Source organism: Prunus mume, linkage group LG8 (assembly GCF_029339155.1).
Source record: "Prunus mume cultivar Tortuosa linkage group LG8, ASM2933915v1, whole genome shotgun sequence".
Taxonomy (NCBI): domain Eukaryota; kingdom Viridiplantae; phylum Streptophyta; class Magnoliopsida; order Rosales; family Rosaceae; genus Prunus; species Prunus mume.
This window is the reverse complement of record NC_142705.1, coordinates 22,380,019-22,450,954: the sequence shown is the minus strand read 5'-3', so window position 1 is coordinate 22,450,954 and position 70,936 is coordinate 22,380,019. Positions and strand designations below refer to the sequence as shown.

Here is a 70,936-nt window from a genome sequence, read left to right as displayed (position 1 = left end):
TAGACTTTGGGACTAGTGATATAGGACATAGCTTAGGATTGTAATGAATATTTGTAATTTATTACATTTGTCTTTTATTAATGATGATATATACTATTCTTCGAACAACAATTTCTCAATTGAAATATTATTTATATTTTTTGACAAAATATTTGTACGTTTAATGCTTATAAATGTAGTCGGAAAAACTTTTTTTCGACAAGCTTCCATGTCAAAAAAGCACAATTCCAACGAATTATATTGATCACAAATAGTAATCTAGGGTCGGAAATACTATTTACGACAAATAGTCATTGGTCGAAAAAATAGTATGGCAAGAACAAAAGATCTCGATAAAAAATTATTTCCGATAGGTTCGCAAGTATTTGCGACCACATTTATTGTTGGAAATGAATTTGTATGGTCGCTTTGAAAATCTATTTCTGATAAAAAAAATTAGCAATATCGACGAAATATGGGTGTCGAAAATACATTATTTCGACGGAATGGTCGGAAAAAGTATTTCCAACCGGCGCTTTAGCGACGACTTCCGACGAACCTTGCCGTCAAAAGCGATTTCCGACGGCAAAAGGCTTTTTGTACCACAAAATACCCTCACTAAAGGCATTCTGCTTTGTAGTGTGTATTCCATCGCTCCAAGTCAGCTTCCGAAAAAGTATGTTGTGCACACTTGTGTGGAAACTGCTACCGTGAAGGAAATTGTCTTAACTGTGGAATTGAAAACCAATCTCTTGGGTTTTATAGTTACTTTAATGCCTAGTGGAGGATCTATTTGAGCTTTATATACTGAGTTGACATGACCAACTACATTGTAGTTTTGCACAAACTACATTGTAGTTTTGGAAACGGCATTGCAGTTTTCATTTAATTACAATTTGATTTTTGCTCTTTCCTTGACCTTCAACCTCACCAATTTGAAGAGTAGAGGCTACCTACATGAGGAATTGAGTGGGCAAGAGAAGAGTAGAACTACCCAAGAGCAAGGAAACTCAAAATTGGACTTTCGGAAACTACATTGCAGTTTTCATGTAATTACAATTGGATTTTTGCTAGTCCTTGGCCTTCAACCTCACAATTTGAAGCGTAGAGGCTACCCATATGAGGAATGGGGTGGGCAAGAAAAGAGTAGAACTACCCAAGAGCAAGGGAACTCAAAATTGGACTTTTGGAAACTGGAAATTGGAAATTGCATTGCAGTTTTTATTTAATTACAATTTGGTTTTTGTTCTTTCCTTGGCCTTTAACCTCACTAATTTGAAGAGTAGAGGCTACCCAGAGGAGGAATGGGGTGGGCAAGAAAAGAGTGGAACTACCCAAAAGCAAGGGAACTCAAAATTGGACTTTTGGAAACTGGAAATTGCATTGCAGTTTTCATTTAATTATAATTTGATTTTTGTTCTTTCCTTGGCCTTCAACCTCACCAATTTGAAGAGCAGAGGCTACCCATATGAGGAATTGGGTGGGCAAGAGAAGAGTAGAACTACCCAAGAGCAAGGGAACTCAAAATTGGTCTTTTGGAAACTAGAAACTGCATTGTAGTTTTCATTTAATTACAATTTGATTTTTGTTCTTTCCTTGGCCTTCAACCTCACCAATCTGAAGAGTAGAGGCTACCCAGATGAGGAATTGGGTGGGCAAGAGAAGAGTAGAACTACCCAAGAGCAAGGGAACTCAAAATTGGACTTTTGGAAACTGGAAACTGCATTGCAATTTTCATTTAATTATTATTTTTGTAGCTTTTATTTATTTATTTTTTATTAACATAATTGATATCTACATTGTATTTTTGTTGCAGTTTCTATTTTTATTTGCAGTTTCTGTGATGACACATATCCTTGGAGATTAGGTTCGCAATTGGGAGCTTGGTAGTCGGAGCTTCAGCAGTGTCCGCCGCTTGAAAGAGTGTCTTCCTTTGGCAGGGGAGAAGGCATATCTGCCTTGGTGTTAGTCGTTTTGATGTTGGATATGCTCGGTTGATTATAGTGTAAACAGTAGTCCCCCAAGTTCGCGGTTAAAAAGTAACTTCTGGGTTAGGAACTTGTGAGATTTTTGAGTAATCATGATCGAGCATTCCAGATTCAGTGGGAGCCGTAGGGCATTCCCTAGTCCCCCAAGTTGGCAAGCTAGAAGTTGCGTCAACCCTTGGTAGAGACGGTGAAAGTTGTGTGAGCTTCTAGAATTGTTGGTAGCTGGGTACCTGGGTGTCTTAGCAAAGGCTCAATGAATTGGAGCTGGGCTTCATTAGCGCCATTCCATCTGGTAAGGTTGTCTTCGGCAAAGGTAATAGACGGGTCCTTAGTCCCTAAGATGTAGCACCACACTTGATTTTCAAGGCATCTAATGGCTTTAGTAAGGCCCTTCCTTTTGCATGGCCTTTGCCATTTGGCAGGAACCCCCTTTTTATTTTTATTTTTATTTTTTACGCCTTGGGCCTTTGGTAATTTCGGCATGGTCCTTGCCGTTCGGTAAGTGACCAAGATAGCCTGGGCTTTCGACAACGAGTGCTTGTTGGGCCTTTTGGAGCTGGGATTGGGCTTGGCCATTGGGGATGGGCTCTTGGGATGTTGTTAGATCTAAGGTTTTGGGAGAGGTGTGCATGTCCCTTTTACATAAGACCTCATGCTGTTCGGCAGGGTCTTCTTCTTATCGCTCTAGTGTTCGTTTAGCAAGGTCTCACAATAAATTTTGCAAGGGGCTGGGCAATCGGCAAGGTCACCATCTTGAAGATTCGGGTCAGAGCTTAAGTGGGATTGCATCTCTAGGCATTAGATTGAGCCTTGCTGAATGGCAAGGCTGATCAGAAGCTATTTTCATGAGATCCAGTCGGTCGCAAGAGTTCGAGAGGTGTTGGTCACGGCTTCTGTAAGATGATCCCCTGGTGTATTGTATTTTTGTGTGGGTATTTTCGTGTATCCTCCACTTGAGCATATCCCTTGCCGTTCAACAAGGGTAGTTTTGGAACATTATTGGTCTTCGGCAGCTTAGTAGGGGAGTGGTCTAGGGAATTAGGCCTTCGGCAAGGGTAGAAAGAAGGTTTTTCGAGTTCCGTCTCCTTAAGGTTTCGGCACACATTCCTTCGCAAGGTCTTTTTAAGGGTGCTGTTCGGCAACACATGTGAAGAGAAGATTTTTCGAAGCCTCCCTTTGTCTGTTCAACCCTTGCCAAGGCAAGGGTGGATTGAATAATTTTTTATCTTCGAGAGACTTTGTAGTTTCGGCAAGGATGTACCTTTGTGGAGTAGGTACAAGGAATTTGAGAGGGAAGGTGAAGGGGTGCTAGGGTTTTCTCGTGAACCGAGGCGTTGGTACCTTTGAGGCTTTATAAATAGGAGCTTGGGGTGAAGAAGGTATCACACTTGAGACTTTGAGAAAAATTTCTAGAAGGTGAGAAGGAGAGGAGGAAATTCCGGCGAGATACACTAGTGGTGGTGTTGTGGCCAAGGTGATTTCCGGCCTCCTTCGTAATGGTGCGAACAAGATTAGACCTCATTTCCTTTGAACTTTTGAATTGAAATATCCTTTTTGGTATGAACATGTTGAAGACTAGGATGAGCACCTTGAATATGAGTATGAACTTGATGAACACCTTGAACATTGATATGAACTTGTTGAATGTATGCTTATAGATCAAAGAGCATGTAGGTGTGCCATCCTTTTTGTGTTCTTGTGTTTCAATCCTCTTTACATGTGCATTAGTTCCTTTTCCTTGTTTCTGCATATTGTAGATGTCTGAAAGTTCTAGTAGAGAAAGTCATGACCCCTTTGCCTTTGGTGAGAAAGATACTGAAAGTGAGGAGCCAAGTCAATATATGTGTTCCAAATGTGAGAGTTCCGAGACAGAGGGTGTGGTAGAAGGTGTTATAGAGAGTAGGATGGTAAGGTTCGAAGGTAAAGGGTGGAGCCATCAGTGGATTCGGGTTAGCTGCATAGACGGAGATGCTGAGGAATTATAAAGAGTTAGAGGCTATAGCTTATCGAGTTCTAGCGTTGCCTCATTCACCAGGTGGGCTCGAGCAATCAGCATCATCATTAGGGTGTGGGCGTAGCGTGTCTTTAGCTTCGATGGAGTGGAAATAAGGGTTGGTGTCCCTTTGGCGGCGAATACACTTACAGAGGTAAACCCGCCGAGCTGATAGAGTTTAGTGTCCCACCCTCGGTGGGCTTGAAGTTACCATTGTCGCCGATGTGGTTAGATATCCTTCGGAGGATGTGTGTTGATTTTTACGGATATGTACCAGCATGGCTTCAGATTACCGTTTCATTCTTGGCGCAGATCATGCTAGCTAAGTCGGGTATGCGCCAATACAACCCAACTTTGGATTCTTCGCATGGGGTTTACATTGCTTGGTGGTTGGCTAGTTTGGGGAGCCAACATTTCAGCATTCATGTACTTGTACTCGATTTCGAAGCAACATGGAATTTTGGTTAGTATAAGCCAATTCTGAAAGGCAAAAGAGAGGGTTATTTCATTAGTCGAATACCTTCTACTCAGAAATCCGAGGAACAGGTGGTGTTTGGCCTATGGTGATTGGGAGTGTCTGCCCGGGAAGATCGTCATCAAACATATTCCTGCTCACTTACAGTTTATAGGTCCTTAGTCCCCTCCTTCAAGACTTGATTGTTGTTACATTGTGTTTTAACTGCTTTTGTTCTTGGTTCTCCTTTGATTGCTTCTGCAACTATAAATGGCTAAGTAGTATCTAACCTTTGATGCAGGTTCGGTGAAGTGGGGGCCCATTTCCAAGGATGTATGTCAATATGACAACAACAAATTTGGTTAGATACTATTTCACTGAACCTGCACCAAATGTTAGATACTACTTAGCCATTTATAGTTGCAAAAGCAATCAAAGGAGAACCAAGAATGAAAGCAGTTAAAACACAACGTAACAACAATCAAGTCTTGAAGGAGGGGACTAAGGACCTATAAACTGTAAGTGGGTAGGAATATGTTTGGTGATGGTTTTCCTGGGTGGACACTCCCAATCACCATAAGCCAAACACAAGTTGTTACTCCAAGATTTCTGAGTAGAAGGCATCCGAGTAATGAAATAACCCCTCTCTTTTGCCTTTCGGCAATTGGCTTGTACCCACCAAAATTTCCCTGTTGCTTCGAAATCAAGTACATGAACTGCTCAAACATTGGCTCCCCGAAACCAGCCAACCACCAAGCAATGTAAACCCCATGCAGAAGAATCCAAAAGTTGGGGTTATATTGCCTTGATGCATACCTCAGCTTGGCCAACATGATCTACACTCAAGGATGAAACGGTAATTTAAAACCATGCTGGTACATATCCGTGAAAATCAACACACATCCCTCCAGAGGATATCTAACCATATCAGCAAGCAGTGGGTAACCTCAAGCCCACCGAGAGTGGGACACTAAACTCGCTCGGTTAGGCCACCTTTACCTCTGTAAGTGTATTCCACTTCGCCAAAGGGACACCAACCAGTATTTCCACTCCATCCGAAGCTGAAGCCACGGCTACGCCTACAAACCCGACGGTGATGCCGATTGCTTGAGCCCACCTCTGGTGTATGAGGCAAGGCCAGAACTCGATAAGCTATAGCCTCTAACTCTTTATAATTCCTCTGCATCTCCCTATATGCAGCTGACCCAGAATCCACTGATGGCTCCCTTCCTCACCTTCAAACCTTACCATCCTACTCTCTATAACACCTTCTACCACACCCTCTGTCTTGAAACTCTCACCATCGAAACACACATACTGGCTTGGCTCCTCACTTTCAATATCTTCCCCACCAAAGGCAAAGGGGGTCATGATTTTCTTTGCCAGAATTTTCAAACTACAATATGTAGAAACAAGGAAAAGGAACTAATGCACATGTAAAGAGGATTGAAACACAAGAACACAAAAAGGATGGCACACCTACATGCTCTTTGATCTATAAGCATACATTCAACAAGTTCATATCAATGTTCAAGGTGTTCATCACGTTCATACTCATATTCAAGGTGTTCATCCTAGTCTTCAACATGTTCATACCAATAAGGACATTTCAATTCAAAAGTTCAAAGGAAATGAGGTCTAACCTTGTTCGCACCACCATGAAGGAGACACTAGAAATCACCTTGGCCACAGCACCACCACTAGTGTATCTCGCTGAAATTTCCTCATCTCCTTCTCACTTTCTAGAAATTTTTCTCAAAGTCACAAGTGTGATACCTTCTTCACCCCAAGCTTCTATTTATAAAGCCTCAAGGGTACAATGCTGATTCACGAGAAAATCCTAGCACCCCTTCACCTTCACTCTCAAATTCCTTGTGTGCTCCACAATTTGAAATTCAAATGAAAAACAAATGAAGAAAGGAAGTAAAGGCCTTGCCGAACGGCAAGGCCCGTGGAGAAGAAAAATGAGGGGACTTGCAAAAAGTCTCACTGAGTGTTACTCAATCCAAGTTTCAACGACACGACAAAGGGGCCCAGCTCCAAGCCCTTAATCATATCTTGCCAAAATTCTTGACCAAAACCCGAGGCCCGACCCCTTTCAGAACAAGGTCAAGCCCAGCAGCCTCACCAATCCGACCTTTTTAATGCCCACCAGCCAAACGGCAAGAAGCACGCAGAAGAAATTGAGGAATTCAAGAATCCGACCTTTCCAATGCTCACCTGCGGAACCTTTCGAAGCCCAGCTCCAAACCGGTCCAAAATCGTAAACCCAGTTTGGCTTCTTGCCAAACGAGACAAAGGCCCAGCTCCACCTACCAAGATTGAGAAGACCTCTTTTGTTGCTGAACGGAAAGAGTTGGTTCCCAAATTTCATAAAACAACAAACAACTTTGCCGAGTCAAAATACTTGCAGAACTACAAAGCCCCTCAAAAACAAAAATTTACTCAATCAACCCTTGCTGAATGGCAAGGGTTGAACAAACAAAGGGAGGCTTTGAAAAATCTTATCTCCACATGTGCTGCCGAACGACACCCTTCAAAAAGACCTTGCCGAAGGAATGTATGCCGAAACCCCAAAGAGACGTAACTCGAAAAACGTTCTACCTTGCCAAGGCCTAATTCCTGCACCATTCCCTGCGAGCCGCCAAGACCAAGAATGTTTCGAAACTCCACTTGCCGAACGGCAAGGGACATGTTGAAGTGAGGGATACACGAAAATACAATACACTAGGGGATCACCTTGAGACAAACTGAATCTCACGAAAATACCTTTTAATCAGCCTTGCCGTTCGGCAAGGCTCGATCTAATGCCTAAAGACGCAATCCCACTTAAGCTCTGACCCGGATCTTGAAGACGGTGACCTTGCCCAGCCTCTTGCAAAATTTATCGTGTGACCTTGCTAAAGGAACACTCTAGCAATAGGAAGAAGACCCTGCCGAACGGCCGGAGGTCTTATGTAAAAGGGACATGCACACATCTCCCAAAACCCAAGATCTAACAACATCCCAAGAGCCCAACCCCAATGGCCAAGCCCAATCCCAGCTCCACAAGTCCCACACGGCACTCCTTACCGAAAACCCAGGCTATCTTGGTCACTTGCCGAATGACAAGGATCATGCCGAAATTACCAAAGGCCCAAGGCATAAAAAAATAAAAATAAAAGTGGGGGTCTTGCCGAACGGCAAGGGCCATGCAAAAGGAAGGGCCTTACTTAAGCCATTAAATGCCTTGAAAACCAAGTGTGGTGTTGCATCTTAGGGACCAAGGACCTATCTATTACCCTTGCCGAAGACAACCTTACCAGATAGAATGGCGCTGACGAAGCCCAGCTCCAATTCATTGAGCCCTTGCCGAGACACCCAGGTACCCAGCCATCAACAATTCTAGGAGCTCACACAACTTTCACCATCCCTTCCAAGGGTTGACTCAACTTCTAACTTGCCAACTTGAGGGACTAGGGAATGCCCTGTGGCTCCCACTGAATCTGGAATGCTGGGTCATGATTACACAAAAATCTCACAAGTTCCCAACCCATAAGTTACTTCTTGACCGCGAGCTTGGAGGACTACTGTTTATACCATAATCAACTGAGCAGATCCAGTATCAAAATGACTAGCACCAAGACAGACATGCCTTCTCTCCTGCTGAAGGAAGACACTCTTCCAAAGCGGTAGACACCTACCGAAGCTCCCGACTACCAAGCTCCCAACTACCGAACCTAATCTCCAAGGACATGTGTCACCACTACAGCAACTTACACGAAGTCCCACATCGAAATTTTATGCAAACCTTCCACTTTCACTTCCCTATAAATATGGAACGGTACCCGAGTAAAAGGGGTAACTATTTTCTCACCTTTAGTATTACTCTGCCAAAATTACCACTCATAGCTGACTTAAGCATCGGAGAGCCTTTGGCAGGCACCATACTGGTGTCCGAAGCTTGACGACGCTTCTTCCATTTTGTCTTCTGCAAGTTCTCCCCATTCCAAAGGTCCTCACCTTCTCCCCTGCTGAAGACACTCCACTTCTCTCTAAGTTGACCCTCCCAAAAAGAGCATTAACATGTTGAAAAAATTTCAAGCTGAATTTTGTGAATGATCGAGTTCGACCCGTAAGGAAATGGCATTATCTAGTACGTAGAAAATTCTCAATAAAGAGTTGGAGAAATAGAGAGATGCCTTGGCAAAAATGATGGACAACCATATAAGCGAGGAAAATCTTAGCAATGAGGTAAATTATTTGTAATTTTCGTTTTATTAATTTTAATGTCCTATTAATTTTTAATTAAATGTTTCTCACAATTTCTATATTTTGTTAATATTTCTTGTATTTCCAATATTTATTTAAATGTTTCTTGCAATTTCTATATTTTGTTTATATTTCTTGCATTTCCAATAAATTGTTAAAATTTCTTGCATTTCCATTATTTTGTTTATATTTGTTGCATTGCCAATATTTTTTTTAAGTTTCTTCCATTTCCAATATATATATTTTTTATATAGATTATGTAAACACAAATGTGGAATGGTGCTATTGGGTAAGGCAAAAAAACTTTCAACCATACCCAATGTTGAGAGGTGGTGAAGAATTGTAAGAAATTTCGAATTATTCCAACGAGTCCAACAGTGGTGTTGAACAAGACGTCACTCCATGACTCACCGGCATCGGATTCCCCTATTAGTCAAGACTCACACATCCAAAGGGAGTCGAAGCCTACTGGGAGGAAGGCGGTGAAGGCGAAGTGAGGGAGTAATTCTACCAATAATACATCAAAATTTTTAGAGGAAATTGCAAGGTAAAGCGCCCTGAGGATTGAAATAGACATGAAAACCCAAGAAGATGAGAAGGCATTTCAAGTAGAATATGCAAAAGAAATGGAGTATGTACGCAAACAAAACATTGAGAAGAATGATCGGGAAACCATGGCCAGGGATACAAGTCATATGTCCCCTGAAACAAAACAATTTTGGAAGCTAGAACGAAGGGATGTTATGAGACGAAGACTTTTTCGTGACAATGGACCTAGCAACATGGATTGGTTAAATGATCAAAACCATTAAGTTAGTTTGGTTGTCTTTCATTTCATTGTATTTTAATGTTTTGTTTTAAAAATTAGTTGTAATTCATGTATTTTATTTTATACAAATTTATAAATAAACCCAATCCTAGACATGTATTTATAAAAAAACCCAAACATTATTGAAACATAGAAACACACCCAAAATCAACCCCAAAGTCAACAATTGTATATTTTTTGGGTGTGTATATAAATGGGTTTTGAGTGTGTGTAATGATGGGTTTTGGGTGTGTTTATAAAGTGTTTTGGGTGTTGGATTTTTTTATAATTTCAGCTCCCATTTTGGGTGTTTTAGTGAAACTCCCTTTATTTTATTAGTTGTATTGATTTTGAAATTTATCTGAAATTTGAAACCGAAAATCTTATCCGAAAATTTATCCGATTATGAGATATGAATAGTATTGGCATGTAGGAACCCAAAAATCTTATCTGAAAATATTATCCAAATTAATTGTTTAGGTAAAAAGAATTTGTGAAAAAACAAAAAAGGAATAAAAATTTTCCCTTTGCCATAGCAACTGGTGGAAAAACACATTGCTTTTAGCAACGGCAGCCACTATTCACATGAATAGTAGCTGCCCTAGCCCCCCTCTTGCCACGACAAAGGACAAACTGCTGGAAGTGCTCTAATATCCCCTTTTTGAAACTTAATCACAAATGCCCCATATAAAACCTCCCTAATGTCTGTGTATTGCCCTTATGTCACTCTTTTTTGTGGTTCTGAGCTCAAAGCTCTCACTCTCGCTTACTCACTCACTCACCTCTCATCTCTTTTGTTTTCTCTCACTTTCTCACTTGTCACCTCCTCATAACCCACATTGGCGACGGCGACCTGACTCTCTCTCTTTCGACTACTGTTCTCCACCTCCATCTCTCACTCTTTGTCACTTGTTTCAACCGCCGTTCTTCCCCTCCGGGTCAACAAATTTCTCAATTTTCTTTAGCATTCCTGAAATCCATATACCTAGAAATGACGTCTCAGGTACCCAACTTAGCTTTTCGCCTTTACTTTCATACCCATATGTTATTTGTGTTTTCTTCCGTTTGTTTCAATTTCATATAGTGGTCTAGAAAGTTGCTCAAAATCCAAATTCTTGGTACATGGTTTTATTTATCATGCTTATTTGCTTGTTCTGAATATATGGTTCTATTTGTTTGGTTAGGTTGAGTTGATGAATGCATGAAAAAAATGGTCTGCAGGTGTTCGATGAATCACCTTAATGAGCGCACTTTGGTTTTCTTTGAGATACAAACCAATTGGGACAATTCTCATGATATATACTTAAAGGTGAACTTCTAGGAGGACCCAATGAACCCATCTAAATGGAAGGAAGAACATGTGAGTTTTATTATAATTTGTTTACGAAGATGTCTTTACAGTGCATAATGGTTTTGTTAGATCACCGTTGACATTAGTTTGATTACCTTTTAACAATGCTTAAGAAATGTCCCTGTTTTTACATGAAGACTTGCATAAGTGCCATATTATGTCAGTTTATAGTGAATGGATACTTGGTTGTGTCATTTGATATTTGGAATTCTATTAGATTTATTTTCTTATTTTTCAACTTCTATGTCATGTCTTGAGTTTCTTTCGTTTCAACGTCGCCATTTAACTTGTGCTGTGAACAAGTTAATGCTACACTGTTTTGTGTCATTGTGAAATTGAGAATATTATTTTGCAGGAATTCTAAGGGCTATGATATGGCAAAAAAGTATGTGAGCAAACAAAAGAAACATAGAAAGGGTCTGATGTTGCTGCTTCACATGGCCAGGTTTTGCTGCTGCTTCCTCTTCCTCAATTACCTAAAAGAAAGGGTCTATCTCTCTAGCATTTGCATCAAAATGTCCCTTGCCATGCCCTGCCCTACCATACCCTGCCCTGCAGTACTAGCTAGCACTACTGCCTCTGTTGTATGTGGTCCCCTGATTTGGTTTCTTTGAGCCTTGTGATGCTTTCAGCTCCCTAGATTCAACTCCAATGGCTATTTTTTATTACGTCATAATTTACTGCCTATAATTAGGACCTGTGGTTTGAAGTTTTTAATTTGGAACAATTCATGTATGCCTTTAAAACATAAATGGTGCAAAGCCAATGCCGAGAATAGAAAAAATAAGCAATATGATCATACGGGGGTTAACGTCCATGTAGATGTGCGCTGATCAAGCTTGAGCAGTAAGGCCTTTCGTCTTGTGCTTAGTAGGTTTGCTTTTCCTCGTCCATTAGATGTTTTCCAATTCTGAGGTGATATGATACTCCTCCTCTTGACATTATTCTAATGGCTGTGAAATTTTAGTTTGCAATGAATGGCTATATCAATCTAAAAGATTATTTTTGTGTAGAAATTGAATGAAAGTAAATTGTACTGCATACCTCTGTGGTGTCTATGTTTTGGAGTTAATGTTGTTGATCAATGATCAGCCTCTTGCATAATTCTTTCATTGATTAATATTGTTGTTCTCTCATTGTTCTGGAGTTAACTTGATTGAGTTGTCATGCACTGCTTGAAATTTTGGATACCATGTGAGTTATAAGTTGCAAATGAAGCACAGACGAAAAACAATGAACTCTATTTTTATAAGAAACTTAGTCTACTTTGAGTTTAAGTTTGTCTTTTCTTGATACGTAAGTAGGAGAGTTTAAATTGGGCTTGCTTGTGCTTTTGCGCATCTGTATATATAGCAATAAAAGGAAAGTGATGGTTCCAATAGAGCGTATCAAAGATGTACCTCATTAATACCAATTTGTCTTTTGTATTACTCTGTATATACATATTTATATATGTAGATGAAGATGATGGATGAATTTGAAGGTGAAGCAACAATTGGTAGAGTACGAGATCATGCCACGAAGCTTGGTCTCTAGTGATTCGAAACCCTAACTCTTATGTCTTGAGATAATTGACTTATTCTTCTTTTTTTTCTCATGACAATTGGACCTAGATTTTTGTCTTTTAGAAGATTGTAGTCATTGAGAACCTTCATCAATTTGGGGTGGGACAACATTCCATTTAGTTGCAGGAAGTGTACTGTAGTTATAAGGAAAAAAAAACATGTAATTGAGGGACTATTTGTGTATCAGACAGACGATGTAATTATTTAGTCCTCATGGAATGAAATTGAGTTCAATTTACCTCAGAAATTTCAGTTTTTGAATATGTTGTTTTTATATATTTGCAAGTGTATGCAATGGAAAAGTACTTTTATTTACACCATAATCAACCGAGCATATCCAACATCAAAACGACTAGCACCAAGGCAGACACGCCTTCTCTCCTGCCGAAGGAATACACTCTTCCGAAGCAGCAGACACCTGTAGAAGCTTTCGCTGAAGCTTCCGACTGCCGAACCTAATCTCCAAGGACACGTGTCACCACCACAGCAACTTGCACAAAGTCCCACATTGAAACTTTGTGCAAAGCTCCAATTTTCACTTTCATATAAATAGAGAACAGTACCCAAGTAAAAAAGGTAACTACTTTCTCACCTTTACTGTTACTCGCCAAATTTACCACTCATAGCTGACTTAAGCATCAGAGAGCCTTCGGCCGGCACCACACCGATGTCTGAAGCTTAACGACTGTTTCTTCCACTTTTCCTTATGCAGGTTCTTCTCATTCCAAAGGTCCTCACCTTCTCCCCTGTTGAAAACTCTAATCTTCTCTCTAAGTTGACCTCCCAAAAAGAGCATCAACAACTTTTATTTATATTATACATTGAAGAGAGCACATTATATATATTATGCGTATATATAGCTCATTCTTTTTGCCTTTTGATAAGTCCATAAATATACTCATTTATGTACTCTTTTTACTTAGGTTTTGTAGGAGAATTAGATTTAAAAGGGGCTTATTACTTTACTTTTCTGATTTTTAATTTTTCTGCACTTTTAGAAAGTTTTTAAGGGAAAATCAACTTTTTGGAGGAATTTTAGCACAAGGACAATTGGAGATGAAATCTAACATCTTGAAGTTCAATCTATGATTTTGCTAGAATTTTCTACCAAGCCAATTGGTACAGTATTACAAGTAAAATTAGCCCACGTGCAGACAGGACAGTTTCGTACATGTTACATGAATGTGAAGAAATGGAAGCCTTCCAGAATTTTCCAAGTTACATGCTATATATGGTTGGAAAGATAAGACATTTATCTTTCTAAAATATATTTTTACTAATTTTTCTAGAAGGCCGAAGATCCCCAAATCGTGTGACAATTGGACTAAGCTGTATTTCCCTGTGGAGTTAGGAATTGTGATTTTTACTTTCCTATTTGGATTCATTGTTTACCAAGACTTATTGGACGACTTTTCAGTCAATTTTAGGGTTTAAAACTCTGATTTAAGTGATATAAAAGGCCAGCTAAGGCCCCCATACAAAAGATTCACGTCCTAAGGAGACCAATTGCGCACAAGGAGAAAGCTGCCAATGAGTTCTTTCTTTTCCTTCCTTCTTTTACTTTTCAGTTCTTATGTATTTATTTTTGAGTTCATCCAAGAACATGAGTAACTAATTTCTTGTTAGTTAGGGCTTAATCTTGAAGCCCTAAACATGATTTCAATTTTATAAACAAGTTTGAATGGATTTTCAGTTTCTACAAGCGTGATGATTTTGGTTTCTCTATGTTGTAATAGCTAACTTTGAAGCATGTATTGGAATTAAATTGTTGTAGAACATAGGTCAATTTCCATGTTGAATGTGTTCTTGTTTGCAACGAATAATTGGGTTAAGAACTAGTTATGAGAAATCGATTCTTGAATTTCTAATAACAAATGCCATGTTTTAGGGTTTTTGTGACACTCATATTCTCTTTGATCTTAATGGATTCTTGATTGTTAATGTGAGTAAATGTCATACTAGATTTCAATTAAGAATACACGTATTGATGTAAATGACATAGACTTTACAAACACTTAAGAGAGAATCATACAACTTGAGTCAAATGCCATGATCTTGTTGTGAGTGTCATCATCATATGCTTGCTAGAAATTGATTATCTATTATTGTTTATGGATTGATTGATTGTTTGGAGGTGGATAGTAAGTCCTAGCTATTGTTCTTGATTGATTTTAAACCAATTTCTCTTAAACTCTAATTTAAATTCTGTTTTATTTTGTTTTCCTTATTTTGTTTTATTCACAAAATCAAATCGAAACCCCCCTTGGTGTTGGTGTGTGTGTGGAAGTTCTTGTGGTTTCAATCTTTATTTTGTTTTCATGTTTAATTGTGTTTTAGTTTTCGTTGTGTGACATTGATAAACATCTCTTTAGATTACAATCTCTGTGGGAATGACCCTTGCTTGCTTGCTATACTATCATTTGATTTGTGCACTTACAAGGTTTTAATACCTTTGTATATGGATGGCGATAGGTCGAATCGGGGGTGAGTATGTCATTCCCATCCCCATCCCCATCTTCATACCTGCAATACAGACTTTAAAAAAAAAAAAGGATATACGAGGGCAATATAGTAGCAATACACAAGTAATAAAGGGCTACACAATGGCAATACACAAACTCCATACTCCCCCTATAAATTTATTCCAACATAGACTTGAAAAAAAAAAAAAGATATGCCCGCAATACATTAACAATATACAAGCAATAAAAGGCTATACAATGGCAATACACAAGCAATAAAAGGCTATACAATGGCAATACACAAACTTCATACGCCCCCTATAAATTTATTCTAACAGACTTTAAAAAAAAGGATATATGGGGGCATACACAAGCAATAAAGGGCTATACATGTGCAATACATGTGCAATACATATGCAATAAATATCTGTCATGGCATTTGCCAATTAAATCACTTATTTGGTTATATTTGTATTTTTTTTTTCTTCTTTGCAAGGGGAACGATAAAACCATGGAAGCTTAACCTTGTGCGGGTTCATCCTCGAAAGTAAGCAGAGTAGAACACCTTCAAAGAATCATTTACTTGAGATGATAGTGGCTAATTTGATCAATTGAATGACAAGTAACAAGCCATTTGAGAGAAAGTACACATCTTTGGATATGTTATAAAGAGGAGAATTTGGAGTAACTATCATGAAGAATCCATAGTGTTTTGAGTTTCCAAAATGAGTGTTTTGGACTGAAAACGAGGGAAGGAACTAGGGTCGAAGACTATAAACCAGTTCCACTCTAAACGTTCCCATGGTGGCCATAGAAGTCCGATCAACCTAAAGTTTTAATAGACAGAATTTCGAACAACTTTGATGAAGGAACCGAAGTCATTTGAGTACATGAGATCATAGAAACATATTGAAATCGAGCATACTACTGCGAAATCTAAAAATGGTAAACATATTGTGATCATACCAACTTTTCAAAGCCTCCGAAATTTGAGTATGTTATAGGAATCACGTAAATGAACAACTTTTGTGAAGGAAGTTTTCTCATTTGAGCTTCCGAAATTTGAGTTCTCGGCTGCTCCAAGGAAGTGACGAATTTTGGATTTTGAAGAGGAACAAAAGAAGAACGAGGATGAAAATATTGTGAATGAGGAAGAGTAATGATACAATGAATGAGGAGGAAGAGAATAAATTCATGATTGAAGAATCTTAGGCTAGGTGACTCACCACTTTAGATTAGGTGACTCATCCTTTCATAATGGCAAATTTGAAAGCTTGAGGCAAGAAGGGAAGAATGAGAGGAGGGTGATTTGATGCCCTCCACGTTTCATTTTTTTTTTTTTAGCATACAAGGGTATTTTGGTAATTTTTCACACATAGGGTATTTTGGTCATTTTGTCCAACTTGAAATTAAACACACTTAATTTAATAATCTCCATCCAAAATCACTTGATAAAATACCCATAATCATTGTCCACCAAAATATTATTTTTGACTAAAATATAAAAATCCACTTTGAATTTTTTGGGGTATTACAGAAAGAAACTTGTTAATACTCACATTTCTATAAAAAACCATGTCTTTCCTTGGCCACTCCATAAGAACCATGTTAGACACCCTGAAGTCCTAGAAAGAGTCAAACAATATGGGTATAATATTTTTCAGGTTGTATTTCATTCTCCAAAAGAAGGTATTTATAGTACAATAATGTAACCCTAGTAGGGTCAAACTAGGAAATAAGATAAAATCCTAATTACACAATATATGTACAAAAGGAAAGAAATATAATCCTAATAAACTAGGAAATAAATATCTTAATTAAGCTAGGATCTCGCTAACACTCCCCCTCAAGTTGGAGCAAAGATGTCACGCATGCCCAACTTGTCAAGCGAGTTGAGAAAGACTGTAGTAGACACAGCTTTCGTAGGAACATCTGCCAGTTGATATCAGATGATATAAACGAAAAAGAAATAATTTCAGCAACCAACTTCTCTTTAACAAAATGTTGATCAACCTCCACGTGCTTTGTACGATCATGTTGCACAGGATTATGCGCAATTGCAATTGCAATTTTATTATCACAATACAAATCCATGGGTTTCTGGGGTCCAAACCCAAGATCTCTCAACAATCTTCTCAACCATAGTAACTCGCACACACCTTGAGCCATCCCACAGTACTCGGCCTCGGCACTGGACCTAGACACCACTTTTTGCTTTTTACTCCTCCAAGTAACAAGATTACCACCAAAAAATGTGAAATACCCAGATGTAGAGCGTCTATCAGTGACTGAACCAGCCCAATAAACATCCGTATACCCTTCCACATCTGTATAACCATACTTGCAAAACATTAACCCCTTTCTAGGAGTTACTTTCAGATACCTCAAAATACGCATCACAAAGCACCCATATGACCTTCAGTAGGAGAATGCATAAACTGACTCACTACACTCACTGCATATGCAATATCAGGACGTGTATGAGATAAATAAATAAATTTCCCCACAAGTCGTTGATAATGCTCTTTATTTGTAGGGACTTGATCAGGATACAACCCCAACTTATGATTCTGTTCACTAGGGGTATTAATTGGTTTACAATCCAACATTCCAGTCTTGATAAAGTAATTCCAAAATATACTTTCTTTAAGACAAAAAGATACCATGTTTAAATCTGGCAACTTCAATTCCAAGAAAGTACTTCAAATCACCCAATGATTTCATCTTAAACTCGGAAGCCAAATACTTCCGAAGATTTTGTATTTCTGCCTGATCATCCTCAGTCACAGTCATATCATTAACATAAATAATTAAAGCTGTCAATTTACATTTATGATGCTTTAGAAACAAAGTATGGTCTAAGTTACTCTGCACATACCCAAATTTCTTCATAGATGTTGCAAATCTCCCAAACCACGCTCTTGAAGATTTCTTCAATCCATATAAAGACTTTCACAGCTTACACACGACACCCTCCTTAGAGGTTACAGGAATACCAGGAGGGAGATCCATGTAAATCTCCTCCTTGAGGTCGCCATATAAAAACGCATTTTTGACATCGAATTGTAATTACGGCCAGTCTCGGTTAACAGCCAGGGACAATAGTACACGCACAGTATTGAGCTTTCCCACTAGAGCAAAGGTCTCCAAATAATCCACTCCATAGGTCTGAGTATAATCTTTTGCTATCAATCTAGCCTTGTAACAATCAATGGAACCATCAGCTTTATGCTTTAAAGTAAACACCCATCTGCATCCAACAGCTTTCTTCTCTCGTGGCAAAGGAACTAAATCCCATGTATTATTCTTGTTCAAGGCATTCATTTCAACATTCTTGGCATCCATCCATTTGGAGTTAGATAAAGCATCTTGCAGCTTAGTTGGCACACATACACTAGATAATTGACACAAATATGATGCATATGACTTAGACAAACGATGAGTTGACGCATAATGGCTAATGAGATATTTAGACTTGGCATGTATATTAGGAGAATATTGATCTAAAAAAATTTGAAATTAAAATCAGAAAATCATAAACCCAATCCCCAAATTGAAATTAAGAAAAGAAAAGGAAAAAGATGTGAGGCATAAACCCAATCAATTTTGGTGGTGCTCAAGAGAGAGAGAGAGACGACAAAGGGAGGAGAGAGAGAGAGAGAGAGAGCCTCACTTTCTTTGTTTTTAATAATAGGGGTGTTTTTGAATTTATTTTGGGTTTGAATTTTTAAAAAATGGGCCTACCAAACAGCTTTTTAGGGCAAATATGTTTTTGAGTTTATAAAATTGGATCCAAGTAAGATACCAAACGGGCCCTTAAACTTCTTAGGTTCTGGGTTCAAGTGGTTTTTAATTTTTTAAGTTTACCTTGGAATGTGATTTTGGCACTCTTCTTTTCTCTTTTTTGCACTCCATCTCCTTTTTAGTGATTTCCTTATCTTTCATTAATTGTTGTGATTCCAAATCTCCATTTCCTCTGTCATCCAGTCATCTTCTCTCACTTAGGTCATCCAGTCTTCTTCTTATCTGGGTCATGCAGATGCAGGGATAAAAGCTTTAATACTAAAGATGGATGAAGGCTCTTTGTCGTCAATACTAGAGTTTGAGATTTTTAATGCTCTTTTGACTGTTTGTCGTAACATCTGGAATGTCATATAGACTTTTATCTTTTGTGTCTCTTACCATCCATCAATCATGTTTAGTAACATTTCTATTCTGCATATTGCTATGCAACCTACCATTTCATGATGGATGGATTCCATAATATTCATTTTTTTTTTCATGGGATTAAAGTTGGCATATCTTATGTTTATGTTAGTAGGAAGAGGCAATACATTATGCTGATGCGCTAATCACATGTACTTTCTGTTAGCGAGATCTTAGCTTAATTAAGATATTTATTTCCAAGTTTATTATGATTATATTTCTTTCCTTTTATACAAATATTGTGTAATTAGGATTTTATCTTGTTTCCTAGTTTGACCCTACTAGGGCTACATCCTTGTACTATAAATACCTTCTATCCCCATATTTTTTTCTCTACTTGTGCTGTGTGTGCCCTCCTGGGTTTGTGTGTTGTGTTGTAGTGTTTGTGCCTCTACTGTGTTCATGTCATTCATGTCTTCGTGCATTTGCCGTATTTGTGCCTTTGTTGTGTTCCAATGTGTATTCTGCTGTGTTCATGCCTGTCTTCGAGCATCTGCTGTGTTTCATTGTATACTCTGCCGTGATCTGTTGAGTTTCTGCTGCAATCATGGGTGATAACTCCATTATTAGTGTTGTTGCTACTGCCTCTGCAAATTTGTGTTTCTGATTCTATAGCAGGTACTGGCTTCAATATTTGGATAATTGACACTAGTGCTTCTGATCATGACTTATGATACTAAATTTTTTGATGAGTTTTCTAGTAACACCCGTGACTCATACATAACTAGTGCTAATGGCTTGCCCTCTCCAATTACTAGTGAGGGCACAATCTCTCTCACTCCTACTCTGTCATTGTCTTGTGCGTTACTAGTTCCCAATATCCATTGTAACTTGTTATATGTTGATCCATTACTTGATACACTTAATGCTTCTGTTACTTTATATCCTACGCATTACTCTTTTTAGGATCTTAAGAATCACGAGACGATTGGGCATGGTAAACGGATAGGGGGGTTATATTATTTGACATTGCCTTCTGCATCAGTTTGTGATCGTGTCGTCAATACTGTTCAAAGTTGGAGTGTCAAAGACAAACAACAAATTTGGTTATGGCATCATCGCTTGGGACACTCGTCATTTGGCTACCTTAAGCGTCTGTTTCCATCTTTATTCCACTCTTGTGATGGGTCCAGTTTGAAGTGTGAGACATGTAGTTTGGCCAAGAGTCATCGTACTGTGTTTCCTTTGAGTGACAATAAGGCTGTAAAGCCTTTTGATTTAGTATATTCTGATGTGTGGGGTCCGGCTCGCATTACTTCGAACTAATTTCGTTGGTTCGTCACATTTATTGATGATTGTACCCCACTCACTTGGGTTTTCTTGCTGAAAAATAAAGATAATGTTGCTTTCATCCTTCCAGAGTTCTGTACTATGGTGTCTACTCAGTTTCATACTCGGCTAGGAATATGTGAATAACACTTTGGCATCTTTCTTCCGTGCTCAAGGTATTATTCACCAAACAACAACCCCATTTACTCCTCAGCAGAATGATGTTTCTAAATGCAAGAATCGTCAATTACTTGAAGTTGCCCGCTCCCTTATGTTAGACATGTGTGTTCCCCATCATCTTTGGGGGTATGTTGTTTTAGCTGCTGCCTATTTGATTAATCATACTCCTAGCCGGGTTCTTGATTTCAAGACTACACATGATGTGTTTGGTGACCATGGTTCCCCTGTCTCAGTCTCCAAGTTGCCCCCTAAACTTTTGGGTGTGTTGCCTATGTTTATGTCTACTCTCATCAACAGAGTAAACTTGATCCTTGCTCTGCGATGTGTCTTTATTGGTTACTCTTCTACTTAGAAGGGTTATAAGTGCTATCATCCACCTACCCAGAAGGTGCATGTTACTTTGGACGTAGCATTCCATAAAGAAGCACCATATTATATCTCTCCCTCCTCTCCAATTCAAGGGGAGAGGGGGAGTGAATTGGAGAGTCTTGGATTGGATTATGATGTGTTTAAAGATACTGTTCTCGAGAATTGGATTATGGGAAGAAGGTGCATGTTACTTTAGACGTGACATTCCATGAAGAAGTGCCATATTATATCTCTCCCTCCTCTCCAATTCAGGGGGAGAGGGGGAGTGAATTGGAGAGTCTTGGATTGGATTATGATGTATTTGAAGATAATGTTCTCGAGAAGAAAACGACATGTCGCACTGAAGCAAGTGACCAGTCGCCCATATCCTGAAGATGAAACTTGTGGCCTCTGTGAAGAAATGATTGATCGCCATTTGGAACTCGACCGGTCACCCATATCTGGAGATGAAGCAGGTGCTCTCGGTGTAAACGACCGGTCATATCAAGCAAGTGACCATCGCTGTATATGAAAATAATGACAGTGATTTTTGTATGGATGAGTTCGATGCAATACCCCCCTCTGCCCTGCCAGTGCCCTAATCAAGTGAGGTAATTTCTAATGATCTGTCTGTGTCAACTTATCAGTTAGCCCCACGAATCACTTTTTGAAAACTCATGTTTTTAAAAAGAATCATAGTTTTTCAGTTTACTTTTTTGAGTAGGATACTAAACAGGGCCTTACAATAATTTTTGAAAACACCAGATAACCATATAGAAATAAGTATATCGACAATAAGTGGCTAACAATTGCATTGAAAGGAATTGTGGTGAGCATATTCATGTGGTACATGGAAAAATATGAAGTACCTTTCCAGGCATTTTCATTTGGTACATGGAAATAAACAGGCAATAGAAACGCAATACATCCCCAACTATCCAAATTTGATAGAATTCGACAGCAACACAGTAACCAACGCAATAGCAATACAACAATTGACAGTCTAAGATACATGAAAGCATGAAAGCAAAATGCCTAAGATACATTGGCAAGTGGAACATGCTCTTTACAAGTGCTTTTATTGTGGCCTATGTCACCACACATTGAGCACCTTCTTCTTGAGCACTTTCTTCTAACGGTGCTCTCTCCTTGTGAGGAAATCCTTTGATTCTTCTGTCGTCCGGACATGACCTTTGCAATTAGAGGTAGCACAACTTGACTTTGGACATCTTCAGGAATCACCCAAATCTCTTGAGGTTGTACCAAGTAGATAAATTCAAAATAAGCATCCAACCATGTTTTTTTAGTGTAATACCGAGAACGCTTGGAGTATATATTTAGTTTCAAGAAGCGACAAACTGCAACTACGCACTTGCAAGAGAGCTGCTCATGTTGAAACTTCATACAACTGCAAGTGTTGTTCGTAAAATGTACGAGGTTGTCCATATCACCATCCACAACATTATACTCTATGTGATTGAGTTTCACAACATTCTTCCGTGAAGCATCTTCCAACCTATTTCTCAGCTTCTTGTTGCCAAATTCGGGGCACAATGTTGATGTGCATTTCAAAGCCAATTCACGACGTTTGCTGAACCATTTTACAAGCAGATTGATGATTTCATCTATCAACTGCACCACTGGCAGCATTCTTGCAAATTGAAGGACCGAGTTGATTGACTCCCCAATATTTGTTGTCATTACATTGTATCGGTGTCCATCCATGTGAGCTCTTGACCATTTGTGTAATCCTACACTTTCAAGATATTTAGCAATCTCTTCATTTCCCTTGATCATGTGAAAATAACGATCAAATTCAACAATAGTATAAGATTTTGCAGCATGTTCAAAGTATAGTAGCATTTTATCACATTTTTTCAACTTGCAAGTGCATTTCATGTTCTCCTTCATGTGATAAACGCAAATGCCATGCTACGCTATTGGGAAAACTTTGTTCCACACGTTCTCTATACTAACATTATGATCAGAAACAATCACAAGATTGGGACACTCGCCAACGACTTCATGAAGTTTACTGAAAAACCATTGCCATGATATATCTGTCTCCAAATCTCCAATCCCAAAAGCAAGAGGATATATATTGCGATTACTATCGAATGCATCGGCGACGAAGACCTAAACCCTCTAATACATGCGCCAACAGCCATAAAAAAAAAACATAAAGCGATTGTTTTCATCGGTGTGGATGTGTCTTTGTGCTGGAATTCACACGCTCTAATTCGTAACAATAAGCGGGAAGGAGATAATATGACTCCTCTGCAGAACCTCTAATGGACATTAGAGCTAATTCTCTCGATTTCCAAGCTTTCCAATAATCAATGGTGACACCAAAGTTGTGTTTCACATCTCTCATTATATCACTTGGCATGTATATTGTGCAAGTATCCTTAAACTTTCGTTTCACTTTATTAGCGATGAGTTTAGCGCTTGCCTGACGATGCTTGCCATTTATAAACCTCCTATCACATTTATGAGCCGAATTATATTTAGCAATCATAAAGTTATTTTCTCCATACCTAGATGCCCGAAGCCGCCATGGGCATGGACTTTGACAACAAAACACAACCAATCCCATCTTGCAAGAATGTTGCACCCTAAATTCACAGTGACCTCTCAATGCCGCCAACCGTAACTTGCTGACCAAAGCTTCCTTAGTAGAGAAAATTTGACCAACTTCCAATTTCGAATCCCAACTACTTCGTGAATACCCTGTGTCAAATCTTTTGCTTCATCATTCACAATACCCAAATTTTCCATGTTTTGTTCACCCATTTGCGCTTGATTAATTTCTGTACCAATATCACCACCATGCATCTCCTCCACACCTATAAAATCAATTGTGTCTAAATATTCTGTCCCAACATCACTTGACACATGACCAACATTTGTAGTATTCCCAATTACTTCATTACTTTTGATTATGGCAACTGAAGAAGGGGCCATCCGACTACTATCCATCGTAATATGCATACTGTCACCTACAAGATTTTTCACTCCTCTATCTTCTATGCTCGCCAATAAAGGAACTACTTTTGCAGGTAATACATCACAATTGTACTTAATAAAAAATAGAATATCATCATTGTCCTCAATCTTGATGTGTTTACACTCATTCGAGGATACCGGAACTGAGAACTTTAAACAAAGCTTGTCTTCACTGATGTTTGTATTACCAATCTTATGCACCCGGTCCAAAATCTCAGCAAATGTGATGGTTCGCAATACTATTATGCCTTTTGAGTCACCCCCTTCGTATGTGCACATCTTCTTTGAGGTTACCCATTTTCCATTGTAGCAAACCAGAATGCCAATTGTCTCCATATCTAACCATAAGGAAATATCGCTTTGTTAGCACATGTTAAGCTACCAATAAACCAATGGTTTCGACCCAAAAAAACCAGTGGATAAACCCCCAATGATGAAACAACAACGAAACATCAATAATACATCAATAAAAGCAATAGAATTGCAATATACAGACCATTGTGTCAATTTCTCACCACAACAATAAACACTTTGCTAACTATGATCTAATCATAATGCATGATCAATCAAGAAATAACAAGTTCATATATGCCATTACAGAAAATCCAAATAGCAAATGCAAGAACAAATCCACAAGGATCAAAGACATTGGGAGATTACTCAAATAAGTTATTAGCCTCTATAATGACTCTAAAACTGAAATTTTTTACAATAATTTTTTTACAAGTCCGATGCAATAAAGGTACATCCTCAACATTAGATGAGATGCAAGTCAAGGCGCAAAAAAAAATGATATGTGGCCTACAGGGAGTTTTTATAGAGGTCATTTAACCAAAATTTTAAAAAAGAGGGCATTTTTCCAAAAAGTAGGCGAACTGAGGGTAAAGCTGCTAGTTTCCAAATAAGTAAATATTTTCAGCTGTTACTTATCAAAATAGAGTCCTTGAAAGTGTGTGTAATTATCGTGTGAGGATAATGTATTGCCTCTTCCTACTAACATAAACACAAGATATGCCAACTTTAATCTCCCTGAAGAAAAAAAGAACATGAATATTATGAAATGCATCCATCATGAACTGGTAGGCTGCATATTGCTGGTGACTAAAATACAGAAGATAAAAGTTCATACAACATTGAATTTTCTTCATTGACATTCCAAATATTACAACGAACAGTCAAATGGCCATTAAAATCTCAATCTACTATATCAAAACAAAGCTTAGCCTCATCCCAAGGGCCATTTATCTCAAATTTGTATTCTTGCATTCGTATAAGCCAGTATGGACAGACCACAGTTACAAAAACCAACAACCCTAAAAACACGACAAAAAGAAACAAGTGCAGGGTATAAACCAAAGCCAAGGTCGCAATCATCAGACCAAAAGAACACCAAAGGTGCAGACGGAAGGAATACTCCCTAATACAGTAAGTAACCAATGGAGCAAAAAGGAAAACTTGCAAGGAGAAGAGCATCATGGCAAACACAAGCTGACTTGATGGAAGGCGTGAAGCAATAAAAACTGAGGCCACAACAGAAGCATTTAAAGAGATGCAACTTGTCAAGGTTGGATTGTTTGCAGCCCCTAGGGTTCTTATGGTGGATCCAAAGTAGTCATGGAGGAAAAGATGAAGCACAAGGAGTGAAACTGTTACTGCCCAGATGGAGTCTGAGCTAATTGATCTTGTAAGAGTTTGATAAATGGGAGCCAGAAGATACAAGCCCGTGGTAAAGAAAGAAATATTGAGGAAGTAATGGAAGAGAAGATTGAGGGAAAACATTTCTTGAGTGAGGAGGAGAATAAGAAAACCCAATCCAAGAAGGGTGACATCAAGAAGCAAAAGGGAATTTTCATTAAGAGTTGATTTGAGGGTGTAGATCCAAACCAAACCAATGAGAGCTACAATGCACAGATATTGGGAGATGGAAACTGAATCCTGCATCACTTTTAGCATGTCCCTTTTGCTCACATTGGCATTTGTGACCATTTCTTCAAGAAAAGATTCATCAGTGTGATTGTCATCGAACCCCGGTTGCATCCCTCCGTAAGCCACTTTTCTCCATTTGGCTTGGGCAGGAGATGTCCTTTCAGTCATGCTGGTATCCATTACAATCCAAATGTCGAGCAAAAACAAAATCTGTCCTCAGTTACATTAAATCACATGGGTGTATTTTGCTCTATTTGTTTCAACCTGTCCAAGAATATGGAATGGAACATAGACAATGAATAATAAATACGACAAACTATTAACAATAATCTATTGACATTAAAGTTATTTTTGACCCTAATCTTTTGTAGTTTTTGATCTATGCAAAAGCATTAGCCATTTGATTCCACTCTTATTTTCAGCTGCTTCTTCATCAGCTTGGTATGCTTGTCAGTTGCTACAATAAAGGGCAGTGGAAAAGGCCAAACGTCCGTACTATACCTTAACTTAATTTCTGTTTCTAGGTTCCCTGATAGATTTCGCCACATGTTCTCATCACTCAACTCCACACTAACCTTGATGGATGTATGACAATTTTCTGGGGGGGTTGGATCCGTAACAATGACTCTGTGTTTTCCTGTTTCAGGTATCTCTTTATCTCTTTATTCACACCCACACCTACATTTCCATATGAACATTTGGAGTTAGTTATTTTCATCCTAGCATGGCAAGAAGGCATCTTGTATTTTTATTTTTATTTTCATTCCTTTCGCTTCTTTAAGATCCGTACCGACAGATCTCACAAAATTTATGAGTAGAGGACCTATTTCTTTTGGTTTTTTTAATGTTTAGGGTAAAGAACAAAAGTATCCTCAGTGCAGCCAAAGTGTAAAATGATTTGAAACCTATTCCACTCCACTTGGGTTTGCGTTTTGTACAATGTAAAGTCATCATTCAGTAAAGAATGACAAGAAAAATCTTATTAATAATTAAGCAATCAGATTGAGAAAATGAGAAACCCACTTGTGCTTTCACATCCAATCTGAATTAGATTCTAAGTGAGGACTATGCTCCGGTATTATGGGTCTTGTTTTGGTACTTGGTATTTTCCTTTCTGGGCAGGAATTAAAGACCCAGAGAGGCCTTCAGGAAACTTCAGTGTTAAATCCTGTATCCCTGCAGCACCAAAATAAAGAATCGCAAGAACAACAATCTATTTGGGTGTCAAATACTGAAACGGGCACTGCAATTTGCACCAACTATTTTCATTACTCAATTATTGTCTTGTTTTCAGAGAGCACAAACATAAGAACTAACAAGTGAAAATTCTATTAATGTTCTTATTTTTCTGGATTCAAAACAATAGATATAAGTATACTTCTGCAATACACACAAACAAAAAAAAACAACAACAAGAGAGAGAGATGAAATACAGGAACGAGCTTACTTACAATTGAAGCTGAGCTGGGCTGAGCTGAGGTGAGCTAGAGCTGTTCGGAACGCCAAAGAGAAAAGAGATACAAAGATTGAGGTTGGGTCGCTGGAGCAGACTTCAATTTGGTTTCAGGAAATTCGGTGTTTAGGGGAAGAAGAGTCCCAATATGGCGTTGCTGTAGTTAAAAAATTAAAAAAGAAGTAGCAAACGACGCCGTTTTCAACAACACGTTCCTTTTTTAAAAATGAAAAATCAAATTTGGTCTTTCCTTTGAAAAAAGCGGCATATTCTTATTATTTATTAGGGTGGTCATCCCCTCATCGAATCATCCAAAACCTTATTTCAAACCCTAAACCCAGACCCTGCCTCAGACATTACTCTCTCTCTCTCTCTCTCTCTCTCTTCAAGTTCTCAAGTTCTCAACCCCTCAGAACTTGTTCACTCATTAACAATGGCGGACGAGGATTACAACGACGTGGATATGGGGTTCTCTCTCTGCCTCTCTTTTTAAACTGTGGTTTTTTTTGGTCAACAAACTGTGGTTGTTTCTGTGTTTGTGTATATGAATTTGACTCACTTTTAATCTATTGCAGATATGAAGATGAGCCACCAGAGCCAGAGATTGAAGTGAGCTTTTCTTTTTGTTTTGTTAGTTCGCTGTATCTTAATATGAAAGAGAGAGTTTTTTAAGAAGAATAATGGAATAATGGACAGGAAGGTGCAGAGGAGGATGTGGAGAATATTAACAATGATGATCTTCCAGGAGACGCCATTGAAGCTGAAGACAAAGAGGAGCAAGCACAGGCGGAAGGACCTCGGAAAACCTCAAAATTTATGACCAAATATGAACGTGCTAGAATCTTGGGTACCCGTGCACTGCAGATTAGGTATTTCAAATTCCAAACCTTTCCTTTTCAGTCTAAAATTTGAATTTGAATTTTATGATTAATTTTGGCTCTGACCCATCACAAATTTTATTTTTTTGACCAGCATGAATGCCCCGGTGATGGTTGAATTGGAGGGTGAGACTGACCCACTTGAGGTAACATTCCCCCGAAGCTATCTGTATATGATTTTATCCCTTGTAAATACATTAGCAATTTAGTTCCCCCTCCCTTGAAAATGCTAGAATGTCAGTTATCAAGCTTCAATCCCTATTTGACCATGTTATTTTGCTGCTTACAAAATCAGGTCCTTGCATATCAGATTTTTTATTATTGCTTTCTTAAATACTCATTTGAACAGTTTGAATAAGAGGTGAAAGTAAAGGACTAGAACTTATGGAGTGATTATATCTTAAAACGGAAGTGTGAATAATGCTGTATGTTTCACAAATACTAATGACCTTGTTGACTATCTCACCTATATTATAGAGGTTCCCAGTAAGGTGTCCAGTAAAGGCAGTCTAGATAGTGACACTACAAACAAAAAAAAAAATAAAGAAAATTGATAGCAAGTGTGTTGCATAAGGGCATTATGACCAATAGTGCTGTGTTGTGAGTGCGTATTATCCTGATAGCAGCTAATTGAATATAGTGTGATGTTGATGTACACAGATAACATGAAATCATGCAATGCTAAAATAAAATTCTGATTCTGGTAGTACAGAGAATATCAATGTTGAATAATTTTTATCTTTCTTTAAAAGGAGCTTCTAAAATCGCAAAGAAAGTGCATGATGTAATCTTTCCCCAATTCAATGAATGTTACATTAAGCACTGCAATAACAATGTTGAATTAATTAATGTTTGTAAGGCGGTTTCTTGCATATAGGATGGATTTTTAAGGTTAATGGTTTGGGAATAAGAAGAGGAAACTAAAGAGTAATAAGTTTGTTGAATAAATGTCAGGAGATGGTTTGTTTCTTGGTTAATTTTTGGGAGAGGAGGACATGATGGATAATATGGAAGCATGACTGTAAAGGAATTGTGTGAGTATATATCATGAGAACAAATTTATGCTTTTAATGTTTCAGTTTAATAAATTGTTGTTTGTTGTGTCCTCTCTCCCTATGAAGTGTGAACAGATCAATGGAGTTAGTTGATCTTGCCTTTTTGTTCATATGCTTTTACTATGCTTGGAGGGTCAAGAATTTGGTGTATGTAGTTGCTTATGTATATATAGTTGTGACGTGGAGTGAGTGTCTGGCCTCTCTAGTTCAGATGCTCATATATAGGTAGATGGTTTGCTCACTGTCATATATAGCTAGATGGTTGTAGGGGGTGAGGGGCTAGGAAGTAGCTCTTTTTTTTTTAAAGTGTGGCTCACTGTTACTATAAATGAGAATGTTTCTCTAAGTGTAATAGAGCCTATAATCAAGTAAGGACTGCTAGTTATCTAGATTAACAGCTAGGAAGAACATCAGAGCAGTAAAGATAATGTTAATGACTACATTAATTGGAAAGAAGATGAATGTGACACATGCTTTGGAAAATTGATTTAGAAGACATGTTAGGCCAATGGCCATGGCACTCAGAATTAGGATGGTATTAAGTACCCTTAGTTGGATCTCCTTTGTTGTTTCCAGTTGTTACAGTCATGTGTTGGGTGGAAACAATTTTCATTCATTTTCTACTCTTAAATTGTTTCAAACAGTGGCCACGTGGACTACATGATGATTGATCTATTTTATTATATATTGAACCATATTAGTAATTTCTTAGTTACAAATGAAAAGATGGTATATAAGTGAACTCCGATTGCTCCCTAAATTGTACAATAAATATTGTTCCCTTATGCTACACGAATGTAATCTCTATTATTTTGAATTGCTTAGATTGCTATGAAGGAACTTCGTGAGCGGAAGATACCCTTCACCATACGCCGCTACCTGCCCGATGGAAGGTGAGGTTCTGGTTTTATTTTCGCCTATGACTTTTTTGTCTTGGCTTTGTAACTTGTAACTTAATTGTCTAGGAAAAATGTTAATGGGGTGTGAAATTTTCAGTTACGAGGACTGGGGAGTAGATGAATTGATTGTGGAAGACTCGTGGAAGAGACAGGTGGGAGGTGATTGATCAGATTTCATTTACCCATGGAGAATGGTTACAATGTCAATATGTAATCTATAATTGTTAGGAAGATCTGCCTTTTGCCGCTGGCCCTATGAACTTACATGTTGAAAAACTGTTTATTTTTGGGTAAATATGTTGGAACTCTTTTGCAGACATCAGCAATGTTCATGTGGCCTTTTTTTTTTTTTTTGGGGGCCCCTTTGGTTCCCATCTGTTAAAATTGGCACTGATCAACCTTAAAGTTACAAATTATTATACCATTGACCCTTATTCGGTGGGCTCATTTTATTCTTGCATGAATGTGAGCTTAATTCTAAAGTGGATTAACGAATGTCATATTGAAAAGAAATAAGAAATTTTCTTTAAAGAGAAAATCTAACGTAAATTTTTACTGATTTTAAAAGTGGCATCAATTTGTATCCGTAAGTGTCGTGCCAATAAAGAGCGCTTAACTCGAAAGCAGAAAAGAAACTATAACAAGAATTCTGACAGTGTGATGCAATTAAGCAGACTGGACCTATGTCCATTTTAATTGAAACGTCTCATCCAGTCCAGCCCACTAAAGAGTGCTTGAGATCCCGTACACTCCAAATATCAAAACTTGACTACTAGAAACAGAGAGAAGATTAGGAACTAATTGTTGTATTGGAAGCCGAATGTCCTAAATTAGCCAAGACATCCGCAACTATATTTGCTTCTTGAAAACATTCTGGTTGTGTACACAAGAAATTAATATCATTAACCAGAAAGAAAATAAACGCTAGGGAGGTCTTTTTCCATTTTGAAGTAGCTGAAGGAGTATTTGTGTATAATCTTCAATCTATTAATAGATGATATAGATTCAGATGAATGGCCCATTACAGACCAAATTTAAGAGCAATTGCTTCAACCTCTGAAGTAGAGAAAAACAATTGGCATCGATCCTGCAACACGAACATGACCAAAAACATTTCTAAACCCGCACTAGCTTTTCCCGCAGTTCAAAACTGAGCTGTGAAAATTAAGTTTCCAAAATGGAGGATCACGGATTTTTCATTTAATGTTATACAAGGTGGTGGGATGGTTTCTTTTTCTCCCTTAGATTTTAAGGTAAAGGAGTTATGATGATTCCAAAAGTCCAGTAAATAATGTTCATGTAGAAGACAATTTGACATCATGTAATATGGAGGAAATAAATATACCAGTTTCTTTGAACCCATATTTGCCAGCAAACAGTCAGTTTTTTCACAATCAGGTGAGGTAGACTCTTAATAAACAATATTAATGCCTACAGGAATATTTAGCTTAAGAAGGGTGAAAGTTGAGAACAGATTTGTTGGGCAAAATGTCACTCCAAACAGAGATGATTAAAGAGTTCATCACTTTGATTACAAATGGAGACATCTGATGTCCATGAACTTGGCTAACTTTTCTGTAGTATTTAGCCATTTCTGTAGAAACAGCCAGGCAAAGATCTTAACTTCGGGAGGTACAGCCAATTTTCAAATAGAAAAGGAAAACCAACGAAAGAGAAAAAGAGACTATTACAAAATCTTCCCATAATGTACAGTGACACATGTACACAGTTCACTGCCATCATGTTCAAAGTAACATTTTAGATTCAAGGAAATCATGCCAGTCTGGTGCTCAACCAAATGCTGCAATGAGGAAACCCTTATAAATGCTCATGAACTTGGCCACGAAAGCTGAAAAATAAAATAAAAATCACCGGTGAGAAACAACATTAGAGACCCATGACCACTTCTTATAATGCACCTTTTATGAGCACACGCCAAAGAGGAAGCTGTAATTCCATAAACTATATAAATATGATGACCAGAAAAAAAAACTTCACACAAACTATTATAGATTCATGTGAAGAAAAAAGCGAAAAGACATAACAAGTGTGAGAAGAAAGGAGAAAGAAAAAGAAAATTGCGAAAAATGATTCATGTCGTATCCTAGTATCCATCGCGTTTGGAGCGTATGTTAGCCCATATCAAAAAGTCGAAGTAGCCAAAAGTGAAGAAATAATAATACTCCATTGGTGGATATCTTTGCAACAGCTTGAAGGAAGTGTTGGCAGGGACCTATTTTGAGCACATGTTTTACTTTATGATTGTGTTTTATTAGCCTATATTAGAATTTGACTTCTAGGGGTATTTTTGTCTTAGTTGTGCAAACATATCAAATGTACGGCCAGCATTTACAGGATTGATAAGTGGGGATATGAAGACTCCAGCTTCAAGATGAAATAGCATCTAAGATGAAATGAGACCGCCAAGTTGGGAGCACACAACATCATTATGGAAAGTAGTAGTACAAAACAACACTAAAGATGCATCCTCATCATGATTTCACCCAACATCTAGAAACATAAAAGTACCTTCAAGGTGAAATATAGCTTTCTGCCCAAGACGCATCCTATGTTCCTGTAAAATAGAGAAATGAAACTCCTATGTAAAAATATTTACAGTAATCAAATACTGACTTTAATAAACTATTTCTAAGCTTATATTCCGTCTGACAACAAAACCTGCTAGTCTGCTACTCATAATGCGTTCATCACATTAACAAGATAAAGGTGATGAAATTTGTTTACTGCCAGATTTCTGATGCGACTCAGTAACCTTACAGTCTCTTTATCCAAATTGTTCAATTGTGCTTCTGTTTATCAAAAGTAAAGTACGGGAACACCAACAGGAAGTGAAGAATCATCCTTGGTTTTTTATCTTTTCTTTTCCATTTTTCTAGGAGCGGATCAATATTATTACCCCAACACGACATAGCTCCAGTACCCTACATTGCATCAGAAATTGATGACCAGATTACTTCCACCAACCCTACTGCCCTATAATATAATTAACAACAAATAGCTGTACTGCCTTTTTTTCATCATCTACTAGTATATATAAATCACTAGGACATGGGGGATATTTTCAAGATGAAGGAAAATGACTATTAGGACATTGTGAATCGAAATCAATGACTTGCTCACTTTGATTCACTTGTAGCTGGGTCAGTATGATAATGATTCTTAATCATGTATATGGGCACCAATTGTACAGCATAAGAGATTGCAAGTTCACAAGGGTTATAGATGCTCAGAGACATAAAGCATGATCAAAACCACATTGTGGAAAAGAACTACTGTCAGAATCAAGACTTTTAACCTAGACTTGATTATATACTTTCATAATATGCATTTTCGTCCAAAATAAACAAAATACTTACATAATATGCAGCCCAATGGCAGACCTCGTGCTTCAACTCTGCATCCAACTTCTTCAATAACTCATAAAGAAGCCTCTGAGAAAAAGCAATTGGAAGCTTCAAATCAATTGGGAAAAGAATCATACAAAATAATAGAGAGAAAGATCCATACCTTCAACACAATGTCTGCAAGAATACATCTAAGAAGTAGCTCATACAACTTTTACCGCACTTGATAAAGCCTAAAGAAAATAGGTGTGGTAAAAAAATTGTAAAAAACAACAAAGTGAAAGAAATCTCTACCTTCAAGATGATCTCTGGAGGAATACAATTAAGAAGTAGCTCATACAACTTTTGCCGCACCTGATAAAGCCTGAAGCAAATAGAACAATCTCTGATAAGATAGTTTTAAGAAATACTAGAAGATTAAAAATGAGAGGTCAGGCATCATCTGTCCTATTTCTATAATCGTGAATATAGTTAGGAAAATGAAAGGAAAAGAATTCAGACTTTAGACATCACTAATTGTATGCAACAAAATAACAATATGGATGTGTGAAATCCTTTCACGTAATATAATTGCATTATGGTCAACAAGGGCCTGCTGGTCAATATTTTCATGCAATTAATTCAATCATAAGTTACAAAAGGTGACGCTTCGATAAGAGAACAGTATGATCCTGCAAATACATATTCTATTTTATGCTACATGGCACCCATGCATGCTGCCATGAATTTCACAAGGCTTATTCATCTTTTTGCTTCTAAGATATTCCTTTTTTTTTTACCTCCCACTTTCATACTTTCTAGATATACAACAGTTTCACATTTGTAGATAAAACATCATAGGAGGTTAGACACCAAGTGATGGCAGAATGAGTACGTCTCACGCATATATACAGAAGTTATGTCAAATTTGGCTACGTTGCAATATTCTACTTCACAGCTAGAAAGAGAAGCCATAACTATCTACTTAGTCTGCTTGAAGATGAGACATTGAGACTGACAAAGATCTAATGGCAGATTAACAATCAGTAACACGTTGAAAAGAAGAGAGGGTGAGGATGGATAATACATACATCAAGATACCACAAAGTCAAGGCATGTGGCAAAGTAATTATGTTATGGATAACACAGAAGTATAAGCATAGTGCACTCCAGGCGGTACAGAAAGATGGACAAAAATCTAATGGCAGATTAACAATCAGTAACACGTTGAAAAGAAGAGAAAGGGTGAGGATGGATAATACATACATCAAGATACCACAAAGTCAAGGCATGTGGCAAAGTAATTATGTTATGGATAACACAGAAGTATAAGCATAGTGCACTCCAGGTGGTACAGGAAGATGGACAAAAAGAAAGTTTAATGGAAAAACATAGTCTCCGGATGGACAAGAAACTCATCATAATAATTATACCAAAAGGATTAGCCCTAAATTCTTTGATAAAGACACCCAAAAAAGAAGCTAATTTTACTACTTTTTCCACACTATATCCACTTCCTCCATCCTATCATCAAAACCTATCGGTATTTTTTCAGAAAAACAATCCACATAAGATCCAATATCACAGACCGTCAAAGAGTAAATGCCTTTTTGCTGCCCCATATCAAAGTAATGACGGAAAACCCACACCACTCGAAGCACATTCAAAACCAAGCCCAATTTGCGTTGTGAAGTGGATATGTACTACCAGGTTACAATGAGATCAATAAAATGGCTTTTCAATCTATCAAAGTGGTTGAAGACACCACAAAAGAAACAGAAAAGCAAATACAAGAAACAAGCAAAAAACATCACTAGACCACAGCTAGCCAATCCAGCATAAAAGAAGAAAAAGAAATCTCTCAAAAGTCAAAAGTAACTGATGCCCATAAAGATAGCCAGACTTTGACCCTATCCCAAGGTGATGACCCGAAGAAATATCTCTTTTAAAGACATAGCTACTACCCTACCCAACGTTAGAAGATAGACCTGAAATAAGAATACTAATCAAACTGATTAAAAGGAAAATCTCCTACCCTTAGAAAGGCACCCTTATATTCTACCACGTCAAATCTGTAAAATAAATCTGTGGAATTCCCGCATTTATCTTTTTGTAATTTATTGAGTTGGATTTGATCATTAACTACAAAACGACAATTTCAAACTAACTACGACAAAAATATTGCAATAAACGCCAATATTGTAAAGTGTAGAAAAACCAAACCTTTTTGGGCTCTGCTCCTTCATTACATCAGATGCAATTTCAGAAACATATTCCTCCCAATCCATTGGGGGTATTGCCTGGTTACTTGTAAAGGGATACCTACAACCACATCAATAGTACACAGAAAGACTAGATATAAGGAATGCACAAAGTCTACATGGTGCACAGAAGAAAAAGAAGAAAAAGAACTGCTTGGTGCAGCTGATGATCAATAAGAAGAACTATGGAACTTAACTGTTGAACATGGCAAGTTTCTAATGACAATATAGCTCTCCTTAAGCTCCTATTTGATTTTTCAGCTATACGAGCAGCAAATCCAGAAGGAAGCTGCAGTCCTTCTTTCTTTCCAACGAACTCCAATACTTTCATAATCTGGCACTCGAAAAAATTAATTCATTTAAAGATGCACGAATTAACAGTGGAAGTCAACATACTTGACAATCTTTTATATAACACAAGCAATTATACAAGTTGGAAGACAGAAAATTCAACCTGTTCTTCTGTCGGTGCATTTATTCGCACATTAAGACACCGAGACCGGATTGCTTCAGTAACCTTTGAAGAGCTGTTACAGCACAGTATTAGCCTGCAATAGGCACTATATTTCTCCATAGTTCTTCGAAGAGAATGTTGTGCTTCTCTTGAAAGTTTGTCAACTTCATTCAGCACTAAGACTGATATTGCAAACAGGACAATGTATCAGTATACACTCTTAAACATTTGGACACCCAAATACTTTTTCATCCAACTGCAGTTTTTACTTTCCATTTTATTTAATTCTTGGTGCAAGCTGAGGAGGAAAAGGAAGAGAATACAATGCCAGTTTCACAGTACCGTGAAAATGATGAGAAACCATATAAATAACCATAATATAAACACGTAATTCATTCAACTAAGAGAAAATTTTAACCAAATAAAAAAAATACGACCTGCATACATTGAAGTATATGTACAGAAGAAATACTAATAAATGATCAGCAAGTAAACTTATTTAAAACTACCTTTATATCCTTTTTTCCCTTTTGTGTCAATGGGTCTATTTTTAGCCATTTCTTTAATTATCTCTTGAACAATATATCTGTCCTGAAACCCTGCATCACTGGGGTTCAGTTCAATATGGTTGGTGCTCGATAATGTAGTCAGCTCTAAATCAATCGTTCTACTTCCAGCCTGAAAATAAACCACAGAAGCATTTTAGTTAAAATGCAATACAAAATTAAAGGATAAAATAAGAAAGTGGAGTCCAAATACCAGTTATAAGGTGCTCAAAAATGCATGTACTATGTAATCAACAAGGATGATATCAAGAAAACAAAATACAAATCTATCATAAAACATAAATATTGTTACTAAAAGTCAACAAACCTAAAATATCTTGAAATAAAGCGAGCATGAAAAGATAAATATTTTCGCCTAATACATTATACTCAGCTAAGGGGGGGTGTAAGCCATTTATCAAGGAAGACATCTGATGCGGACATCATTAGTTAGTTTCCTGATTTATTAGTTTCCTAGATTCTCTAGTTTTCCAGATTTCGCTAGGATTTTAGTTTCCAGATTTTTAGTAGGATTTGAATTAGTTCCTTGGTGGATTAGGATTTCTGTTTTAGTAAGGGATTTTTATCCTATTGTCTCTAGGTTTTAGTTTGCTATATATACCCCCGATGTAGTTCTTTAAAATGGAGTTGTTGAGATATAAAGAAAAGCTTATTTTCCAGAGATTGGAAACTACTTGGTGTGAAGCCAAACCCCTGGCGTGATTCCAGACCTATCCCTTTTGTTCTATTTTCTGTTTTCCATTGTTTTCACTTCCGCTAAACTACCTAAATTCTCAATTCTCCCACATCCTACATCAACATCTTAATCATTTCCAAAAGCTGCAATTATGTGGATGAAAACAAAGTTCAAAGATTCTATCAAGAGAAAAAACAAGAGACGATTTTTCTTTTGAAAATAAAAAAGTAGGTACAAAACTCTGTTCTTTTTTTGGGAAAACTAACAAGGAGTAATAATAATAAGCAACACATGTTTTCTGAAATGAACAGAGAGTGAAATCTAAGTAGAATATTCATATTACATTGAAGTATGTAATGATTTGTCAACGTAATGCTTTAGCATGCTCAATGAATTTGCTAAAGTCTAACGATGACCAGTAATTATCCAATAAAACATAAATCAACGTAGCTTCACCTAAATATTAATGAAAAATAACAATATTTCCTACAGAAGCAGCATGAATGATCAATCACATGAATTAAAAAGAGGGTGAAGCTTACATCAACTTTCCATGCCCTGTTTTCCACCTTCACCTGCCAACCACAAGAATTTCTCAAAATCCATAATCCGTCACAAAAGAAGCTTTTGTTCTCTTCAGACATGTTCTCAGTAGCCAAACACAGGGTAAGGGCCAAAATATGCATAAATTGATAATTGTTACTGGGCTGGGAGAAATTTAAAACAAAATAAAAAGTGTGAGTTACAAAAGAAGGGACCTTATCGGCGCTGGGTCCGAAAATCTGACGAAGAAGGGCAATGATTAGGGTTTTCTTGCCGGAACCAGAAGGACCATAAAAGAGCAAATGGGGGCAGTCCTGCTCTGAGACCTGTTTCAGATCAAGATGTCAAAAATTCATTTATAAATAAAAACTAGAAATTGGGAAATGAAACCAGTAGAGATTCATGAGGGTCTGGGTTCTACAAGTTTCTTGAGGTTTTGTGCGATGTCTTGGTGGACCATTGCCTGGTCTAGGGTTTTGGGTCTGTACTTGTCCACCCACAGCATCTTCTTCAATCTTCAATCTTCAATCTTCAATCTTCAATCTTCAATCTTCACTTCTGAGACAACTGCCTTCACTCTTCAGTCTTCACTGAGAAAAGGAAAGGGCAAAAGTGGCGGGAACTCGCAGTCTGCTGCTGACCAAAGTTACGGAGTGGTGCGGACTTGTTTCATCAATTATTAACCGTTGGTTGGATATAAGGCTACATTTTTATAATTTTTTTTAAACAACACTTAAAACATTTGAAAAGGTGACTACATTTTTTTTTAAAGGATGGGTTTCAATAGTTTGACATCCAATGGTCATGACCAATAATTTTTTATAAGTTTTTTACGAATTGAAAACATTTTAAAAGGCTTTCAATATATATATATATATATATATATATATCCATTTGACATCATCAATGAAAAGCGTCAAAAAATTTGGCTATGACTAGGCCAAAGTTAGGATAAATGTGGCGGTTTAAAGGGTCAAATGTAAAATTTTGTTTAGCCCATGTGAAGATGGATTTTGCATTATTTTAGGGCTATATTTGGGATATAGCCCGAGATGGCCTAACGGCTCCGTTTTATCTATATTTATATCTATATCTACCTATATATATAAAACAAAATGCAAAGAATGGTGAAACATTCAAAATACCAAAAACTACCATTGGTTAATGCAAACAGTAAGAATTAAAATTATTAATTAAATGATGATAATATAGTAAATTCATACTTTTTCATATTTAAAAAAAATTAAAAGAAAAAGAAAAATCAGATAATAGATCCTATTTTTATGGAATGCAACTACCCATTATCTTTTTTTATTCTAAAATAAATTTAAATTTTTTTTTAAAAAAAACATCTCGTAAGTACAGAAACGCGTGATTTTATTTGAACCCCAACCTATTTTACCCTTATATGTAATTACTATTAATGACAAAAACATTAAGATAAAAATTAAATTTGCTCACTATATCCCACATACATTCATGCAAGCATAGTTAGACTTTTTCACAAACCATCATGTTCCTACAACCCTAACAAGGTTTATACGCTTATATTGGTGAAAACATACCTAATATGAAGGGTGATATTAAAGTTAGGGAAGCTTCGAATAAGGTATAAGTTTATTTTTTGGTGTTTTTCAAGTTTAGGGTTGCATGGTGGTCACTAGTTACATGCAGCACACCAGTACTGAACGTGACAGGAAAATTCGATGGCATGCCACTAAAACATTGAACCTATTTCGATTGTGTTTGACCGGCCATTAACTTAAGATGAGGTGGAGGTCCACCGTAACGTGGAAAGGGGTTCGATATCATATAACTGAATTACCTATTATTCATTGACGATGAACCGAAATATATTTATTTTTTCACTAATTTATTATCGATCATAAATTTAATGCAAGCTATTTTGACCTTACTCCTATTGAAGGAACAAAAACAAGGTGACGTTGCTACTACTAAAAGTAACAATGTTGGAACATAATGTGTAATTGACTATAGTGATTAATTCACAACTTGCGAGTTAATCATTTTGATTTTTTTTTTTGGTATGAAATCCATTTTAGTATCATTAACATGGCGTTAATGTTTCAAATTTTAACTTCAAATAACATAAGTTTAATATGTAGATATTTAAAGGTAGAGATGCATTAATTGAATGAGCTCGTGTAGGGATGGCATAAATCCCGATTTCGGGGCAAAATGGGGATCAGGTACGGGTATCCCCGAAGTTTAAAAATCCTCGTTAGGTATGAGTAGTAGATGGTATTGATATCCTCGTTCCTAAACTCGGCTTGATAATTATATGTTTATTTTTAAATTAATAAATATATAATAGAATGCCCTTAAAATATTTAAGTGGTGAAGACAAGAGGTTTCAAACCCCCAACTACGCCTTTTAAACTCACAACCTTAACAACAATGCATTGGCACTCCTTGTTTTTCTTTTTCTTTTTTGCTTTGCCCTTTGTTTCTTTATTTCCCTTCTGCCTCTGTGGCTCCTGGGGACCTTTCTAGTTTTTATTATCTACTGTAGACGTCCCTAAACTTGGCTCCCTATTACAATTGGGTTCATGAACTTTTTTTTTGTGCCAATTACATCCTTTAATTGGACAAATAGTTGCAATTGAGTCATACCGTCCAACTCTGTCAATTTGTCTATCAAAATGAGGGGTAAAAGCGTCCTACCAAATCCTTTAGATTAAAAGAATCCAAAGCTCTTGTTGTGAAGTGCGGTATATAATCCAAAGATCAAGCAACGTGTGATCTAGACTCATGAAGCTCAAAAGCGTCCTTCACAAAAAATAAATTATAAAAAAAAATAAAAAAAAATAAAAAGAGATAAATAAGCACATATGGTGACTTTAGATTCGCAAGAGTGCTCGTCTTCGAGGTGTGAGCACAAGGACGCGATGTCGAAGTCCTCGTAACAATATGGGCACGGGAAGTCAGGTCAGCCCTTGTCTTCAACCTTGAAATCATCGATGCTTAAGAGCATCTCCACTCATAAGGGCTAAGGCAAGGGCAAGGGCAAGCAAGGGCTGCCACTATTCACATGAATAGTGGCAGCCTTGCCATTTGTGGTTCCATCCCAAAAGGTTAGGGCAAGGGCAAGAAAAAAAAATGCAACAAAATATAAACTTGTTATGTATTAGTGAATAAAATTGTTTTGTATTTATAGGGAAAACATCCATAATTTTTTTTGTATTTTTTTCAAAATTTTTTTCTTTTTGCTCACGACGTCAACGTGACATCACCGACTTCAGGCCCTCTGAAGCCGGACAAGATTTGCCCTTGGGCTTGCCCAGTGGTGGGACCAGGCCTTGCAGCTGTTGGTTGCTGGAGGTCCAAACCCTTCAAAGGGGCCTCTGCCAAGGCTAAAGGCCCTACGCTGGATATGCTCTAAGCGATCTAATAATTTTTTTTTTACAAAATAAGAAAAAGGAGAAATGATATATCAGATTCAATAATTGAACAGAGATGAAATGAGAAATGAACCAAAAAAAAAAAAAAACAAAGCAAGAGGGCATACAAACCAAAGTGGGAGCTTTGGTGATGGTCTGCAACGTGTCTTGGTGTTTGGTGGCGGCGAGGCGAGAGGTCCGAACTCGAGTCCATCGAAGAAGAAGAAAGATACGATTCGATCCGATTAAACTTATGTGTCTAGCTCTCTCTCTCTGATTGATTGATTTCTCAACAAATTAATTTTCACAAAAGAGAGAGAGAGATTGGGATCTGGGTTTTGAGGGGGTGGGATAAGGAGGGGGGATGGGTTGCAAGAGAGAGGGAGAGACAGAGCGAAAGAGAGGGATTTTTATTTGGGAGTTTCACTAAAACACCCAAAATGGGGGCTGAAATTATAAAAAAACCCAACACCCAAAACACTTTATAAACACACCCAAAACCTATCATTACACACACTCAAAACTCATTTATAAACACACCCAAAAAAAAATACAATTGTTGATTTTGGGTGTGTTTCTATGTTTAAATAGTGCTTGGGTTTTTTTATAAATACATGTCTAGGATTGAGTTTATTTATAAATTTGTATTTATATTTGTATTTTTTATTTTTACATTTATTTATTTATTTATTTTTCCTCTTTGCTTGGCCTTGGGGTAGGGATGAGCTGGAGTAAGCCCTTGGTGGTGACCACTTTCTTGCAGCTGCCGTGCTCCTATTGTTCTAATTATAAAAAAAATTCACTTTTTTCAGTTTTTTTCTTCAGACTCAAACTTTTACCCCTTATTTTGACAGATAAATTGACAGAGTTAGACGGTAGGACCCAATTGCAACTATTTGTCCAATTAAAGGATGTAATTGGCACAAAAAAAAGTTCACTGACCCAATTGCAACTGGGGGCCAAGTTCAAGGACGTCTACAGTAAATAACCCTATTTTTAATAATTATCATAATGGAAGGTGTCAATTAGTCATTTCAATTGGTATAATGTTCTTTCAATTTATGAGACCTACATCGTGCTTCCATATTTTCCCAATTCCATAATCAAAATGCAATGCGATGAGAAAACTTTCCTTTTCTTTTCTTTCATTACTATTCCACTGCTGGTGGTATGATGTGTTTTTCTTGTTTGAATAACTTCCTCGATTTTGGGGACTGTAATGACCATTTCCACAACCCCGGCCATGCCCATATTTGCTTGCATTTGATTAAGGCGATAATGTATGCATATTCTCATCTGCATTTGCTTTAGGGAATGGTTTCTAGCCCAAGATATTCAGTTTTCAATTCTCCTAAAAATCATTGCTTTTGCGCAATCCTGCGGGGATGTTTTATTTCCTTGCTTGATGGTATTTCCCATGTTATTTGCATGCAGATGAAATTCCTCATTGAGAACCTATGTTAGATAGTTCTTGCCAAAAATATATAGTGCAGTGAAGTCAATCTTAACAAGATTTGACATTGTTGTATATCTGTAAAGACAGAAATAAAGAACTAATAAAAATAACAGTATGCATCAATAATATAAATGTTCAGGATAATAATTTTAAGGAGATGATTGGATTATAATATGTATTTTATGTACTTGAAGCTACAAGTTCAAGTTTAATAAAATTTAAGACTTCTGGCTCTTAAATTATCATATCATTCAGAACTTCTGGTTCTAAAATTATTAGGATGTGAACTTCAGGTTTCCACTCAATTCAAAATAAAATTCATTTCTTATAAAAGTATTCATGATATTACAATTATCATTTTAGTTTAGAACTTCGAGTTCCAAGGATATTGGTCTATGAACTTCGAGTTCATATATGATAAATTTCATCCTCATCATATCAATATTCTAAGTTTATAGATTAAAAAAAACTGATATATGTTAAGTTTGGCTGTTAACTATGTGTGTGTGTATATATATATATATTTAAAAACAATTAGTATGTTATATATAAGATTAATTAGAAGATGATAATAACCATAAAGTTCCTTTTCTCTAGCTTGTAATTTAATTCTCTTAATGCCTTGTATTTATAGACAAAATAGAGTACAACTAATTACTACACTTAACCAATATAATATAAGGTAAATTACAATAAAATCATTGTGAGTAAAAACATAGTGGCAGGAATTGTGGGCAAATGTATATGGCGGGCATCCATAATAATTAGATTGATTTATAAGGCATTCTCCAACTCATTTGGTTCTAAACCCAAAATTTCCCCCCTTCAAAAAGTAACTATTTGAGTTTTGCTCGGACTCAAACTGTTCCCACCCCCCGCCCTTCATACTCAAATTTTAAGTCTTCAACTTTATTAAATTGTTTAAGAATGGTTTAAGTCTAATATATTTTTTTTTCATGGATAACTTTTCATAATGGTTTATGAAATTCCACAAATATAATTTTATTTGAGAAATGGGTGGATATTTATAGAGGTTGGAGTGAGTTTTGGGGTTAGATTTGATTTAGATTAATTTAAAATATTATTTTGACCGTTGGATTTTTATTTTTACTCTTAAAATAGCTTGGATTTAATATGGATCATTGGATTTGGGTTATTGGTGGAATAAAAAAAAAAAATAGGCGCGACACCAACACGTAACAGTTGGCGTGTGACACTTTTGCAACAACAACAGCATGGCACCTGAAGTCCATTGATTCCTCCTTGCATATGGGCTGGTTGAGTGGGCTCCACAAAAAAGTTTTCTTATCCAGTTTGGCTCCAAGTTTGGAAAAAAAATTAGGGGCTAAATTGTAGCAATGGTCCCTGGACTAAAACCAAACTTTACTTTTCGTTCCTCATATTGTTAAATTGTTACGGTGTTTTTTTTTTTTAATGATGAAAGAGGGAGAAAACCCTCAAACACCAACACAACAACTAACTAGTACTAATCAGACGAGCCTTAACAACTCCCAAAGAATCATTAAGCAATAAATAATTGTAGGGGTCTTTTGTTCCAGATGCGAATAGGCTTGGGCTGCCGTAAGAAGAAAAAAGAAACAAAATTCCTCATGTGCCTGAGTTCGAAAACCAAGCTCCTAAAAGAGTTTTTGAAAAGTTTGGTGAAACTTTAGAAAAACACCATTAGGTTCCTTTCACTAACAGCCAAATAAACATGATAAGTCAATTTATGGTCTAGCTTGAGGAGCTTGTGGCATGGAAGCTAGCTTTCACAAGTTTAGCAATTTGAGAGAGAGAAAAAAGCATGAATTTCTTATGGAGAACGATGATTTGGAGTAAGGTAGAGGAAAATTAGCACGACTTCTATCCTAAAGGAAGAAGAGAAAACAAACTAAGAAGAAGATTGGGTGGCTTGAGTAAATTTTCAGTTGCTTGACAAAGCTTGGTCAGGCCCTGAATGATGATTTCGCTAGGTAGGAAAAGCTCCCTTTTATAGGTTGAAAGAGCCCTAATTTCGTCTAACTTTTCCTTTCCCTTTTCATTGTTTCTTCCTACTTGATCTAATTTGGTGAAATTCTCCTATCCAAGGTGCATAGGTAAGGAACCCTTTGTGGTTCCAAGGGTTTGACGCAGCTGGACCTCCCTATGAAGGTGAGGCGCCACCTGCTTTCCCTCTTGGTTTTCAAAACGAAGCTTGTAATGGGAAAGAAGATGGTAGAGCTTTTTGTCTGATGGGTATTCATCCTACCTTCATAGATTTCCTTTGGTCTCTGCCATGACTCCTTTGTTGACCGTTCTTGGAGTTCTAACAGAGGTGGAACTTGGTGCCATATTTTTATAAGTTGTTGGGCTGAGCTTGTATGCATGGTATTGGGTTATTGGCTTGTTATTTCCAGCGTTTGATAGGTTTTCGTCAAGCTGCTGGAAGTGGCTTTATTAATTTTGGGAATTCTTTTGATGTAGGCTTATCTAAGTATGTAGGCTACTAGATGTCTTCCTAAGGCATTGTACCATTTTTCCCTTTCTCTCATGCTAACCTATGTATTTGGGTCCGAGGAATGAGCTTGAGTTTTAATGCTCCCAAGTGGCTTAAAACTTTCATTCCTCGAACCCTCAGTAGGCCTTGTGATTGCTTGTTTCCTTCCATACCACAACCTTCTCAGCAAGCCCCAGGTAATTTTGTGGCTTGGGCCCACTTAAGCTTGTGACATAGCTTGGTGTTAGAATAGTGGCTCTTCTTGCACGATGCTTGTGCTTGAGTTTTATTATGCCATGATAGGCTATAATCGGGCCAAGTAACATCGAATGGGTATGTGTGAGTGTGATTTTGTAAAGTTGGCATGCTCTTGGCCCTTTTGCGCGTGCTTGCTTGGCATGACACGTGACCCGTAACTTGCATTGGTGCGTTCTACAAATTCTCTTTTATCTCGATTGGGCTTCTTTTGCATTCAATTATTTGTGTTGGGCCAAGAATTAATCTGGGCTTAGCCCCTTGGATTTTTGGGCCTCAACAATAATCAAGCCAGGCAGGACTCTCCTCAAGATAGTAGCAGCGCAGATTCAGATTGTGACTCCAAGTAGCCAACCCATCAGCTACATCATTCCTCTTTCTATAGATATGTTGAAGCTTGATCCTTCAAAACAAATTCATAAGCCTTTTACAGCTACTGACCAGCCCAACATTAGGATGACAAGCATTCAAAACCTTACTCTGAATAGTAAGCACAACAATCTCATAATCCATCTCAATAACAATATCATCTACTTTTTTCTCAACAGCCAAAGTCAACCCAAAAAACAGACCCCACAAAGCACTTCTCCCTAGCCCAAATTGACAGCAAAGCCACTAATCCATTTATCCAAATGATCTCTCAGGATCCCTCCAGCACCAATGGCACTAGTACTGCCCCTGCGAGACCCATCTATATTTAACTTGACCACACCAATTTCAGGAGGGACCCAAGCCACAACACTTGCACCTTATTAGCTCCACAATTAATTCCAACAGTTGCCTGAAACCAATCCTTTGCAGCAGTAAAAATAAAATCTAGTAATCGCAAGCACAATTCCTAGTAAGATGCCTTCGAACTCGCTGCTCATTGGAGAGAATTTTCTCCTGAAAAACCAACCAAAAGAAAATTTATAGTTTAGGAGGGATTTGAAGCTTCCATAAAACTCTCCACCAAGGATTTAGCCAATCTGCCCCTTGAAAAAGCAAACTGTAAGCAGACTTGACAGAGAGTAACCCATAAGAAGTAGGTTTCAGATCGACAATCCTCCAATAAGCCCTGAAAATTAGCTGAACATCTAGTAACTTTTTGGACCCATTCCTCAGGAAGAACACTCCTCAACTTCTCCACATCCCACCAACCACTCACAAAAAAATCAGAAACAAGGGAATTCAAATGGAGATTAGGAGCAAGATCCATCGTCTGCATCAGAGGCACATTACTGATCCATTTCTCCCCAAAACTTAACATTACTGCCTTTCTCGAGCCTCCAAATTAACCATTTGTCAAGCAATTGAGCACTAAACATAATCCTTTTCCAGGTAGGAGAACTATTTTGTTTTGGGACCATATTAGGCTCACAAAAGGAATGACTCTTAATATATTTCTTTTCAAAATTTGGGACCACAACCCTTCATCCTTCTTCAATAATCTCCAGCCAACTTTAGCTAGGAGAGCTTGATTCATATCCTGAGTTTTCTTCAAACTGAAACCGCCCTTACTTTTACGGTGGTATTTTAATTATGCCTCTACTTTCAGAAATCGTCCCTTTCATCATCTCAGTCAACTTTCCAGTTAAAATCATGACAAGTTCTACTTGGCATGGACAAAAATGTCTTTTCACATAAAAATGTAAAATATAAATCAAATCTTTCTCTCTCTCTGGCCCCGATTTCTCCCCTCCCCTGCAATTTCTCACCCAGATTTCTTCACCCACCTAAATTTCTTCCTAGCCCCGATTTCTCTCTTCCCTCTCAACGAACCCTGAACCTTGCACCTGCACCCTAAACCAAAACCCCAACCCATAAGCAGAGAGAGAGAGAGAGAGAGAGAGAGAGAGAGAGAGATGATTAACATCCCCTCTCTCCCATCCCCCCTCCCCAAAAAAAAAGAACCAGAACATCAACCCGTAGCTTAAATTTTGCCAATACACAAACACATAGCCATAAGAAGTGACCAATTTCTCTTAGCAAATTAATACACCTGACCAAGAAACTAGCAAATCTAAAGTAAACAAGAAAGTAGGGGATTGCGGGAGAGAGAAATTTCTTTTGATGGTTTTGTTGTCTGTTCTTGGGACTTTTATCTGTTCAGTGATGAGGCTTTTGCAATTTAAGATTAAAGAATATACTTCTACTTGATGGTTAATTTGGGACGAATGTCATTATGAACCATCAATATGTTCTCTACCTAAATGTATTGCTGGAACTGAAAGAACCGAATTACTATTTGGAGAGTGGAAAGAGTGCTGGGTTTCTTCTGAAGTCTACTCCTCTTCTATTAGTATTCAACTAGAGGAAAGAGTGTCTTCACTTATTAATGTCATTTCAGCCATCCTCCAACCCTCTATCATTTTAGCCTCCTTCAAAGATTGAACTAATGTCTCTTCACAAATCTAGAAGCAAAAGAAAAGATGCCTCTGCTTCTCTATTTTGATAAGATCTGGGGCGGAGGAAGGGGTGAGGTTATGGGTTTGTGGGTCTTTGGGGTTCTGAGCTAGGGTAGAGGTTATGGGTTCTTGGGTGCTGGGGTTGGGGGAAGAAGAAATCATTGGGGAAAGTGGGTGAGCGCAGAGGAAAGAGAGAGATATATATATATATATTGTGACAGAAAATTTAACTAAGTTGATGGAAAGACCAATGATGCAACATGAGATCTAATTAAAATACCGCCGTAACAATTTAAAAATATGAAGGACGAAAAATAAAGTTTAGTCTTAGTCCAAGGACCATTGCTACAATTTTATAAAAATTAGGTTATAATTTGGGATTATTTGGATTTGGCCTCAAAGATGGCTTTGGACTCAAACTCAAAATATCCCCCCAAACCTCTCCTAACTCAAGAAAGGAAGGATCCAAAATTTGGGAAAACCCAAATTTGGACCCAAATATGGATCCAGTATTGCTTGACCAATACTATTCATTGGACCCATCTTGAGGTGGCATAGCCCATGTGCTTCGAAAAATGGTGGGACTGCACTAGTTACATTTTCTAATGGGCTTGTCGTGGCATGGGCCACATGTCGACACTATAAGCTAGTCGTTGGGCTTTTCCTTTTTTTTAATATAAAAAAATCAAATAGTATTGCTAGGGCCCACATGCTGGTTGTTTCCATTAAATTTTTTTTATGGAATTTCAAATTTTTTAAGGTCAAATTGTTCAAAAAATTAAATTATGATGTTATTTAAAAAGATTAAATGAAGAAAAGTTATCCATTAAAAAAACTCGACTTAAAAAATTCTTAAACAATTTAAATAAACTTGCGGACTTAAAATTTGAGTCTGGAGGGTTGGAAGAAGAAACGATTTAAATCCGGGCAAAATCCAAATAATCACTTTTTAGAGGGAGGAAATTTGAATTTAGCCTCTCATGGGTTGGAGAAGGCCTAACAGAAGTAAAATTGTTCGAGTTGAAATAAAATTACCCCACTCACCCCTCAAAATCGAACTGTGTAAAAAGTCGAAATGGGACACGTGTCCTGAATCCGATTTCACAGTTTCTACGCTAGGGCAGCTGCTGCATCTGCATATAAATTGGGGATTTAGGGTCGAGCCATCTCTACGGATACGGCGCAGCACAATAAGCCGCTGCTGCTGCAGCCGCCACAGCCGGCATCTCCGGCGTCTACACCTCACGTGCCCTAACCGACTCCTACCTATCAGACCTGACCCTCCGGTACCTTTCCGAGTTGGACCCTTGGACCTCCGCCACCGACGACCATAGCCGAAGTAGCTCTATGTATCTGGCGACGTTGCATTTGATGTCCTAGTCTTCATGGCCATCTCCCGATGTCGAGCCCGGCGTGAAACGACCCTCTGAAGGTTCCTCACTTTCCGCTCTCTGTTTGGTTACTGGGAAAATTTCTGGGCTGCAATATTTTTCACATTTTAACTCGAATTTTTGTTCTGATGTTATTTTTTATTGTTTGTTTGATAAGAAAGTGAGAATCTTGAATATGGTTATGATTAAAGTTCATTGCTTTAACACAGAAGTTTACTGGAAGTTTCTAATCGTAGTATCATAGAGATCAAAGAGTGGGGATGCAGTTGCTGCTTTGATGCATGAATACATTGCTCGAATTAGCTTATTTCTAAGTTAATTTTGTATGCAATTGTATTTCTGATTCTATGTGTACTTTTTAATTTGCTTATCAGCAAGTATGAATATGTTTTTTTGCTTGAATTAGTAATGTTTGAAACTGATCAGTATTTCAAGCTTACTTTCATCAAGTCAGTTCTCCACAGATTTCACCTTAGATCAGGAATCTATTAATGTTAGAAATTGAATTTGTTGATCATAGATTGCAGCTGTTTGTATGCTATTTTCTATTTGCTTATTAATTGATAATGAGACAAAAGTTATATTGCAATAACTAACAGAAGTTTATGATTGGTTCATTAGGTTCCGCATGTCGCTCCAAGTGAATCCCTTCCTGAGAGACCTGGAGAGCCACATTATCTATCTATCTATGATGTAGATTTGCTTATATTCCATTTCATAATTTTTAAACAGTTCCACTTGAAAAAGGAGCAATGTAAGTTTGGTGCAACCTGCAAATTTCATCACCCGAAAGATATCCTGATACCACCAGCCGAGCAAGAGAATACAATTGGAGAAACTGGGACAACAATTCAGCAGGAGGGAACTAAATTTAGTGTGAAGCCTCTTGTTTCATTCAGCCCTGCACTATCATTTGACTCCAAGGAGCTTCCTGCAAGACCGGTAAGGACGAAGCAACACATGAGCCTTTTATTATTCTGTTTACATTACGTCCAGATTTTTAGTTATTTCTTTCTTCTTTTGATTTAACAGCTTTTTGATGTTGTAAATTTATTTTGATCATGTATCTTTTGCTTCTAATAGGGTGAACCGGATTGTCCATTCTATTTCTACCTAATTGGAAGGTCAGCATATTTATAGTTTTGTTGACTTATACTGTGATAAAAGTAAAAGAAGACTGAGAATTCTTAAATGGCTTTTGGTTCCCAAATCAGTTGCAAGTATGGGGCCACTTGGGCACGACTTAAGAGAACAGAAAAGGGCACTATGGGACGATCTTGTTGCTGCCTCCACCACGCACTCAGCACCGTAGGCGATACCTGCTTTGGTGAGGAGAAGGCCACGCGAAGAAGTTTGTAATCGGTAATGTCCAAGTTTGTAATTAGTAATCTCACAGCATGAAGTACTGCAACATAAAAAAGGGCATTCATGTGATCCACCAGTACTTGGCCTCTTTTCCCGTGCATCAGGGCCTTCATGCGATCTGATAATCAACTTGAGTTGAAATTTATTGAGAAAATTCTCAGTGCAGTCTGGACCCCAAAGCAGACCAATGCCTCTCTATATTTGGAGAAAGACCAGGGATCATTAAGGGATCCGACCACATCATGTCACTAGGAACCAAGTTGGGACCTCCTCATGGAGCATCAAGAAAGGCCCCAACTTGATTTTTGGTGACGTGATGTGGTTGGATCCTCAATGAATCCTGATCTTTCTTCAAATATAGAGAGGCATTTGTTTGATTTGGGGTCCTGACTGCATTGAGAATTTTCTCAATAAATTTCAACTCAAGTTGATTATCAAATCGCATGAAGTCCCTGATGCACGGGGAGAGAGAGGGCATTTTGATATCTGTCATTTAAATTTCAGTGTTCGGATATTGTAAATGATGGAAATTTCAATGTTTGGATAGCTCATCGAAATTGTAAATGTCAGAAATTAAATATTTTATGAAATTGATAATTTATTTCTAACTCATGAATGACATTTATATCAAAAGCAAAAAACACTAACAACCAACATAGAATGTACTCCAAATAGAAAATAACATATTGTTTTATGAACTAAAGAGGTCAACAAATTGAAAAAAGAAAACTTAACATATTAGCAATTCAAATCACTCCCACGTGCAATGAACATAAGCAACAGACTTTTTTCTTTCCTATATTGGGAATGCTTTCATCATGTGAAATTGTTTGTCATTTTCTATTAGTCAAGCACATGCTTTGAGTTGTTCATTTTTACTAAGACTTGATATTGCTTGTACTTCGGCATATCTCTGCTGGAGGTTCTTGATATTAGTGCCGATAAACTCTTTAAATGATAAAATCATTCTAGCACTCTAATCAGTAACATCTTTGGATGCTCCTTTTTTTTCTTTATATAAAGAATATTAGAAGAATTTGATGCACATTTTTTTTTTTTACCATTGGTTGAGTTGGGTGAAATATCATCAATAACATGGATATGTTCTAAAACCTTGTGTATCACCATCCAAATTAAGATGTTCAACTTCATTGGTAGGAGGAGTCATAACCTCAGTTGCATCTACATCAGTTTCAGCACTCCCCTCCAGTAGATCTATTTGCCATACAAATCTACTATATCTTCCCAATTTTCAATAACTTTAAATCAAAAACCTCTATCATTGTCATGAGACTACCAAACAAATAGTCAAAGTCCAATAAGAAACTAGGGGTGGAGCATTGGAACTGCAAAACCGAACAAAACCAATTCGCAAAAAACTGAAAAAACCATGTTGACCAAAAAAGTCAACAACCAGTCAAAAAATAAAACCGAACCGGTTCTAACCGATTCTGGTTCCAATTCCATGCCTTCAAAAACCAGACCGAGTCAAACCGAACCGGTCAAATTAAAATATATATAATTTTAATATATTAATTAGACCTCTCCACACCAAGCCCAACTCCAAAAGTCAAATAAATAAATAGGCCCAACTCCATTTCTTAACCATCTCACCAGGCCCAACTCTATTTCTTAACCAAGCCCAGCTCTTTATGCTCATTTGTACCACTCTCTCAAACCATTTTTCATACCCTAGTCGTCCCTTCCATAATCTCTCTTTCCAAAAATCTTCTTTTCTCCTCTGCCGACATTTCTTCTTCTTCTTTTCTCTCCTCTGTGCTGCCGATTCCTTTTTCTTCTTTTTTTTATTTTCTTCTTCTTTCTTTTTTCTTCTTCCTTCTTTCTTTTTTCTTCTTCTTCTTTTCTCTCCTCTGTGCTGCCGACTCTTTCTTCTTTTTTGTTTTTTTTTTTTTCTTCTCTGTGCTGCTGACTCTTTCTTATTTTCTCTCATCTATACTGACTCTTTATTCTTCTTCTTTCTCTCTTCTCTGTGATGCTGACCTTGTATTTTCCTCTCCCCCTCATGCTGCCACAACCACATCCCCTGCACCTCCATCGCCTTCCACTGGGCTCTAGTCCCCACATGCATCCGAGCCTAGCTACCCACACGAGCCAGCACAGCTCCAGCTCTCTCCCTGGAGTCTGTCTCCTTCTTTGAGCACGCTGACCAGACAACATCTTGTCGATCTTGGGGACTTGTTTCGTCATACAGAGCTGGGATTGTAGATCTGATGTAGATTTGGAAAGATCCAAAAATACAGAAACGAAAACAGAGCTGGGATTATAGATCTGGGAAAAATCCAAAAAAAAGAAAAAAGAAAATAGAGTTGGGATTATAGATCTGGGAAAAATTCAAAAAACAAAAAATAAAAACAAAGCTGGGACTGTTTGCCGGTTCAAACTGAGAAAACCGGAATCGAACCGGATCTGAACCGGTTTGGATTGGTTTGGTTGAGCCATTAATTTTTCATTAGAATCGGACCGGATCGAACCGGATGTACAGTATGGTTCAAGTTCTAATTTTGACTGAAAATCAGGCCGAACCGAACCGTGCCCACCCCTATAAGAAACTAATAAATATTTGTACAGAGGCACATGATTAAAAAAGGAGTTTCTTAAAGCAACTCAAAATGGGGTTGAAATTATAAAAACCTAACACTCAAAACACTTTATAAACACACAAGACCTATCATTACACACAGAAATCAGTTTATAAACATACCCAAAAAATATCTGATTGTTGATTTTGGGTGTGTTTATGTTTAAATAGTGTTTGGGTTTTTATAAATACATGTCTAGGATTGAGTTTATTTATAAATTTGTATAAAAAAAAATAGCTTTAATATATTCACCTTCACATATTATTCCCGAACATAATCTTCATCCACACTTATCATCTTTTTTCTAGTTGAATCTACTTTGACTTAATGTAATGCACATGCCTTGTACTCTTAATATAATATAGTTTTTTTTTTTGGGTCAAACCTCTCAATATATTATAGTTGATAACAATCCAAGAAAACACTTAAACCCTCTTTAGTTTATGGGAAAGGAGACTTGGGAATGGGAAATTAATTACTTTCCCATGTTTGGTAAGTTCACAAATGAGAAATCGTTGCCCGACCCAAAGGAAAGTAAGGGAAAGTGAAGCCATTCTCCCAACTTGGATTTTGTTTTCCCTCCTTATGGGAAAGTTTGGGGAAATGAACAAACATTAAATACATATTTTTCATGACCATTTTGTCCCTGTCCCTATTAACAATTTAGAATTACAATATATTATTAAATGCATTCTTTTTTTATTTAGTTTAATATGGGTATAATTGAAAATTTGTACAAACTTTGTTTTTCATTCCTACTTTAAACAAACATGAGAAATGAAATAAAGTGCTATCTCCCAGTTACTTTCTCAGCATTACAAACATGGAAAATGAATCTTCCATTTTCTATTCCTTGAAATGACATGGGAAATGATTTCCCCTCAAATTCATTTCGTGAACCAAACAGGGCCTTAGGGTTTAGGGCAAGGAGGAGCAAACAACTAAACTTGTGAATATGTGTAGCAACATATGGTCGAACTATTGGGAAGAAAAATATATAAAGACAAGCAAGAAAAGGATAAAAAGAGAGTGAAAAACTAAGACATCAAACAAATTATTTTTAGGCAAAACCATATTCCATATAGAAAGCATAGAAGACAAAAGCATTAATAAGCATAAAGCGATAAAGGTAAGTGTTGAAACCCAAAAAATTCATGATTGGGCCCGAATAAATTATCACCAAACGACATCCATTAAGAAAAAGCGTAAAGAAGAGTACACAAAATCCATCACATGCGAATTACAGTTCATGTGCCACGCTAAATAAATAAATTCGCTAAGGGTTGAGATAAAATATACCGGGTCTACAAGCCCATGCCAAAATTAAACATTGCAGGACGATAAATTAAAACATGCCAAGCGACATGCCATGCCAAGCGAAATCGTTATCTCACACTCAACCACGCTACAAGCCTAAGTGGGCCCAAGCCACTCAAACACCGGGCTTGCTTGAGTGGGTTGTGGTATGGATAATAAATCACATGAGACCCATTAATGGGCGGAAATAGAAAGTCTCGGATTGCTTGGGAGCCTCGACAGCCCATTTCTTAGGCCCAAACATGTGGGTAAACATAAGAGAGAAAATAGCACAATAGCCCAAGCAAAGTAGCCTATTAATACAAACAAAAAGCACAATGTTTAACAAAAAGCCCATTTGCTTAGGGAACCACCTTGGCCCATATAAAACCCCAAAAAATATCCCACAAAAGCCTCAGCCCTTTTGAAAAAATAGAAGCCACGTGAGGAAGGTTGTGATTCATTGAGCAAAGTTGCTTTGGGAGGTTCCATCACATGCAGGGAGCAAGTTCCAAGCCAGATCGCTCAAAGAACCAATGAATACTAGCCTGCAGGTGTCAGAAGCACCCTTTGGACCAGCATATATTTTCACTTCCTTTCCTTCATCAGATTTGGCCAAAGAAGGGGAAGGAAAGAAGAAAAAACAGAGCCAAGAATGGAAGTTCCCCTTGAACAAGCTGCAGGAAATGGGGCATTGAACTCCCAAATTTCCTGAATTCGTGCAAATAGACAGAGGTAATTTTTGCCAAGATAGGGAAGTCAAAGAAGAAGAGGAGAAAGGAGGAAAAAACTTAGCCAAAATGGGTAGAAGCCATTAGGGTTTCTTGAAAAATGGTGGTTTCCAGCGGCTATAAATTGAGGCTAATCCTACCTAACGAGAGCAACTCAGATTCAGAGAGCGGACATTCTCTCTAACTTGCAAAAACCCAGCAACCTTGTGCACTGTTCATCTCCTTCTCCATTTTGTTCTTCTAGCACTTGCCAGAAGAACTTTGCTCTTCATTTTCCATTTCCTAGCCAAATCCCTTACAAAACATCTCCTTCCTTACCTTAACACTTTCTTTTCTCATAAAGCAAGCCTAAATTCTCTCTTAGTGCTAAACTCGTGTTGATTTTTCTCCCATGCCACATGCCACTCACGTTGAGCTAAAAGGATTATCTGTAAGCATGCCAAAACCATCTGTAAGCTACCATTATTCTGGTTGGTGAAGATAGCCAAAATATTTCCTAAGGCTTTGCTGCCCTTTTGAAGTATTTTTGGGGCTTAATTTTGAACCCAAACAAAGGGGACAGTCTCCTCGAGTCTGCCCTTTACGGCAGCCCAGCCCATTATAGCTGCAGGAAGAAAAAGTCCCCTACACTAAGTAACATACAGAGCTGCAGGAAAACATTGCACACCAATATCCATGGGCACATAGTATTTTTGTTAAAACTTCCCAAAATCCAGCCATAGTGTTGCAAAGATCACAAAATCCATTCATAATATATTCAAAAATTTAGTCTAAAACACCCAACTGTGATATCCATTCAGAAATCATGGTAACCCTAAAATAGAAAAACATGAGTTGACGGGGAGAGAGATAGGCTTGAAGACTAACATTCAAATTTAATGCATAGAGACAACATGTAACTCAAGAAGAACTCCTTCTCCTTCCTTCTTTGGTTGTATCTTTGAGATTTGGCAGAAGATAATTTTTGTAGCTGAGTTTTATTGTGAGTTTTGGTGCTGGGAAAAAATGAATTCCTGCTCTATAGAAATTGTGAATTACACATATTTTGGTAGAAATTAAACTTGGAAATTTGATGCCCAAATTTCCACGCTCTTTTCTACAGATCATTTAATAAATTTTGCGCTTAAGTTGCCAAACAAGGGAATTATCAATTTCTCCATTTAAATTCTCTGCTTTTAACCAAATTCCCAGTTATTTTTCCTCATCCAAACTAAGGGTTAGGATTTCGCATGGAATTCCTACTTAACTTGTTGAGGAATTTAGTGTGAGCCATTTTTGGGGCACTGGTCATCCATAACATAGGGATGTCATCTCACTTTGATTAAGTAAAAGCTACAGTGCATGCTTTGAACTTTAGGCAATGAGAACTGGAGAACTAGTGCCACAAGCAGTGTGACCTTATCCCTACCAAAGGAGCTACTGCCGACGACGCTAAGTGCATGGTTGAGGTAGCAATAAGATTGTGCCATAGTGCCTTTTATGCTCTCTTTAGTCATTTCTAATCCTCTTGGAGAGAGAAAATCCCTAAGGATTCATAAGCTTTCGGAGTGCTTTGGGGTTTGATTCTTAAACTCAGGCAAAAGGGTGACATCATTCACTCTCTTAATAGCAGTTCATGTCCATATGGAGCTGTTGGAACGAAAAACCACCTACAGAAAATTAGGTGATTATTTAGATCACTTTACCATGTTTTCATTTAAAAAAAAAGTTATTTGTAAATAAATAAATATTTGAGATAGGGAGGAACTCGAAGTCTTCCTTACCTAATAAAATTGAGAGATATACTGCTAAATTGATAGTTAGTTGAGTAAAGCATATGATGAGACACAATTCGTTGGAGGTGAAAATCTGGGTGCAAATAGACTTGGTAATATTACACACGACTCGTTAACACGACACGAATTTGCACAAAATTATCAGTATTTGGGTTGAGCTTAATGGGTCGGGTTGAAAACGGGTGAACCCGTTAGTCACCCGTGAAGCTAACGGGTCGTGTCGGGTCAATTCACGAATATTCGCATCCACCCGTTAAGAAGGGTAATTTTGTAATTTTGCAAAAAGTTTTTTTGAAAAATATCTCAATTCTTAACACCAAACAGACCCTTATTTATTTATTTATTTTTATTTTTATGTCATTTCTCATCTCTCCATCTCTTCCATTCTCATTTTTAATATTATTTTTCCTTCAACCCATTCTCTCTTCGTGACTCTCACCTTTTTTCTTCTTCTTTTCCCTTCTCCCCTTCTCTCCATCTCTCTCTTTTTCCTTTTCTTCTTCCTCTTTCCATCATTCTCTATCTCTCCCTTTTTATATTCTCTTCTTCTTTCCACTCAACAGACTCAACCCAGCCAAGAGAAGACTGGTGAAACGGAGACCTCCATCATGGCGACGTCACCTAAGATTTTAGATTTCTTCATGTAGTTCCTCATCTCTCTCAGCCTAAGCCTTTATCTCTCAGTCAATTTTCTTTATTCCTATGTTTTTGCTGTTGTTGTTGGGTTTTAAGGTTGAATTGAATGAGAGTGACTATGAAAGTGGTGAAGACAGAGACAGAGACAGAGGACCAATTTTGTAAGATATCTGTGAGAGAGAAAAGTTTTTGTCTTGGGGGGGAATGAAATGAAGAGGAAAAGAGGGAAGAAAAGTTTAGGGAAAGAAGAGTTAGCATTGGCGATAGGTTTTTGTTTTTTGTTTTGTTTTTTTCTTCTTAACGGGTCGTGCGGGTTTTTACTTAAATTGTAGCAATTCGTGTTTGAGTCGATAATTTTCACCCGTTAAGTTACGGGTCATGTCATAAATATCACCACTGTTAACTTAACGGGTTAACACGAACACGACCCGAAATTAGTTAAAACGACCCGTTTGCCAGGTCTAGTTGCAAAGCATATTCATTTACAACAATTTGAGGTTGGCTTTATGGTAACAAACATTACAATTCAAATGAGTTCGAACAAATATTTTTTTTCTTTGTATATTGTTAGGGAAATTCTATATGAACCCCATAAATTACTCTTTACACCCCATAATTTTTTACACCTCACTAAATTTTAATAAAATTTCAAATTACTCATTAAACCCCTTTTTTTTCCCTAAATTGCCCTCATAAACCCCATTCCCTAACCACCCACCGAAAACCCCCTTCCCTTTCAGCCACACCCCATTTGAAATCAAACCCCACCTCATCTGATATCCAGCCACACCTCACCAAAAATTCTCTCCTCTTGCAGACACACCCTCTCGCACACCCCATCCCATTTACACCAACCTCCATCGCAGAACCATCGAAGAAGCCCTTTGCCATCGCCTCCGTCGCAGAACATCGAAGAACTCATCCCTTTGCCATCGCAGATCTTTGCTCACCATCGAAGAAGCCCTTTGCCATCGCCTCCAGCAAACCCAAACCATCTCTGAAACAGAACCATCACACCCATCTCCATCTCTGCAAACCCGAAAGCCATTGAAGGTCAAGTTCTCACAAATCCTTATTCAAGGTTTGATTTCAAATTTGATTTATATATTTACGTTTCTAAGTGTTGATTAAGCCTACATTTGATTTCACTTTTGAAAAGCCAAAGTCTGATATTGATATTGATTTTGATTTCAAGGTTCTAGGTAGTTCGAACCTGGTTTTACGAAAATGGATTCTAGTTTCGGTGGATTGCCACCGAAATGATTACATTGCTTCAGTGGTAGTCCACGAATTGAACTGTACTTTCGGTGGGTTACCACCGAAATTGTTACCTTGTTTGGTGGTAGTCCACGAATCATTTTATTTTTCAGAGGACTCCCACGAATTTCTTTCGGTTTTTCAGTGGTACTCCACCACATATGTATTCTTTTTTGATTGTCCACCGAATTTATTTCCATTTTTAGTGATTATGTACCGAATACGTTCTGAGTGTGTACTTAATATTGTTTATTTTTATATATGAAGAGGATTCGCAGGCGTACTATGGAAGCTTCATCATCCCAACCTAATAGACAGCGTCCCACGGCCTCAGCGAGGAGACAGAGAGCGGCTCCCCAAGATCACATTGAGGATACTACAGAGGTTGAAGATGTAGTTCCTACTGATTATAGTAATGTTGACGTAGAGGTTGAAGATGTAGCTACTACTGAGGATAGTAATGTTGAGGTACATGCCGAGCCTACTGAGCCATCTCGAGTAGGTCCTATTGATCCATCTTTACTTACGAGTTTTAAAACTCACATAGCAGCTGCAATTTGGAATAACCGGGTAAGTCATTTTACTGTGACAATAGAAGGTAGAATATAAGTCTGGTTCACAGTAACTAACCTTAATTTTGTTTTTTTGTTTAACTAGGAATGTGAGCCCTTAGGTGCATGTCGAAAACATCTACCCTTCGTGAGTGGAATTGGTGGGGTAATCCAAATAATGGTATATTCAAAGGGTACATTCAGAGGTCTGGATTAGAGCACCTTATTAGGTGTTCTTATCGGAATGCTGATAAGATTGTGGTATCTACATTTATTGAGAGGTGGCATCCCGAAACGAACACCTTTCACATGCCTTTTGGTGAGATGACCATCACATTGGATGATGTGTCATCTATTTTAGGCATTCCTGTGTCTGGTACAGCGGTTGCTCCTCTTGGAGATGACGACGACACAAATTTTGAGTTGTTAGTTAAGTACTTATGAGTGACTAATGAAGAGGCTACTGAACAATTGCACCAATACAGTGATGAGTATGTGAGTTTGTCATGGTTACGGGCACGACTCTCCAATGTTTCAGACACAGATTCAGAGGAGTACATCATGTATTCGGCCAGAGCATATTTGCTATATCTCTTGGGTTACACTTTGTTTGTTGACAAGATTGGCACAAGAGTCCAAATTGTGTACCTTAGACTACTTAGAAACCTTGATAGTGTTGCTGGTTACTCATGGGGTTCTGGGTGCTTAGCATGGTTGTATAGACAATTAGGCCAAGCTTCGAGGTCTAAGGTGAAGCAGATTGCTGGGTACATGACTTTGCTGGAGGCATGGGTGTATGAGCACATACATGTCTGGTGAGTGATATATTTCCTAATACCCTCAGGGAATTTCTCTATATGCATATATGTATCGAACGCTGATTGGTTTTTGCGAGGCTTATAGAGCTGAAAACAAAACAAAATATTAGTTATATGGTAATAACACATTGTAAAATAAAACATTTGTAGTACATACCTTAAATTTTTTTGGATTAGACAACATGGAACTAGAAGCAACCATGTTTCTTTTTTTTTTGGCACTGCAATGGTACTTTTCTTCGATTTTATTTTGAGTGAGGCAATGAGACTTTGCTTTGGTTTATTTTTAGGTAGAGCAATGGAGGCCTTAGCAATCTCAAATGCAGTGGCAAACGACGAGTAGAAGTGTCAACTTTTTGCGGTCTCCCTTTGGTCTTCAACTTCTCTTTTGGTTCAGTAAGCGCAGTATAACCATGGTTCATTAGCTCCTCCAATGTCATGTGGACTCGTCTCTTCTTCTCACCATCTTGTTGTTCATACCACATATTGAATCTTTGTAGTTGTGACCTTCCTGGTGAAGTTGTGCCATGACTACTGTTTCCTATATTGATGATATCTAATTTCCTCCAATGTGAATGCATGACATCAAGTGGTATTGGTACACCACGCTCTCTATACTTCGCAATTTCATGTGCACATGGTAATTGGTGGGTTCAACGAATAGCACAACCACATGATAAAGCATCCACCCCATCTGTCTCTAACCTGATTGCAAAAAAATTACAATGTTAACTTTGTAAACCATATATGTACATGCAATAAGTAAACTGAATTTACCTTTCTAACTCGCACACAATTACACTCAAAGCCTTTATAGAAACAAAACCTACTAACTCTCTCAACTCCAGATGCTTGAACCTATGTTGAATAAAACATCGACTCTTTTCAAAAGATGCCTTAATCTCTGTGTGCTCCAGCTCTAACAATGAGTGTATAGTCACCCATGATCTCTCAAAGTTAAGTTGGCTTGAGTGGAGCTGTCGCTTCAACTTTGCATGTGCACTTTCTGCTATGTTGATAACAATAATAAATTTTCCTGAAGCAAAATAAATTTTCAAATTAACATATCAAAAGTTGACTAAAATACTTACCTATTTAAGGTTGTCGATCCAAGATGCATACAAGTGTCTATCCATGCGGCCACAAACCTATCTTTAAATGGATTTAACCAATTTTCATGTATGTATTCAAGAGCTTTTTGAAATTCACTGAACTTAGACTCAATCTGTCGCAAACAACGCCAATATTCCTCCTCCGTTTCTGAACCAACCAAAGTATTCCAATCCTCATTAAATTGCTTCCATTGTTTGAGGGTCCCAAATAACTTCTTGCACTTTGCCAACACTCCTTTGTTAATATGCCATCTACATAATAAATGTCGTGCTTTCGGAAATATAGACGTAATATAATTCATGAGTGCTAACTCTTGATCGGTGACAATAACACCAGGAAGACAATTATCATCCAACAAACTCCTCAACGCAGTCAATGCCCATGTGTAATTGTCTTCCTTCTCAGCATTCATATACACATACGCAACAGAGAATGTCATATTAGTAGATGTCACCCCCACAATTTGCAATAGTGGGAAACGATACCTATTAGTCTTATAGGTGCAATCCATGATAAGTACATGTGGAAATGCGCGCAAAATATCAATATTAATGGGGTGTGTCCAAAACAGGTCAGTTACAATATCACCAGATGTCCTATGCCACTCAATATAATTATGTTCGGATAACTTAGTAAGCAATTGTTGCATTTGGGTTCTCCCAGCAAATTCTTTGGTTCTATTTCGGATCCTAGCATTGTATATTGTCTTCATAGTTGAAACATTCATTGCATCTCTATCTTTAATGGTGACCAAAATATCTCTGGGTTTCACCAAACTCTTAGACATGTCCACCAACAAGGCATTCTCCTTTTCAGTAAGTCGCCCCACAAATGAATGACCTTGAAGATACTCTGAAATAGGATGGTTGTGTACTCCACAAACCACCTCCAACTTCCAATCATCCCCATCACCAATATTGACACCTTTTAACAAGAACGGGCATCCACATTTCTTGGTACCAGTGTCCCTAGCACATTTTTTCATATCACTATTTGCATCCGACCTTATATCAGTTGTCTCACAAGACTTGCAAGACTTATAGTTACCGTTCCTCTCACAAGCATGTATTACACGAGGTCTCCTCTTGCCCTCACCTCCATAATCAGACCTTTTAATTACAATGACAATATTATTCAATTTTCCTTGTTCACGAGCCCATCGAAGTAATGCATCTCTACCATTGAATATCTACACATAAAACTCATATTATTTAAATATAAAATTTGAAACATTAATGCCACGTTAATGATACTACAAAGGATTTCAGACAAATAATTACCGAATACGTTGTGAATTGATCACTATAGTCCATTACACATTCTGTTCCCACATTGTTGCCTTCAGTAGGGGCGTCACCTTGATTTTGTTCCTTCAATGGGAGTAAGATCAAAATAACTTGGATTAAATTTGTGGTCGGCAATAAGTTACTGAAAAAATAAATAAATTTCGGTTGGATGCCACTGAAACGCGGGTAAAATTTCGGTAGTACACCACTGAACTACGTTCCATCTTACGGTGGATCCCCACCGAATATTAAGTTTCTCACCGGTGAAATCCGATCGAAAAAGGTGCAACTTTTCGGTGACATCCCACGAAATTATCATCGCGTTCGATCTGATGTGCTGAACACAACCAGTATTATGAAATACTAAACTTGCAAAACGCCAAAAAATAAACTCGTACCTCATTCGAAGCATCTCGAACTTCAATCTCACCCTTCATGAATAAATACAATATATTTTTTCACTAGTATAAACTTATAAATCTTGGGTTTAGGGTTTAGGAACATGATAGTTTGAGAAAAAAGACAAACTAGGGTTGCAGGAATATATGTAGGGTGTAGTGAGCAATTTTAATTTTAATTTTAATTTTTATTGTCCTTAACGGTAATTGTGTACAAGGGTAAAATAAGTTATTTATATTTAAAATTAGTATGTGGTGTAAAGAGCAATTAATGGGGTGCCAATAAAATCACCCATATTGTTATGGTATCCCAAACCAAGCAAAGGATCCGAATTCATCCTACAATACCATTAGAACAAGTTATCCAAATCCAATAGACAAAGTTAAATTAAAACATACCAAATTAGACTCAAACCAGAAGTAGAAACTTTTGGCCTTTGACCACTATTTCCATTTCGAGATGCTGATTCATTTGTTCATCTTTTCTATATTAGCAACCATGACATTGAAATGCACAAAACCAGTATGTATTTGGGTAAGGAAGAAAAGAGGAGAAAAACACTTACCACAGACAAAGTGCCTGCCAACTACTGAGAGATTTAGACATTGTGAGTTGTTATATTGTAAATTGACAGAAATTAATGTGCAATCATCCAATTAAAAATACCCGCAAGTGCACGAATCTATTGAGGTATAGATTTTGTAAGTACGGGGTCGATCCCACGAGCAACTGTTGGCTTATTACAAGTTTTAATTTGGGTATGTAAAGAACACTTATTTAACACAACACAAAAGCACAAAACAAATTGGAAACTAAAAATGCCCAAAGAAAGGTAAAGGAAAGAAACAAACAAGAAACCAAAGATAAACACAAATTTCACGTTCGACCTCTGTCCAATTTTTGACCTACAACTTTCCAACCGTTTGTCCAAATTTCACGTTCTTTATATGGTTCAGCACAGAAAAAGGAAGAACTCAACACGGACTAAAATGAAAAATGAAAAGCGACAGGTCACTTGAAGCAGTGGCGACCGGTCGTTTTAAGCGGATTCGTTTTCTGTTTTTGATTTCGACCTCTGTCCAGTTTTTGACCTATAACTTTCCAACCATTTGTCCAAATTTCACATTCTTTATATTGTGAGTTGTTGTATTGTTAATTGACACAAATTAATGTGCAATCATCCAATTAAAAATACCGGCAAGTGCAGGAATCTATTGAGGTATAGATTTTGTAAGTACGGGGTCGATCCCACGAGCAACTGTCGGCTTACTACAAGTTTTAATTTGGGTATGTAAAGAACACTTATTTAACACAACACAAAAGCACAAAACAAATTGGAAACTAAAAATGAGTAAAGAAAGGTAAAAGAAAAGAAGCAAACAAGAAACCAAAGATAAACACAAATTTCACGTTTGACCTCTGTCCAATTTTTGACCTATAACTTTCCAATCGTTTGTCCAAATTTCACGTTCTTTATATGGTTCAGCACAGAAAAAGGAAGAACTTAACACATACTAAAATGAAAAATGAAAAGCGATAGGTCACATGAATAGTGGCGACCGGTTGTTTTTAGGCGATTCATTTCTCTGTTTTTCATTTTCGACCTCTGTCCAGTTTTTGACCGGTAACTTTCCAACCGTTTGTCCAAATTTCACATTCTTTTTATTGTGAGTTGTTGTATTGTAAATTGACACAAATTAATGTGCAATCATCCAATTAAAAATACTGGCAAGTGCACGAATCTATTGAGGTATAGATTTTGTAAGTATGAGGTCGATCCCACGAGAAACTGTTGGCTTACTACAAGTTTTAATTTGGGTATGTAAAGAGAACTTATTTAACACAACACAAAAGCACAAATCAAATTGGAAACTAAAAATAAGCAAAGAAAGGTAAAAGAAAAGAAATGAACAAGAAACCAAAGATAAACACAAATTTCACGTTCGACCTCTGTCCAATTTTTGACCTATAACTTTCCAACCGTTTGTCCAAATTTCACATTCTTTATATGGTTCAGCACAGAAAAAGGAAGTACTCAACACATACTAAAATGAAAACTGAAAAGCAACAGGTCACATGAACAATGGCGACCGATCATTTTTAGGCAGATTTGTTTCTCTATTTTTCAATTTCGACCTTTGTCCAATTTTTGACCTATAACTTTCCAACCGTTCGTCCAAATTTCATGCACAAAAAAGGAAGAACATGCACTAAAAAAGGAAGAACATGCACTAACCAAATGTCAAAAAACAATTACGAAAATAAGCAAAATTTAGTGAAGAAAACATATAACGTTTCAAACAGACACACACACGATTTGGGGGGAGGGGGGGTCTGATTTGATTCAAGTGACCTAATTCTAATGCTTGAATGTAACCGAACTCTAATTCTAACAAGAGTCAGATGAAAATCAAAGTGTGAAATTGATATGTAACAAACACTAGGGTTTTGGAATCCACCCTAAATAATCCTACCCATGTTCATAGACATTCAAGTGATGAACTCTAAATGTGTTGATGAAGATGTTCGCAATTAAGACCGGGTCTAGTGGCTCAAGATGCATTGATTCTCTCTAATATAAGCAGGCTAGAGCTAGAATACTTGTGCCTTCCCTATAATCAATCTAGGTGTACATAGTACTTCGATTTACTTACAAGAAAAACCCATTAAGTTCAAAGAGACTATGAACATCACAAGAACCCTAATAGTATAATGTTTACATTAGGCATTGAAAAAACCAATTCCCATGGATGATTCTTACTTCATCCATTTGTTGCTTAGGAAGACATGAGGGTACATATAATCCTAACAAACTCAAGAAGCATGCTTTCAAAGATGATCAATCAAAGAAAAACATACATCAAGGATAGATTATTTTAGTGAATGAGAATTCATCAACAATATCTAGAAATTCATACACTCAGGCAGCAAAACAATAGAGTATTCATGTTTAGGGCTTCAACCTAAGCCCTAGCTATGGAGTTTAGTTCCTCTACTTATTTTAAATAGAAATTCGAAATAAAACTAGAAAGTTTACAGATTTTGTGAAATTGATGGAAGCTCAAGGTCTTCAATGGTGGAAATCTTCTTCCTCTACTTGCTTGGCTACCCTTGTCTTCCTCCTCTAGCTCACTAGCTCCAAAATCTCCTCCAATTTCTGCAAAATTGAATAATTTGTTCAAATGAGGTTGATGCCTTCTCCATGCTCGCCCTTTCTCTCCTCCTTTCCAACTCACCCATCAATATTAAACTCATTCTTTTTATTTTTATTTTTATGTCATGATGGGATTTTCGGTTTTTGTCTTCACAAAGATGCTCTTTGTCTCAGAAAATTGCACTCCAACAAAGTAATTTCTTGTTAGCAAATGGTAACAAGATGAATCAAGATGACATCATGGAGGTAAAAACTGGCCCAAGACAAATCTCTAGAGTTGTGGAGACATGCTGGATCAATTGGATAGGTTATACTTGTTCAGTGGAGCTCAAATTCGGATATGTTGTAGTCAACATCCACAATTCTAACCAAACCCTAACTCAAAAATTAATCTGTCAAACCTAGAAATTTCTCAAATCCTACCCAACCATCAGCTAGAGCATGAAAAATAGCTAGAAATTCATACATCACACGACTGATTTTGTGGCCGGAGGATGAAGAACGAACGCCAGAAAAATCTGTCAAAACGACTTTCACTACTGCTTCAATGGAATCAATAGTAGTTGGCGTCGGGTTGGTCGGGAAAAGGTGCTAGGTTAGTGGCGGTTCAATTCCGTCTGGTCTAGTGGTTGGCCGGCATCGGTGGCGGTGGTTATGGAGGATGGAGGGCATGGCTGGAGAAGGAACCATTGCCCGGGAGGGGGTTCAGAAGAGACAGAGAGATTTTGGTTTTAAAAAGTTCTGCAAAATTACGATTTTGCCCCTACTTGAATTTTGACAGGACTGACCCAAATTCCACTTTGGAATCTGAGCCAAACCCTGTACGTGCCTGACACTTGGATTGGAACAAGTTTCATGCAGATCTTCACCTCATTCGTGCATCGGAGCATGTTGATCCAAGTCCAAGAAGTTGACCTACGAAAATGAACAAAAACAGAATTTATAACCAATAATGCATTTTTTAGCTTATTTTCATTCTAACCAAGGTAAAGTCTATGAAAACACAAAAAGGAAGTAAAAAGCTATAAAATGTCAAGAACTAACTCAAAATAATGGGTGAATAGCATGATAAATCATGTATAAAAATGAACCTAACATCAGTTTTGAAATAAGGAGGAGAAATAATAAATAATACATAATATTCATTCAATATTGAAATGTTAGAAATAAACAACATTCACAAGGATATGATAATCGAAACAATATTAAAAAGGATACAATCTTTGGTGTTTAAGGGTGGGATGTTTCAGACTGAAGGTAAGTAGGTCGTTGATAGGTTTATGATCTTCAAAATGCTGTTGTTGATGCTCGAAAATGGTTCGGCACTTTTGGGCCCAACTTAGTGATGTGTGTGCCTTTGGTATGCTCCGGGCCTCGACAGAGCGATCGATCTGCGAAAAGGCCTAAGGCACCAGTGTGGTACCGACCGAAGGTTCTCCGATGCTTAAGTAAGTATGGAGTGAGTAGTAATCTGGACAAAGTAATGGCTAAGTATGTCGAAAGCTCCGGTTCCCTCCATTTTGGGATTTGTGCCCTTTTTTATAAGTCTTGGGAGGTGTGCATGTTGTGTAGAATTTTGATGTGGGACTGTAGGCATTTACTGTGGGTGCTCCACGTGTCCAATGGGTGTTTGAGGTCTGTCCTTGTGATTGGTAGTCAGGGGTGCCCAATGCTGTCATACCAATTCACTCTATTAGTCCACGTGTTGCTCCCTTATTGGTCTGTCACTTGTGGCATAAACCACAGTAAGAGGGGAGCTCAGAGCTTCTATATCAGTAACCATAACGTCACACTAGTGTCTGGTTATACTAAGGGGGGTGTATTCAATTAGGATTATAAAGCGTTTAAAAAGATTTTAAAAACCGGGTGTATTCAATTTTGATTTATACAAACTTTAAAAAAGGTTTTACAAGTTTAGGTGTATTCAATTCCGACTTGTATGAACTTTTAAAAAATCCATTCAAATATGGGTTATTCAATTAGGATTATAAAAAAGTTGAATCAAATCTAGGTGTATTCAAAAGGTCATATATTTGGAAGGATTTCATTAAGTAATAAATTTTAGTAGGTTTTAAGGTGAGAGCTATAAATAACAAAGACCATAATAAATCCAACCTCCCCCCAAAGTATTTCATCAGATGTTTTTCTCTCGCCCTAGTTTTTCTCTCTGCAACAGAAGACGAACAACCTCCTTCCTCCATTTGTGAAGGTTTGCCTAAATGACATCAAAAGCCCAAAATCTACCATATGTCATGGCAAATCAGTGAGTTTGACTCGTGGCAACGTTTTTTCAAAAATGTATCATACGCCCCAATCAAAGCTCAAACGCCAAATTTGTAAATTCATATTGCGTTATTTTTCCATTGTTCACTCCAATTCCTATTAGGATCTATGGTTGCTGATGTGCATTTTTTGGGATCAATATTTGTAGTTTTGTATTTTTTTTATGCTGTGATTGACATGATAAAATTCATAGCTGCACCACTCAAATGGAGTCTTAAAATATACAACAAGTAAATGGAAAATGGAAGAGCAAAAAAGATTATAATGCTTGGAGTGTGGAAGAGAGTAGAATATTGTTGCAACTCATGGTTGATGCTGCAATCCGTAGATGGCGTGATGCTAATGGAATGCTAAGCAAGGCAACTATAGAAACCAAAATACTCCCCAGGATTAATGAAAAACTTAGGTGTTACAAAACCTATTCTCAATACCATAAATATTCACAGCTTCTCCGTCACAGCTCTGGGTTTCGATGGGATCCAACAACAAATAAATTCATTGCTCCTGAAGAAGTTTGGAAAGACTACTTTAAGGTTATGTTATTATTAAATTTTCTTTAAATAATTATGTTTGGTAACTTGAATACATAATTTTGTTAAATAATAATAATAATATTTTTTTGTTATAGTCCCACCCAAAAGACACAAGTATTCAAACAAAAACTTGTGAGGACTATGAGGATCTGCAAATTGTAATTGAGAATGCAACTGCTATTGGAAGAAGCTCATTAGGATTGGGTGATGATACTGATGCAAGAACTTTTAGAGTGGAAGATAGACATGTTGGAATAGATGTTATGAATTTGGCTTTTTATTTCATGTTCTTTAAAATTTTATTTTATGTTGGTACAAATCAAGTATCAAAACATCTCTTGAAATTGGATCACCATTAGATACATTGACAGCAATGCTACTATACAAAATAATTTTACTTTGTATACGTTCCATCTATTTTTTTTAATTTCAATTCATGCACGCTACTATCAATGCTACTATATAAAATAAGCATTGACAGCAATGCTACTATCAGAACATCTATTGAGGTCTGATTGTGTTTGTTGTTTGTAAATAATAGTATGATAATTTCGAGATTTTTTTCCAACAGGGTTGTGGCATTCATGCACGCCTGCTTATCTTTTGGAGGACGAAGTTGAATTTTTGTATGCATATCTCATTTTCTCACCTTCTTTGCTGAATACTATTTATGTGGCTGTCAATATTATTGAGATTACCATTTGGCTATTCATGACTAATTAGTTGGCTCTTAGAATTTTTTATTTATAAATATGTTAAATAAATTACAGAAGTCTAGAATAAAAGCCATACAAATCTTAAGAAAGTTAATTAAAAAATTATATAGAAGTCTTCTGAAAGTCTATTAAGTTCTATACGAATTCTACAAGTTCCATCAAGTTTTATGAAATCTGATACTTAAACAAAATCTTTTAAAATGCTTTATAATCCTAATTGAATACACCCCCCTAAAACATTAATTTCTATCATTTTAAATACCATCATTTATGAATTCTTTAGTATTTTTAAATTTTCTCTTCCAAACTTACCGAAAGAGATTAGGATTTTATATAAGGTTTGATATGATGGGGAGAGGTGTTATAGTATGGGAAAAGGTAAGAATTTACAATAAATAAGAAAATTAAGTAAACCGGTTTGACTTGGGTAAAACACCCGTTTTGATATAGAAATCGATAATTCTTTCAAGCCGACTTACTATTATTTTTTCTTTTAAAGGTTAAAACCGCACCAAATCAGACCAACAAAAATAATGGCTGCTTACAGATAGATTCTTAGTGCTTATAGATGAATTCTTAGTTTGACATGAGGAGATCGTGGCATGGAAGCAAAATTGACATGAGTTTAGCACTGAAGAGAAAATTAAGTGTTCTTGGAAGGAAGGAAGGGTGTCAAGGTAAGAAAGAAAAGGTTTGCAAGAAGATTTGGCTGAGAAAAGAGAGAGAGAAAGGGATGGGTGGCTTGAGCGTTTCTTACAGCTTGAGAGACTCTGTCAAGTGTTAGAACAATTTGCCAGAAGAGGGAAAATGGGGAAGAAGGGTGAATAGTGCACGAAATTGCTGGGTTTTGCAGGTAAGAGAGGAAGCTTGCTAGCTGGATGTGGGTTGTGGTTTCTATCCATTTTGGCCAAATATTTCCCTTCCTTTCCCCTCTCCTTGACCTTTCCCATCTTGGTGAAATTTCCTCTACCCATTTGCACAAAATCAGGGATTTTTGGTAGCTCAAGCGTTTTCCCGCAGCTGTTTCAGTGGGAGGCTCCCATTTTCAGCTATTTCCCTTTTTCTTTCCTTCCTCTTTCAGTTGCTAGATCTGATGAAGGAAGCAAATAGATATACATGCTGGTTCGAAGGGTGTCTTTCCT

At 37.3% G+C, this 70,936-nt stretch overlaps 4 protein-coding genes and 4 long non-coding RNA genes across 22 annotated transcripts in view; 4 read left to right on the top strand and 4 right to left on the bottom strand.

Moving 5' to 3' along the window:
• Nucleotides 1–111, top strand: part of LOC103322623 (uncharacterized) — a 2,211-nt gene extending 2,100 nt beyond the window's left edge. The window contains exon 4 of the long non-coding RNA XR_016122956.1: nt 1–111. This exon is cut by the window's left edge and continues 343 nt beyond it. This is a non-coding gene — a long non-coding RNA (uncharacterized LOC103322623).
• Nucleotides 112–10,709: 10,598 nt separating this feature from the next.
• Nucleotides 10,710–12,306, top strand: LOC103342312 (uncharacterized). The gene is made up of 3 exons (XR_514823.3): nt 10,710–10,833; nt 11,180–11,269; nt 12,283–12,306. It is a non-coding gene; the product is annotated as an uncharacterized LOC103342312 (long non-coding RNA).
• A 373-nt stretch (nt 12,307–12,679) lies between these two features.
• LOC148915075 (uncharacterized) lies at nt 12,680–15,984 on the bottom strand. Its single transcript, XR_016122770.1, has 2 exons — nt 15,818–15,984; nt 12,680–14,924 (listed from the first exon to the last, which is right to left on the bottom strand). It is a non-coding gene; the product is annotated as an uncharacterized LOC148915075 (long non-coding RNA).
• A 7,818-nt stretch (nt 15,985–23,802) lies between these two features.
• Nucleotides 23,803–27,395, bottom strand: LOC103342313 (phosphatidylinositol N-acetylglucosaminyltransferase subunit C-like). 13 transcript variants are annotated; one of them, XR_016122781.1, is made up of 4 exons: nt 27,238–27,395; nt 26,810–26,999; nt 26,362–26,464; nt 23,803–24,198 (listed from the first exon to the last, which is right to left on the bottom strand). XR_016122781.1 is itself a non-coding variant. In XM_089043041.1 (4 exons), the coding sequence occupies exon 4, from the start codon at nt 25,964–25,966 to the stop codon at nt 25,055–25,057; it is 912 nt and encodes a 303-aa protein (XP_088899167.1). In that variant the 5' UTR covers nt 25,967–26,050; nt 26,288–26,464; nt 26,810–26,999; nt 27,238–27,394; the 3' UTR covers nt 24,983–25,054. The 13 variants fall into 13 exon arrangements, 12 of the variants coding, with proteins under 12 accessions (XP_088899167.1, XP_088899166.1, XP_088899169.1 ...); XM_089043041.1 differs by lacking the exon at nt 23,803–24,198 and adding an exon at nt 24,983–26,050 and having other exon boundaries at nt 26,288–26,464; nt 27,238–27,394; XM_089043040.1 differs by lacking the exon at nt 23,803–24,198 and adding an exon at nt 24,983–26,050 and having other exon boundaries at nt 27,238–27,394.
• A 141-nt stretch (nt 27,396–27,536) lies between these two features.
• LOC103342314 (DNA-directed RNA polymerases II, IV and V subunit 6A-like) lies at nt 27,537–30,390 on the top strand. The gene is made up of 6 exons (XM_008245931.3): nt 27,537–27,707; nt 27,815–27,848; nt 27,936–28,108; nt 28,212–28,263; nt 29,998–30,065; nt 30,169–30,390. The coding sequence occupies exons 1-6, from the start codon at nt 27,673–27,675 to the stop codon at nt 30,236–30,238; spliced, it is 432 nt and encodes a 143-aa protein (XP_008244153.2). The 5' UTR covers nt 27,537–27,672; the 3' UTR covers nt 30,239–30,390.
• A 1,156-nt stretch (nt 30,391–31,546) lies between these two features.
• On the bottom strand, nt 31,547–38,587 carry LOC103342315 (replication factor C subunit 3). Of its 3 annotated transcripts, none has more exons than XM_008245932.2 (11): nt 38,337–38,587; nt 38,131–38,241; nt 37,915–37,947; nt 36,640–36,808; nt 36,131–36,312; nt 35,874–36,010; nt 35,639–35,737; nt 33,731–33,800; nt 33,449–33,523; nt 32,601–32,646; nt 31,547–31,920 (listed from the first exon to the last, which is right to left on the bottom strand). In XM_008245932.2, exons 1-11 carry the CDS (start codon nt 38,418–38,420, stop codon nt 31,862–31,864), a joined length of 1,065 nt encoding a protein of 354 aa, XP_008244154.1. In that variant the 5' UTR covers nt 38,421–38,587; the 3' UTR covers nt 31,547–31,861. The 3 variants fall into 3 exon arrangements, 2 of the variants coding, with proteins under 2 accessions (XP_008244154.1, XP_088899326.1); XR_016122868.1 differs by lacking the exon at nt 31,547–31,920 and adding an exon at nt 33,600–33,669 and having other exon boundaries at nt 38,337–38,583; XM_089043200.1 differs by lacking the exons at nt 31,547–31,920; nt 32,601–32,646 and adding an exon at nt 32,728–33,013 and having other exon boundaries at nt 38,337–38,586.
• Nucleotides 38,588–49,061: 10,474 nt separating this feature from the next.
• On the top strand, nt 49,062–50,010 carry LOC103342316 (uncharacterized). The gene is made up of 2 exons (XR_514825.3): nt 49,062–49,322; nt 49,903–50,010. It is a non-coding gene; the product is annotated as an uncharacterized LOC103342316 (long non-coding RNA).
• A 10,953-nt stretch (nt 50,011–60,963) lies between these two features.
• On the bottom strand, nt 60,964–62,944 carry LOC148915074 (protein FAR1-RELATED SEQUENCE 5-like). The gene is made up of 3 exons (XM_089043399.1): nt 62,704–62,944; nt 61,402–62,612; nt 60,964–61,015 (listed from the first exon to the last, which is right to left on the bottom strand). The coding sequence occupies exons 1-3, from the start codon at nt 62,734–62,736 to the stop codon at nt 60,964–60,966; spliced, it is 1,296 nt and encodes a 431-aa protein (XP_088899525.1). The 5' UTR covers nt 62,737–62,944.
• Nucleotides 62,945–70,936: the final 7,992 nt, after the last annotated feature.

Coding starts and splice junctions, on each gene's coding strand:
- LOC103342313 (XM_089043036.1), bottom strand. CDS start 26,525: ATGCCTTCTTGCCATGCTAGGATGAAAATAACTAACTCCAAATGTTCA. Junction 25,956..26,361: donor ATTGTCATACATCCATCAAG/GTTAGTGTGGAG, acceptor AATGGATACCAG/CATGACTGAAAGGACATCTC.
- LOC103342314 (XM_008245931.3), top strand. CDS start 27,673: ATGGCGGACGAGGATTACAACGACGTGGATATGGG. Junction 28,264..29,997: donor GTGAGACTGACCCACTTGAG/GTAACATTCCCC, acceptor TGAATTGCTTAG/ATTGCTATGAAGGAACTTCG. Junction 30,066..30,168: donor CGCTACCTGCCCGATGGAAG/GTGAGGTTCTGG, acceptor TGAAATTTTCAG/TTACGAGGACTGGGGAGTAG.
- LOC103342315 (XM_089043200.1), bottom strand. CDS start 38,420: ATGCTGTGGGTGGACAAGTACAGACCCAAAACCCTAGACCAGGCAATG. Junction 36,313..36,639: donor AGGGAAAAAAGGATATAAAG/GTAGTTTTAAAT, acceptor TTGCAATATCAG/TCTTAGTGCTGAATGAAGTT. Junction 33,524..33,730: donor CTCCAGAGATCATCTTGAAG/GTAGAGATTTCT, acceptor GCTTTTTCTCAG/AGGCTTCTTTATGAGTTATT.
- LOC148915074 (XM_089043399.1), bottom strand. CDS start 62,736: ATGGACTATAGTGATCAATTCACAACGTATTCG. Junction 62,613..62,703: donor ATCAATTCACAACGTATTCG/GTAATTATTTGT, acceptor TTTTATGTGTAG/ATATTCAATGGTAGAGATGC. Junction 61,016..61,401: donor GGATCGACAACCTTAAATAG/GTAAGTATTTTA, acceptor TTTTGCAATCAG/GTTAGAGACAGATGGGGTGG.